The 57,698-nt window shown below is 45.8% G+C and overlaps 2 protein-coding genes and 1 long non-coding RNA gene across 11 annotated transcripts; 1 reads left to right on the forward strand and 2 right to left on the reverse strand.

The window, feature by feature from the left end:
* Nucleotides 1-216: 216 nt before the first annotated feature.
* Nucleotides 217-38,048, reverse strand: ARHGAP40 (Rho GTPase activating protein 40). Of its 8 annotated transcripts, none has more exons than XM_079321404.1 (15): nt 37,907-38,048; nt 16,571-16,773; nt 11,021-11,238; nt 10,287-10,362; nt 9,385-9,536; nt 8,608-8,773; nt 8,180-8,271; nt 7,988-8,065; nt 7,610-7,769; nt 6,153-6,235; nt 5,203-5,409; nt 4,820-4,960; nt 3,816-3,976; nt 2,959-3,014; nt 217-2,604 (listed from the first exon to the last, which is right to left on the reverse strand). In XM_079321404.1, exons 2-15 carry the CDS (start codon nt 16,749-16,751, stop codon nt 2,498-2,500), a joined length of 1,878 nt encoding a protein of 625 aa, XP_079177530.1. In that variant the 5' UTR covers nt 16,752-16,773; nt 37,907-38,048; the 3' UTR covers nt 217-2,497. The 8 variants fall into 8 exon arrangements, with proteins under 8 accessions (XP_079177530.1, XP_079177533.1, XP_079177531.1 ...); XM_079321407.1 differs by having other exon boundaries at nt 9,385-9,533; nt 37,907-38,042; XM_079321405.1 differs by having other exon boundaries at nt 16,571-16,770; nt 37,907-38,040.
* Nucleotides 38,049-38,338: 290 nt separating this feature from the next.
* On the reverse strand, nt 38,339-42,594 carry LOC306809940. Its single transcript, XR_013776327.1, has 4 exons — nt 42,360-42,594; nt 40,802-41,097; nt 40,078-40,179; nt 38,339-39,574 (listed from the first exon to the last, which is right to left on the reverse strand). It is a non-coding gene; the product is annotated as an uncharacterized lncRNA (long non-coding RNA).
* A 3,112-nt stretch (nt 42,595-45,706) lies between these two features.
* Nucleotides 45,707-56,020, forward strand: ACTR5 (actin related protein 5). 2 transcript variants are annotated; one of them, XM_079321699.1, is made up of 10 exons: nt 45,707-46,120; nt 47,064-47,293; nt 48,093-48,262; nt 49,642-49,859; nt 50,183-50,365; nt 52,291-52,413; nt 52,919-53,058; nt 53,958-54,090; nt 54,546-54,892; nt 55,505-56,020. In XM_079321699.1, the coding sequence occupies exons 1-9, from the start codon at nt 45,737-45,739 to the stop codon at nt 54,789-54,791; spliced, it is 1,827 nt and encodes a 608-aa protein (XP_079177825.1). In that variant the 5' UTR covers nt 45,707-45,736; the 3' UTR covers nt 54,792-54,892; nt 55,505-56,020. The 2 variants fall into 2 exon arrangements, with proteins under 2 accessions (XP_079177825.1, XP_079177826.1); XM_079321700.1 differs by having other exon boundaries at nt 54,546-54,851; nt 55,467-56,020.
* The last annotated feature ends 1,678 nt before the right edge of the window (nt 56,021-57,698 follow it).

Raw genomic sequence — 57,698 nt, forward strand, 5'->3', positions numbered from 1 at the left:
GCTCCCATCCACCTTTCTCTGTGTTTTTACACCCTCCTGCTCCTCTTCCTGGACCATCCTTCTGCAGCAATCCCTCAGGATCAGCCAAAAAGGAGCTTCTGAAGCTGTAACACAAAACTCAGAGCCCAGGTACAGCCCTCTTCAGGCACATCCTGCTGCATCCACAGATGTGCTGCCATTTAACTTCTTCTCAAGCACTAATGAAAGTGGAGCCAAGAGGTTTTACTGTATTTTTATTGTTTCACTGAATAAATGAAATTTAAATATGGAATTAAAAATTCATAAAAAATAAAAGGTATTAAAAGCCATCCCCAGGATTGGCTTTTAATACCCCCAGAATAAAACCCACCCATCAGAAGTGGGTTGCACATCACTGACTGAAAAATTTACACTTACTTTTTGATACAAAGATAGGAAAAAAATTTAAAAGCATATCCATCATCTGGAAAGAGCTGTTTTGTTTTGCATTTCCTTTCATAATTAAACCTGGTATTTTTCTCATGAGAATCTCCCATTAACCTTGTTTTTCACAGCATTGATTCACATTGTTTGGTGTTCAAAAAACCCCACTCATTTCTATTTCACAGCAGCAGTGATGCAGTCTTGACCCCTCAATATATATGGACAGAATATTTAATAAACCAGCATATGAGGGGTGGAAAAAATGCAGCATTGTGTGATTTGCAGAGTACAATTCAGCTTGCAAAGGATCTTTGAGCTCACAGTGATACCTTTATGAGTTGAGTGTTTCTCAGGGTATCATATCTCTGGCATTTGTTCTTTTCCATCTTGACTCCATCACTGTCACAAAGAATTCCAGAAGGGATGCTGAATAGGTACCTTTGGTTTTTAAAGCCCCAGTTTTAAGCAGCTTGATCTTTCCAGAGGTATAACTCACCCATTCTCAAGGAAAAGAATCAGGCTCTTTCAGGCACAATTGGAGCCCTACAAAAGAGGCACCTCAAGAATTGTTGATACCTGGGTCAGGGTTGGGAGGTTCTATTACAGGTTTTTAAGAAGACATCTGTGAAGGTGATCCAACCAGTCAATGCACCTGCACCATCTCAACCAAAAAGAATAGACAGACTCTCTAATATATGAATAATTTTTAGATATCTGCACCACTCATACAGAATTCACAAAAAAGCTGGAAAGAATATGTGGCTCACCTGTTCCTCAAGGATCTTAATTACCAAGAGGATTTAACCACACAGACAGAATAATCACAGTGTGAAGCACCTTTACAACAGAATCTAGCAGTCTGAGATCATGAATAAGGAAAACTACACTTCATCCCAGGGAAAAAAAAAGGAGCAGAAGGGAAGTTCAGATTGCAATGGAAACAAACTCATCTAACAAAAGAAATAATACTGGAGATTGTCACTAGTGCAGCTGGGATTTGGCAAATGAAATACTTTGAGTATACACTTGCAGGGCAGCCCTGCTTCTGCCACATGAATAAATATCCAACCATGATTAAAAACAGTATTTAGAGAAAGACATCCACATTTCCAGACAGGCTAAGGGTTTCACCCCTCCCACTGCACAGTGGGGCCCCTCTCGTGAGGTATTTCAGCATCACCACGAAGGAAAGCAACATTCTGCACTCCTGCTCACAGCACAGTCCTCTTGGAGCAAGGTGGGTGATGATGATGATGATGATGCACAGCAAGGTGTGAGTGCTCTGCCCTGCCCTCACCTGTCCAGCCCACTCTGACCACACTGTGCTGAGTGTGACAGCCAGAGCAGCAGTGCTCAGCTCAGTTCAGCCACCTCACATCTCAGGGGAGGTTTGTTGGCTTTTCAACAAGCACATCCCCACAGAATCTCCCACAAAGAAGTTCAGTTCACGTGGGCAGGTCATTACCAGCCCCACATTAACTCCAGGATTTTCCTGTGTTGCCTATTGGTATATAGGTTGTCCATCAAAATAAATGTGTGTTTTACCCTCACTGGTGGCAATTTGGCCATTTGGCCTTTTTGGAAAATCCTTTTTCATATATTCAAAGAATATAACAGGAGCTTAATAATGAAGCCAGGGTCATAAACTCTTCTGGTGACATGCCACAGGCAGCCATGGTCCTTACCAAAGGGATGCCCTCAGTGCCACTGCAGCATTTGGCTGTCTCTGCTCCAAATCCAGAATACACAAATGCCTTCCACCATATTCAAGATAATCTTAATTTTCTTCTGTTCCTTCTTTGCTGCACAGCCATGGCAGCTTTGCCTTGAGGGTTTGTTTTGGGGGATATTTTGTTTAGGAACAGTCATTCCCCCTGCAAACTCTGCTACACAATGATAATTGCTGCTTGTTTCCAGCATCCCTTTTAGCACAGAGGCTACTGTGCTCTCACTGCCAGCTGCCATTCAAACAGTTAATAAAGGTGCTTTTCCTTCCAAGAAGCAAGCAGTGTCTGCTCTGACACTACAACAGGAAAGTCTCTGTTTCCACCTTCAAAAAACTGCAATCAAGTGCTTTGTTTTGCTCATGTTTTCCTCAGAACATCCGAGGATAAGATGGGTTTTGCTTAATTATCCATTCAGCATGGGGGTTGATGTGGTACAAGTCCAAGAGGTAAGTGTCTGGGTCCAGGCAATGTTCACCTGTTAAAACAAGACATTCAGAAAAAAAATCACATTTTTAAATATCCTTAGTCTTTAAGCTGTTAGATTTTTTTGTTTGTTTATTTTTGCTCCCACCTATAAACTAGGATTGGTTTACATTCCTTTCAATATTTCAACCTTTCAGAAGCATTCCCACAAATGTGAGGTAATGGCTTTGAGAGGAAATAGGGTAGATGTACATTAGGAAGATCTTCAGTCTTGGGGTGGTGAGGCAATTGCACAGTTGCCCCAATAAGTTTTTTGACTGAAAGAACCTAAAAGGTTCTCCTAAAAGAACTTAAACATAAAAACTGGATATGGGAGTCTTTATTTCCAGCTACCATTTGTACTTACCAATATTGCCTCCCACTTCATACAGGAGCAAGTTTGTGCAGTCCATGGAGTTGTTACTGCAGAGAGAAAAACACACTGAAGGTTAAATCTCTGCAAAGACAGGTTAGGTAGTTTAGCAATATTCCTTCCAAAAAGCTGTTTGTGGTTCAGAGGCCAGCAATGATCAAAGAGCCCATGGTACAGAGACCTTGCTGATCCTCCTGCACAGGGCAGGACACCCAAAATTGGAAAAGAAGGAAACAGGGCAAGCAGTTGGTGAGACAGCAGCTGATCCTTATCCAGTCAGCTTCTCCTCATCCTCCTTGTCTGGACATCTCCTGGGAGCAGGAGAGGCACTGCCAGGTCTCCTACCACAAACAGCCTGCAGGAGCTCTGCCAGAGGGGGGCAGGAACTCTTCTGTTCCTTTTTTGGGTTAGTTCAGCAATTCACCACAGGAGGGAATTGCAGAGTTTATTTTAGGAATTCCCTATATCAACACAAGCACACTGGAATTACTACTCCAGGCAAATGGTACAGCTGATGCTTTCCTGCAGGAGAGCTGGAGGGGGTTTGCATGTCAGGGTCAATGTTACTGCCTTTTCCCTTCCCTTCAGAAGGATTCTGAGTTCACTTGGTGTCCAGAGCCCAGAGGGGAGCACTGACCTCCTGACAGCCTGAGCACTGGGGGATCACCCAGTGAGCTAAAGTGTGCCTTCCCCATCCAGCACCATTTCCTAAGCTTAGAACAGAGGAGCAGAGAACAATCTCTCCTCATGACTCACTGTGCTCCCACCTCAAGACAGAAAACAGCAGCTAGACCACTTAGGTTTTTTTTTTTTTTTTTTTTTCTTTTTTAAGCAGAGAAAAAGCCATTTACCACTTGAGGAGGTTGACAGTGTTCACAATATTCCAGCCATTCTGGCACAGGTTCTTCTGAAACTGCCTCAAGACATCAGCAACCCTGGTTGCATTGTTCAGGTGCACCTCCAGGGAGTCCTTCAGGAGGAGGGATGCGTGGACTTTCACAATCTTGGAAGGCTGAACAAGGCAGGCAAAAAGAAAAAAGTGCTTAAAGAAAGATTCTTATCAGTCAAAAGATTAATTTTCAAAATTGATTGGACAGTGTGAATTATTAAAACCATCCAGAGAGCTGTTCAGAGAATTTAGGCTTGTTCCTTACACACATTGAAGCACCAGGGTGAGCATTTTGTTCTGGTGATGAGAGGAGTCCTGTGCTCTCCATCAGTGTGTGCTGGTGCTCTCTGCTGTTCAAACACAGCACTGACACCAGCTGGGATGAAAACAGGATTTGTCAGAAGAAATTCTGATTAACTGTTCTGCACAAGTGTGAATGACTCCCCTGAAATTAATTTAAATTACTCTGAAAGGAATTTAGAGATCTGGGTTGCAGGCTACTGAATTCCAGACAGATCCTTTGCAAAGAAAGGAAACATCAAGTGATGTGCCATCTTAACAGGCATTATGGAGCAAAAAGAAAATTAGGCAATAGCTTGAATTTATGCTTTAAAAAATGAGAATACATCTGCCTTATCATAGCAGACATACCTGTGTCAACACATGGGACACTGAGAGCCATAAGAATCCTGCTCTTCACATGAGGAAAAACAAAATTTCTACACCTGATCTCTTCTCTGCTTTTAACCAAGTGTTTTGCAACCTGAAATATATTTACTGCTCTTGTTGATTAGATCAGTTTTTGCATAACCTACCCAAAAGCATCTGGAAAACTGTTCCTCATTATTCTGCTTTTTTTTTTGTCTCTCTTGCTCTTTTCAAGGGTACCACCTCTTTCATCTTTCTGAGTTTTCAGGAAAACATTTGACACTGCCACAAAGGGGTTTGGGATTTTCCCCTACTCACCTCTCCATGGTTCTTTTCCACCTTGTCTTTATCAGCGTGAATCTTCCGCAACAAATTTTTAATTCTCTTGTCACAGAACTGGTACCTTTTGCTGTTGCTCTCGTTCAGCTTCCTCACTTGAGCTACCAGAAAAGAGGAGACCTGGGCAGGAGAGAAGGGTGAAAACAGGAGTTAAATCAACCAGAGATAAGGGTGTAATTTAGGAACCTGATCATCACTTTAGCTCCTTAACTAGACAAAAATATCTGTGTACCTTGAGGACAGGTAGCCTTGCAATTCAGCCAGAGGTTTTGCTTACAGCTGTTTAATTCCTCTGAAATTTCCAAGGCTATCCCTTCCCTATCCCAATTCTGCATTACACCACACATTCCTGTGACACTCACTGTCCAGAGCAGATCCTGGTAGTGGATCATCATCCTCACCACGTCAGCAGCCCCCTCTGCCAGCTGCTTCTCCTTCCCCTCAGGGATCTTGTTTGGCAGCCCCTTGTGCATGAAGAGGTTGGGGGCCATGACTGTGGAAACATTCCAGAGGTTCATTTTGTTGTTGTTTTCCCTGGCAACCACCTTGCTGAGAAACTCAAGAAGGGCCTGAGAAAAGGGAAGGAGATGTAAGCCATGCATTACAAGTGATGCTCAATAAAACTACCATGGCAATTGCTGGAGACATCATCAATTAGCAATTTTTCTTGATATAGATCAGCAAATCCCATTTCTCCAGTCAGGAAGTAGAGAGATCAATTTCTAATACTAGGGTAGCAACAAATAATCACACCAAGAGAGGTTTATCCAGAATTTGTGAATCAGGAAAAGCAGTCTGTGTGGGAAACAGATGAGTTTTTACTCCTTGGCAGGTGATAATTTACAAAGTCTAGCTGTAAAAGTTTCTGAATCCAAAGAAGGATCCTCTCTTTCCTTCAGTGTCCCCTCAAAGCTATTCCCAGATGTAGAAAAATAAACCCTTTTTGATTACCACTTTCACCTCACACCTCCACCAGAGCTGTGACAGATCATCTTTACCTGAATTATATATTCCAGTGCTCTCAATGAAGTGTGCAGGGTGCTAAGTCAGCCTTACCTTTATTACCTGGGAGCTGAACTACTCAGGAGGGAAAAAAAAAAAAGGCAGCAACAACCACCACAGCTCTTATAAAGCACAGAAAGAAGAGGTGGTGTCTATTTAAAAGCCATGTAGCTGTGGCACTTATGGCTTAGTGGTGGCCTTGGAAGTGCTGGAGGAATGGTTGGACTCAATGATTTTAAGAAGGGTTTTTTTCAATCTAACAACTCTGTTATTCTAGGTTTTACCAGCTAAATCAAAAGCAAGCAGTTACCTTCAGAGTGTTTCTGTTGGACTCTGGCAGAATCAGGATCAGGAGGTTTAGAGCCTGCAATCTTTGCTTCAGGTCTGGAATATCTAGAAGGAGAGTAACAACAGGACAGAGGATTCAGGTTTCTGACCCTTCTTTTTGAACACAGGAATTCTCCAGGGAATGAGACAATTACTTACTGAAATGTTGGTCATCTAGAGTTTGAGACCTCATTTCACAGAAGTAAATCAAACTCAAACTGTCCTTAAGAAAGGAACTGCCCATGTTTTATAACTGATTCATTTCCTTTAGAGTACACAATCAACCACCAACCCTGTTGCCCTTGAAGAGCAGCAAAAGAAACCACTTTTGAGCAAAGAACTTGTGCACTCAAACAGCCAACTTAACACATCCAAACTACTGACTGAAGCACCAAACCTGTTCTGCTGTGCTTGTAGAACAGCACACTACCTGCAGACTGTGTGCCTTGGCCAGTTTCCACAGCTCAGCCTGCGTGTCATTATTGATCAACTTGTCCTAACTTATAGCAGGAACCTTGCAGGCTCAAGTGACACACAATTGAAGAGCCCAGGACAGTGCAACTATGGAAAGGCACATTCAACCAAGCACCAGTGACTCCAGCCCTCAGCTGTGTCCCCATCACATCCACAGGCTCCCAACACACCTGACAGGAGAGCTCAGGACCAGGGAGCTTTGCATTATCTTGGGTTGCAGTACAGGATGTGCCCAGCAATGTGTATCTGTCCCCATCTGCTGCAGCCGGGTGGGGCAGTGCCCCTGATCTCCTGGCACATATTATCTGCTAATGGGCCATCTTTAAACCAGCTGGGACAATCATCTTTATCTTTCCACAGCCCATCCTCCCTCCAGGAGATATCATCTGCTGCTGGCCCATTCAGTCCCAGTGCATGACTGATAAAATTCCATCATCCCACTGGGAGATGCTCCAGCCAGGGCAGGAGCCAAGCCTTTCCTACCCAGAGAAAAACTGAGATTTTGGACACCAAGGGACCTTCTTTCCACTGGATTCCAGAGGAAAGCCAGACCTTTCCACATCATCCCTGGACCTTCAGAGAAAACTGCACCTTCTCCAGGAGCACTGCTCCAGCTGAACCACATCTGCCACTGCAGGAGGATGCAGCCACCATTGAATGGGACTGCTGCCACCACCCTGACTGACTGTCGGGTGTCAGCTTGGATTCTGACTCTGGCAGCGTTTTTTTCTTTTTTACTTTTTTTTACTGCATTTTTATTTTAATTTTCCTAGTAAAGAACTGTTATTCCTAATTCCCATATCTTTGCCTGAGAGCCCCTTAATTTCAAATTATAATAATTTGGAGGAAGGGGAATTACATTCTCCATTTCAAAGAGGAGCTTCTGCCTTTATTGGCAGACACCTGTCCTTCAAACCAGGACATGCACAGACCAGACAGGTGGCAGGCAGCAGAGCAGGCACTCACTCTGGACAGCAGCAAAGGCAGGCAGGTACTCTGCAGTCAGCAGGGGGGCTGGCAGCTCTCGGATGAATCTCTTCAGCAGCCCGGACACATCGTTCTGGTGAACCTCATCCCAGCAGAACAGGCCACTGTAGAAATCCCTCTCCAGCTTCTGTTCCAGGCTCTGGGAAAAAGATGGAATTTATCACATAAGTAAATGTAAGGGAAATTTTATAGCTGAGCACTGAAATGGTGCAGAGAGCCTCAGCACACACAGGTCTTTCCCAGCAATGTTTCTGATTGTACTGGGAAAGGGATGAGATAATTCAGTTCATTCAAACACTTCAGCAAATGCTTCCTGATCACCCCTGACATTTCCAAACAATGCTAAAGGGCTCGTACCTTAATTCTGGTCTGGGACCCAGAAACTCTCAGGATGCCTTCTGTTTCAAGTCCTCTCTTCTCCAGGCAGGACAGCAGCTGTTACAGGGGGAAACAGAAAGCTCTTAGGCACAGAGGATGAGGAGCCTGTCCTTATCCCAGACTCCTGACTCTGAGGACCAGAGGTGTGAATGAAACTAGTAGAGAACTCACTGCCTGCAGCAGCAGAGGGACCTTGGTGTTGGGCAGCAGCTTTTGGTCATTTTCCAGCAGGGTGTTGAGTGGAACTCCAAAGAGTCTCTTCTCTACAACAGAAACAACATTTCCAATTCTGTATGACCTTTAACAGAAGTGTAAGGGATATATCCCCCACTGCAGGCTAAGATGGCACTTTCATAAACACAGATACTAGAGAAAGAGGAATAGTTACACAGGACAATTGCAGCCAGACATAAATGTGGTAGGAGGTTTAGATGCCATGATCCACTGTCTTCCAGGAGAAGCCCAAGGAAAACACACCTGTCACAAGATTTCTTATCAAAGACCCTCTGCTCAAACATTTGAAATACAACTGATGAGTGTATGATGAGAAGATGAGTGTTTTTTTTTTTTTTAAAAGCCCCCCCAAAAGTCCAACTAACCTGTTGTTTTCAGTTTTGCTGCTTTGTTTCTCTTCAGCTCAAAGCCCAGGATATCACAGAGAGCTGTAAGTTCAATAAGGGCCAGTGTGGGGATCTTCTTCATGTCCTGAGCTGACAGATCTCCAATCCTGGTCACTCCTAGTCTGCCCTTCAGGATCTTAAATCTCTAAGGGAAACACACACAAAAGGTTCAGCTCTAGTTATTACTATTAATCCCACTAGTGAACAACTTTTGCTGTTGTTTTATTTTTTTTATCATAACCAGCCATCTGTTCTTCCTGCTGTGTTCAAGACCAGATATATGCCCAAAACTACTCCTACTTAACCACCAGCTGAATAAATATTTTCCCTTTTCAATATTGCTCTTCAATCATACAGGAGATGCCAGTTTTTCTAAGTTAAAGGCAGCCTGATACCCACCCTAATCTACTTGAACTTTGGAAGCAGCCCAGTTCATTTGCAGAGAGGAGAAAACTTCACAATTATGAGCAATAAAGTGCAATTAGTTACTCTCCTCTTTTCAGAAGAAACAACATGGAGGATGTGTGTCAAAATAGGGAGTTTCAGATAAAGGTTTTATTTCTTTTGATCCTCCACTACAAAATGGTTATCCTTGCCCAACATTGCAAAGATAACAGCACAACACACCCAAACACAGAACCAAACACAGACCCATTGCAACATTACCCAGAAGTATGAAATTAATTCCATGTCTTGCATCACCTTGACAAGCCAAGACTAATAAATTCTAACAAGAAAAATTCCTCTAGTGCTTACAGTTAGTGCATTTCCATCCTTTAGCTTCCTGGAATCAGGCAGGAAGGATCCCTTGAGCAGGACAGCTGCTTGCTCTGAGTAGGCAACATCCATGTTGAACATCTCCTCTTTCCCAGGGTTTCGAACTGTGCAGGAATAATCCTGGGATTCTGCTGCAGGGGAGAAACTGTCTTGAATTTCTGCAAGTCAGGAGGACAAAGCTTAGAAAGCAAATGTGCTGAAAATCTTCAGTTTGAGATAGGTTTGGTTCAACTGTTTTTAAAAATCCTGCAGTAACAGATGAAAAGAGTATCCCCACAGCACAGAGTGACCAGCAGGTAAAAATCTTCCTGAGAAGATGGTCAAGCATTGGAACATTGGAACAGGCTGCCAAGGGAAGTGGTGGAGTCACCATCCCTGGAAGTGTTCAAAAGTTGTGCAGATGTGGCACCTGGGGACATGGTTTAGTGGTGATCACACTGTGCTGAGTTAGTGGTTGGACTTGTGATTTTAGAGAGCTTTTCCAAGTTTAATGATTCTATGATCAGTGTGAAGTCTCAGCATTATGGCTAAAATTACCTGGTAAGACAGGACACACCTATGGTTAACATCTCTTTACACAACTGCTCATGGCATTTACAAGGTTTCACTGATCTTTGCTGGACTGATTTTATTTTCATCTTTCAGTTGCCTTAGCAAGAACTTCCAATGATCAGCCTGAATCACAATTCCAATAACACTGGAGCTTGGAAAAGTTTATTAATACACAGGTGTGTGAATAATCATGTGAAAGAACTCACACCCCAACACAAACAAGGTCAATGTTTCAGAGCCTGTGTATGTACTTCAATATGTGTATGGCTTTCCTTCCAGCTCCAGCCCTGCTTCTGATCCTACTCTGCATTTAAAAACCTCCTCCTTACTTCTCTGGGTGTTTGAAGTCCGTAGATTGTGCCACAGGGGATCTGGGTTGGACTCCTCTTTCTCTGCTGCTGTGTCCTGAAAAAAAAGAAAGAAGTCATTTTAGCCACAGCCAAAAGAGCAGAACCTCAGGAAAACAGCTGAAAAGACTGGTTATGAATTATTTAGTAAAAAAAAAAAAAAATGTAAATAAAGCAACCAACCCTCCCCCCCTCAAAAATGCAGTGTTAGTCTTTCTCCAGGATTTCCACCCCTACAAGGTCAGCTTATCAGCACTGATTTTGGGAAGTTCTCTTGTTTTGTTTTATGGTGATTTAACATGTTACTGGAACAAAGAAAACACAAGGGGGCTCCAAATGATGCCAGTGCAGTTAGCACTCCATAGAAGCATTCCAGCAGGAATGTTATTCCAGTCTGGGAAGGCTACTGATCTGCAGGTTTTCTAGTAACTCCTCAGCACTGCAGCCAGGATTTCTCCAGTCTCAGCTTCCTTTCAGTTCAAGAGATGAAAACAGAATAGGAGGCCTAGACCCAGAAAGTCGACTCCTTTATACTGATGCCTTAAGTTTTAGCTTTCATATTTTCTAGATTCCGTACTGCGTTAGTATGTAACTCTGAACTTTACGTAAAGTGTTAGCAAGTTCTCTTCACAGTTTAGTCAGACAAAAGAGTCTTTTTTCAGCCCCAGAACCAGGCAGGCACCGCCCCGAGGCGCGGAGCTGTGCGGGCAGCTCACCTGCGCGCCGCCCGCTGCGAAGATGTCGCGCACGTCGCGCACGGGCGGCTTGTTCCTCCTGCGGCGGGAGCGGCTGTAGGTGTCCAGCCGGCGCTGCACGGCCGCCGCCTGCGTCCTGGTCAGCGTGGACAGCAGCAGCAGCTGCTCCTGCTCCGAGCCTGGCTCCAGCAGCTCGGCCAGCCCTGCGTCCTGCAGCCACTCGGCCTCGGCTTCTCCCTCTGCGGAGGAGAGCAGGAGTGAGGGAGGGAGCAGCAGCCTGGCTGCTTGTGGTGCTGCGGAGGCACACAGCAGGAGCCTGGCCATTCCCTGCCCGGGCTGGCTGGGTGCTGCTGCCAGAGCTCCCCTCTGCACGGGCAGGCTGTGAAAAGGCAGATTTACCAACTTCACTCCCATATCCTGCACAATCCTTGCCTAAATTTCACCCAGAGTCTTTGTGCCCTCTTCTACCCAGCTTCTCTGGGAGCATCTCTACCTCCACAGTTCTTTCTCCTCCTTTTTCCTCACCTGGAATGAGCAATAAGAACTGTGTGAGCAGCTGCCCAAGGAGCTGTGGCTGTAGGTGTCCAGCCAGTGCTGCCCCGTGTTTGTTCAGCATGGACAGCAGCAGCTGCCCCTGCTCCCAGCCTGGGTCCAGCAGCTGGGACAGCCCTGTGTCCTGGTCAGTGTGGACAGCAGCAGCTCCTGCCCCCAGCCTGGGTCCAGCAGCTGGGACAGCCCTGTGTCCTGGTCAGTGTGGACAACAGCAGCTCCTGCTCCCAGCCTGGGTCCAGCAGCTGGGACAGCCCTGTGTCCTGGTCAGTGTGGACAGCAGCAGCTGCCCCTGCTCCCAGCCTGGGTCCAGCAGCTGGGACAGCCCCGTGTCCTGGTCAGTGTGGACAGCAGCAGCTGTCCCTGCTCCCAGCCTGGGTCCAGCAGCTGGGACAGCCCCGTGTCCTGGTCAGTGTGGACAGCAGCAGCTGTCCCTGCTCCCAGCCTGGGTCCCCCAGCAGCTGGGACAGCCCTGTGTCCTGGTCAGTGTGGACAGCAGCAGCACTCCTGCTCCCAGCCTGGGTCCTGCAGCCACTCAGCCTCAGCTTCTCCCTCTGTGAGCAGGGAGAGAGAAGGCACAGTGAGCAGGGAGCAGCAGTCTGGCTGCTTGCAGTGCTCCAGAGGGACACAGCTGGAGCCTGGGCATTCCCTGTCCGGGGTGGCAATGGACATTGCTGGGAGACAATCACAGCTTTATTCTGAAGCCATGGCTGCTCTCCAAATCTCAGCCCTAATCCTGCGTGCCCAGCTGGGTGTGGGGTGACACCAGAAAACACACAGCTCCTTGGGCAGCTGCTAACACTGTTCTTATTGCTCATTCCAGGTTGGGAAGAAGGAGAAGAAAGAACTGTGGAGGTAGAGATGCTCCCAGAGAAGCTGGGTAGAAGAGGGCACAAAGACTCTGGGTGATATTTAGGCAAGGATTGTGGCAGGATGTGGTAGTAAGTCAGGTGCAGTTGGTAAATCTGCCTTTTCACAAACTGCCTGTGCAAAGGGGAGCTCTGGCAGCACTGCCACCCCAGAAGGAATAGCAGGGTTTCCCTGGATCCCACCTGATCTTCAACAGCTTTGAGAATGGACAAAAGGTCTGTGAGAAGCCACAACACACAACACTGCATATTTGACTTTTGTACTTTTCCAAATTACTTGGTTGCTTCTTTTACTTTTTTTTTTTTTTAATCTATATGCATGCCTAGCTACCAACAATTTTTTTTCTTTAAATATCCAGATCCTGATCTGCTAGGTTCAATTGTATTTTACTTAATATACTTGCTAGATAATTTGTGTGTATTATCTCTACTCCTTAATTTTTGAGGTGGATTTATAACCATACACTCAACTAAAGCAAAAACGTTATTTTTACTCTGTGCATTCATTTTATGCCTGGGCCTATTCAAAATATCACTAAAACTAAAGACCACTCCAATTCCAGAAGGAAGTGTAAGAAGCCTGGAGAGAATACAGCAGCATTACTCAAACAAGCTCACTCCCACTTCATTCTTCAATACATATAAAGTTGCACTTCAAACACAGAAGACTTTTTTTTTTTTTCTTATGGGATACACTCATAAGGAAGTGCAAGTGAGAAAGTGCCCTGAGCAAGGCAGCTACTTGAAATTCAAAGATGAAAGAAACGATTTGACAGGTGACTTCAACTTTAACATAGCAAACACCACAAAGTCTTTATCTTTTCAATTCCATCTACCACATCCATTCATTGCAGGCAGCTCCAGTACAACCCTACCAAAGATTATACTGGGAAAAAGAAAAAACACAACTGATTGGCACAGAGCAGCTCATTCCCACTCTTCCTGTCTATGCAAACTTCTACCTCCTCAGTTGTCACAGCTGCTCAGGTAAAGTTTTATTATTGCTGAAAAAAAAAAAAAGCAGCCATGGAGCTCTCCTTGAGAGATTAAATAATTTAATTTTTCTGGAGAAACCTCATGCTCATGCAGCTTGCAAACACATGTTGTGACACGATTAAAGCTCAGTCTTCAGAGCATGGTCTTTGATTTTAGGCATCATAATGAAACAGAACCTTTTTCATCATCACAACACAACAAATAGAGCTGAACTTGAAGTCAAGTATTTCTCTAAGTGAATCTTCTAGCAAATTGTCTGGTTTTCCTACAAGGCCCAAAGTTTTGGCCTTTTCCCAGGTCTGGGAACAGAAGTTAACAGGTAACAGCATCCCCTGGGCACAGCCAGTCATGGTCCCACTCTCAGCCCCTCACCAAACACCTTCTTGTCCTACATCTGTGGCTCACAGCAACCAAACAACACACAAAAACCCTCTGGTTTATTTTGCCTTTGGGAACTAGAGGAAGTGAAGTGTATTGCTTGCAAATTTTGAAAATAGCCAATTCCAGTCATAACAGGAAACTGATCTTCTACACAATACCAGAGAGCAGCCCCTCCATCGGACATCCGTGTGTTCCTGCTGCCCCATCTGATGCCAAACACCAGATTGACATCCCTCTGTTTGCTATTTTGGCCCAGTTTTGTTTGCCAGTAGCACAAAAGGAAACCAGCAAAATGGGTTATTTCTGGGGGAAAGGGAAAAATTGGAGAGGAATAAGTCAGAACACAGATCCACAGATGAGCTGCAGGTTTAAGCCTGGAGAGCTGATAAGATTTGCCTTGTGAGTTCCAGGCAAACAGCATTTCAGGAGAGCACAATTAGGAATGGTTTTGCAAAACTAAAGAACCACAAATCTACTTAAAACACAACCTAGTCAAAAATAGCATTCATAATAAAGTATTCACTTTCCAAATATTTAAAGGACAGCTCCAGCATCCTACATTTTCAGACTAAACATTAAGCACAACTTCCTATCTAGTTTTTGAAGGTGAAGAATCATCTTTTGCAGAGAGTTCTCAGTCAGGGTTATGTGCTGTAAGGTCACAAAAGGTGTTTGAGTGGCTGAGTGCCTGTGTCCTCAGCTGGCTGTGCTGTTCTGGACAGATCTGGGCAAACAATGACAGCAAGGACAGCACAGCACTGCATTTCAGCAAAAAGCCACTCCCTACTCCCACCAAGTGTTTGCAAGGCTATGAATGCCCTCAGCACCCTTCAACTGCCACCAGGTCACCAGCAGCTCCCAGGACACCCCCCACAGCCAGGGCTGGCACAGGAGCCCAGTGTTCCCAGCTGGGTCAGCATGTTTGCAGAGCCTTATCTCCACACAGCCTGTCCTGTGCCCTGGTTATCACAGCCATGCTGTCTCCAGACAGAGCTGCCCAGTTCTTCATTCCCCAGATTTATGCAAAAAGTGACAGTGCCTCTGACTCTGAGGAGCCCCACAGCCTCCATGCTCTGGGCAGGAGCTGCAGAGAGGTGAAAACCAAACCCTGCACACCATCCCCACTCCCAGCACAGTGTTTATTTGCCTAAGCTCCTCCAGAGAAGGCATCAAGAGCCTGAGCCTGCCCCACCTCCTTCCCCAGGCTGTAGGGAAGGCTTTGCTACTCAGAGCATCATTTCAAGCCTGTCTGGTTTCAATGGCCAATTAAGCACTCACCTCCTGCTAGATTAATCTACTGCATTAAAAGACACTTTTCCTCCTATCCCTGCTTATGCACAGTAATCAAATTGCCCCCAGCATATCAGTCTTTAGGATATCCCAGACAGTCTTTCATCTCATGGGATGGTCTCTTTTCCAGTCTCCTTCCTGCTGCACTCATTTTCTGAATCACTTTGCATCTCCTCCAGCTTTAAAAATCAAACTTGTGTCCTTTATAAAGGGACATTAACAGCAGACCTTCACATTTACCATGTTCTGTCAATGATGGCAGACAGGCACAATGATATTCCCACCTTGCTCTCCAGAGTCTCTCTATGCCCCCACAAGATCCACTGGCCCTTCCCAAGCACAGCAGCACCTGGGACTGTCACAAACATTTCCCCAGGACACAGATTGTTCCCAATAGCAGGCACAGAGCAGCTGTGCAGGCTGCAAATTGTGTTCAAGGGGGTGTAAAGGCAACTACCTCCATTTCTCTAAGATGGACCCAGGAAAGGTGTGACCCCACCTGTGGGATCACTGGGTGTTTATCACCACAAACCCAGGGTGCTGTACTTCCCATGTCTAAAGGGACTTCTCATCAGGAACTGCAGTGACAGGACAAGGAGCAATGGGTTCACACTGAAAGAGGGGAGCATTGTGACAGATATTAAGAAGAAATCCTTCCCTGAGAGGGAGATGAGGCACAGGGTGCCAGAGCAGCTGTGGCTGCCCCTGGATCCCTGGCAGTGCCCAAGGCCAGGCTGGACAGGGCTGGGAGCAAACTGGGACAGTGGAAGGGGTCCCTGCCATGGCAGGGGATGGAGCTGTATGAGCTATGGGGTCCCTTGCACCCCAAACCATTCTGTGATTCTATGATTCTATAGAAAGAAAACACATTCCAAAAGTTTTGGAATAATTGGCCCAAGTTCCAATTATTCCAAAGCACTGGATAACATCAGTGCTACAGAAAGTGCATTAGAAGCACCCCATACACATTTCTTCCAAAGAAAGAAAAAAATGATATGCAGGAAAAGCCTTGTGTGGACAGACTCAAGGCTTTCTGGATATTTATTGTGGTTTCTTGAACAGGGAACAGTCTGCCTGCCACAGAAGCAGCTCCCATAAAAGGCACTATGATCAATCTCAGAACCATGCACACAAACAAGGCTTCCAAGCAGCCCCAGCTCTCACAGAATGTTTACCACACACCACCTGAAGTGGCCCTGAGAGCCCCCACCCTTGGTGGGGCTGCTAGAAAAGCCTGGAGCCTTGACCATGCTGCTGTGCCTGGCCTTTGGAGTCAGCTCTGCTTCAGCACCGAAACCAGGCCAGCCAACCCTCCCCTTCTGCAGGGCATTATCCACCACCCAATTAAAAGAATATCTCTATCCCTGATTGACTGATAATCTAACCATACTCCAACATGCTTCTGAATCGTTCAGGTGCTTAAGTAAATCTTCTGTTTCAGATGTTCACATTCCTCTCCTCACTCCCAACATTTTTGGCAACCTACCCTCCTGTGTTTTGACATCTGCAAGGCTGCATTCCTCCTGCTCTGCTTCAGTGCTCTGTTTAATGTTCTCTACTTCCAGCCAAAAACTGTCCATTGACAAGTTGTCCAAAGCCTCTAGCCTGGAATTGGTGCTCTCTGACACTGGGGATGCCACAGGAGTCTTTGGAGGAAGCTGGTTCATTTTCCAAGGGCAGTGTCTGCTGCTGAGAGAGGAAGAGATAAGGAAAGAGAGATTAGATTCCATGTATTACACACAGCAATGGTGTCCAGCCTTCACTGATTAATGACTGCAGCAAAGCCAAACAGAGGTAAGGGCTGGACTTCCCTCACTTAGTGTTTAGCAATACAGACAAGCTGGGACTAAATCCCCTGGAGAATGGGGAAAACTGCTGTCCAAACATGTGAGAGGACACAGGATCAACAGAGTCTTTTCAGAGCTGTCCCTGCAGTGACCTCCAACACACCACCTACCACCCCACTCTCATTCCAAGACTTCCCTGCAAGTTTTCTGTGCATTCACAGCCCAGGATGCTCCAAGCTCAGTTCATGTGTGCTCCAGGACCTGGCACAGACAGGAGCTCCACCACAGCAGCCCCAACCCAGCAGTTTGTGCTCCCTATGCAAAAATCCAGCACAGCTCCATCCCCTGCACTTCAGCTCATGCAACAAACAACTCTCAGGGCTCAGAGCCCCTGTTCCTGCCCAGACCAGATTTTTCAGCTGTGAAACAACACGAGGTGTCCTGGGAAACCCAAGCACATGGAATTTTCTTACCACCCTGCTGATTCATTCATGCACAGCTGAAGTCCCAGACTGGCCTCATTGAGCTCTCAGCCCCTGTGCTGTGAGCTTCTCATCACTTCATAAAACAGTGCCTCTCCTAAAACGAGCTGTAATTGTCTTCAAAGAGTTCCAAGCCATTTAAGCCCTGCTATACACATTTTTCAAAGACTTACAAAAAAAATGGGATAAGTGGAACATATTTATGAGAACACCTCAATAGTTCCACTGATGAATACAAAAATTAAAGAGATGGAACACTACTCTAACTGTGGGTGGTTTGAGAAACACCCACGAACAGCCACCACCACCAAGCACATGCCAAAATTCCTTTCTAGTTTCATTAAAAAAAAAAAAAAAAAAAAAATCAAGTTGAAGTCTTACACCTTGAAAACCATGACAACAAAACACCCACAAAATGCTATTTAGCCTCCTAGCTCTAGGAGCCAAAAGTTATAGATGGCAAAATATCTGGAAAGTTTTAGCCCCTTTCATTCCAGAAAGCCATTATTAGCAGTTCTGGCACTAACTTGCTTCAGTTGTGAGAAGCATTTCAAGTCATAAAGGGATAAATTGGAAGATGTAACTGCTAAGAGACAAATGTAGGTATTCTGCATTTATATTTACAAATGTGTGTGCACATCACACTCACACCTTACTCTAACACACACAGGCAGCCCCTCTCTCCTGGAGGTCAGGACCACAGCAATAATCATCACTTCAGGAACATCTGGAGACAGCCACAGTGTTTAGAACAAGAACTAAAGGGGTTTGTTTGTTTTACAGGAAGACAAAAGACTGAATTGAGCTATGCTGCCAGGCAAGGACAGAAGTGATCTGCTTGTTTAGCCCCATCCTCACTTTTCTATTTCTGGGTATCCAAATAACACTCAAGATACCAATTATAGACTGTGGAACCCTTATCTAAGATTTTTTTTTTTTTATCTGCATAGTTCATGTCCAACTCTCCCAGTTCCATTGCAGCTACTAACTCAATTTATTTTTTCCTCTTTTCAACTTTTTACTTCTTTCTTTCCCCATTAAGAGTAAAAAGTTAGATTGCATCCCTCACCTTAACTCTTCTTTAATACTCCTCTCCATTTTCTCACATTTGCTGACAATCCTCTCATAAGGTTAGATTTAAAAAGGACACCTTGCTAGCACCAAAAAAGGCTGCTCAACACCTTGCTAGGATTCTATTCTGAACCAGTTACCAGAACTCATCACTTGCAACATGAAACTAAGTGGAAGGAGGAATTCAGGTTATTTTGAGGGAGTTGGTTTTGGCCATATGAGGAACACTGGGAGACAAACTTGCACTGAAGTTTCCCAGTGCACAACACTCAGGAACCATCTTACAAGTTCTCCTAATTGCTCTGCTACAGGCTTTCAGCAGGCACAAAACAACTCTTCTTGCCTGCAGTTTCTGCCCTGTACTCCTGCAGGATCTAGGTTATACAGATTAAGGCAGCCCTGAATTGTGCCTCTCCTTTATGTTCAGTTTGGTTTGGAGCTGGCTCATAACACCCCAGAAATCTCCAGGGATCAGCAGCAAAACAGAATTTAGGTTTGCAGCTCCAGCAGAACCTGCCCCAGACTTGACCAGCAGCTTGCACCCAGCAGATGTGCTCTGTGACAAGCCTGTGTCACACATGCTCTGACAATTCCTTCCCCGTGCCAGCCTGGGAAAAACAACACTGTTTTAAGCCAAGATAAATAAAACCTTCAGTTCTTTCCAAAGGGTGGCTCTTGACTTGGATCTTCTGCATGACTTACCCAGGCTCCGAATGCCAGTTTCAGTCCAGAAGATGTTACTCCAAGTGGAGCACTATTTATGTGAGGCATTAGGGCACATTTCTGGAGCACCCCTAAGGGTCACAATGTCCTCACAGCCCAGCTTTCAGGCTATGCCCTTGCTAGCAGCTGGTTTTGGTCTGCCTTCAGTCCATATCACAGAGTTCTGCTGCAAGGACAGAGTTTTGCAGACAGCAGGGACCTGCTGCACCCCATCCCACCCTGACTGTGCTTCCACACCACCCACAGTTACTTTGCTCCCTTCCACAGCTGGAAATACAGATGTTCTCAGACTGCTTGCACCAAAAACCCACCAGTCACACTATAAACCTACTCTAGGCAAGCCACAGCTGAACTACTTACTGTCCCATTTACTGCTGCACTAAACTTGGTTTCACAGAGTTGCAGGATGCTGATATCACACAGGAGGGGCAGCAGGACCCAAAGCCCAGCTCCACTGGTGTTAAACCAGAGCTGTTGCTCCTGTCTCACAGGACAACATAAAAACCAGTCCTCCACATTTAGAAAAGGTTGTATTTCCTGGTCTAAGTTCCTTTTTATTCTTGAGCTCAGTGAACAGTGCCTTGCAGATCCAGCTGCCCAGGTGGAAGGCTAATTTTAGATTCAGTGCACCTAAAAGATTGTTCTTCCTCATTGCATACCCGAGTCAACTGGAGGGCAACCTGTGACGTGCAGGCACAGCAACAGCTGAGATTGAAAGCTGAGATTGTTGGCTTAAAATGTTAATGGCTCAGTGCAACTGGGCAAAGAGTAGGTGGAATAATCGAGTTCACTCCACTGCACTGTCAGAGTAACAAAAAGCATCAGATTATGAAGCTTTAAAAATTAACCCAACAAGAATGAGACAGGCAGAAAGATCTTGTTAAGGACAGCCATATGGGAAGGGCTCTGTGGAAAGACTGAGCATCTTAATCCAGCCTTCTCCTCTTGTTTAAGAGCACAGCCAGTTTTAATGAGGCTTGAGATTCACCTGGCACCTTCAGCCTAAGCCTGACTCCACAGCATTAATAACACAGCTATGAGAAACTAGGCTGGCACAGACCTTACAGAGTTCTAAACCTGACTCCACAGCATTAATAACACAGCTATGAGAAACTAGGCTGGCACAGACCTTCCAGAGCTCACTTGGATCCCTGGGAGCCCTGCATGCTGGCTCAGTGCTGGGGTCTCACTGATCCCAGGCTGCATTACCCAGCCTCAGAGCACTTTTTGATCTGTTCCTAGATACTGCCAGCACACTGCAAATATGTTGCAAACGTTCATGTAATTCTTCACCCTCTCGAATACCAAAATACAATAAACACTGTTGCTATGTTCACTCCAGGCTTGAATCACTCCCATGAGAGAGTTTCTCAAAGGAGCTGGAGCTGCTTGGGCTTCTTTTCTGCTTGCTCAACATCCCTCCCTCATTGAAATACCTCTCTAGCAGATGAATAAATAAAAAGGTTCCTTCTCAAGCATTTCAAACAGAACAGGAGGCAACAAGTGCAAGCCAAGAGAAAGGAATTCCTTTAAGACTGCTTCCAGAAAACTAAGATGAGAAAAAGGCAACAAGAACAGAGGAATTCAGGCAGAGAAGGTGGTGCTGCCACACAAGCAGCACCCAGTCTTTAAAGACATTTCCAAAGATCTGGAGCTGGCACAAAAGCGCACGTGGAACAAAGGAACAGACAAAGTCTGAATGAGCCTCAAGAGCAAGTTTGGAGCACACCAAGTCACAGCACCATTCACAACAACCCAGACCACAAGCACAAGCATCTTGCAAGGAAAAAAAGATATATTAGTCTATCAACTGGTTGCAGTATTTTGACAGATAAAGACCCTTAGTCAGAGAAAAAAAAAGCTACATTAACGTCACACCACACACATTTTACCTGCATTAAATTTACTTTAAGATCAAAACCAACTTATGAGTACAAAAGCAAAAAATTGAAGGAAACACCCAAAAAGTCCCTGTAGGCTCTCCACCCATTGCTTCTTACCCTAAGCAAGCAGTTTAAACCTAAATGATGTAGCTAATTCTGAAGAGAAAAAAAAAATCACCTAAAGAACAGCACATCACAGTTCATAATATACTAGGTTTTCTTGTTTAAAATAATGTAGTGGGATAAAGGCATCTGGGAATAACAGACAGGAGTATTTGAAAAACTGAGACAATCCTGAAGGAGGAACTCAAATACATTTTTTTTTTTTTAACATAGATATAGCTGTAGCTATTTTGTTTATTGGAGGTTTAAACCTCAGTCTATCAAAATTATCAATGCAAATATAAAAACAGGTTCCTGTATGGAAGAAGACACTCTACTCATTATCAAAATCTTGCATCACTATTTCATTCAGATACAGAACTACACAAAAATCTATTCCTACCACAGAGAGCAAAGTTGTGCAGGAGATGCCTCATGAACAAAAATTCCACCAAAGGTCTAAACCAGAAGAAAACCCTACTGCAAATCTTTAATGTCTGGTTAGTTATCCTCAAAATACTCCAAATTTTGAACATGAACACCACTACCAATTCCTCTCTTCTCCCCACACCAATATGCAGAATACAACTACTAAGGCTTACCCTTAGGAGAAAATGGAAAGCACATGGCTGGTTCAGATTCCTCAGACCAGGCCATAAAAGCAAAGAGTAGCTAATTATCAAATTACTGCAGTGGCAATGAGCAGTAACTTACCCAACAGACTCTTACCATGCTTTCCTTTTCCTGCCTTAACTCAACCAAAGCAACTAAAGAGCCAGACTGAAAGCAATTTTAGCATAGTCTGCCCCTGCTGAAGTATATCTGCATATCTCTGACCAGAGATTTGCTCACATATTTAATAGTTTCACTGAGAGCATCCCCTGTGAGAAGTCACAGTGCCTTTAGCTCAGTCTATTTTATCTAGCACTGCTGCCAACCCCCACTTGTGTCCCTATTAAGGAATTTTATCAACTGTGGGATGGCACAGTTGAAGGTCTGTCTCTACAGCACCAGCGAGAATAGCTAAGATGTCACTGCCACAATTTGCTAATGAGATTACAGCTTGTTTTCAGTAACACAGCAATCAGCTCATCAAGATCTTCCATTATGCAAGCAGCCCAGGGAGCAGCGTCATCTCAGGTTGTTTTGAAGAAGCCTGTTCTGCAAGTGATAAAGAGGACGTGCCAGATCGTGCTCTGTGTGTGCAGTGATTCCCACCAGCTGCAGCTTTCCCAGTCCAACGGTGGGAAGGCACAACCTCACTCCTGTCCTGGCATTCTCAGTGACAGCAGACAAAGCAAACATCAATCCTTTGTCCAGAGTGACAGATGTGAGCCCTGAGGATTGTGCCTACCCCACTGCTTCAGCCTAGCACCTCCTGTATTTTCCATGCTGGACAAACTCCAGAGGGTGGTGGAGCACTGGCACAGGGTACCCAGAGAAGCTGTGGATGTCCCATCCCTACAAGTGTTCAAGGCCATACTGCATGGGGCTTGGAGCATCCCTTCCCATGGATCAGTTTGGAACTTTATGATTTTTAAGGTCCCTTCTAATCCAATCCAAACCATTCTATGGTTCTGTTATCTCCACCACAGCTTTGGATCTCAACTAAAGCACAGGTTGTATCTTTCCTGACAATAAGTGTCTCTGTCAAAGTATTTAAGGGCAAAGAAACTCCATCTCTACTTCCTTGTCTCAGGCCTTCATCTGGAATAGATTTATCTCTACTCCATCTAGCAAGGGGCTGAATAAACAAGCTAAGGAATAGGGAAAGTTGCCTTTAATTACAGATCTGCCTGGAGGCATCTCTGACCGAAACTCAGAGCAGACCAGAAACAGGATTGATAACCCCATGCAGATACAGCCAAATTAAAAATATTCAAAGCCATGTTTAACTTAGACTATTAGCTGGGTGCCTGTCCCATCCCACCAGGTTTGTTCTGGCCTCAGAAGACACAAACCAGCCTCTCTGTGCATGGTTTTGTGTTTGACTGTAAGGTCACTGCGGAGCCTGTTGTTCACTTTCCCCACACTAGCAGAGTAAGCCAAACAGGAAAGGGCTTTCATCCAAAGGGAAATCCTGCTGGGAGAAAGGGGCACCTGGCCAAAACAAACCTTGAGTAGTACTGGGATCTTTAATGTGATTGTGAATAGATAAGGCTGATCTAAGGGATGATTAGATAACAATCATTAATTAAAAGGTGGCATTCCTAACCCTATTTCCATCTCCACTGAATCCATGTCCATTTAAACACATCAGCAGTTTTGTCCATCCAGCTGCCACACGGATCTGCTCTGCCATTCCAGTTTCACCTAAAAGCATGGCGCCAGATCCCAAACCCCTCAGCTCAGCTGCCAAGGGGCTACAAACCCCACAGCCCAGCAGCTCCCACACCTTGTCCCCTCTGCTCCATCCAGAAGTTGCCCTGGGCTGAGCCTGTGCACAGGGCTGCAGGAGGAAAGCAGCAGGCAGGGAATCACTGCCCTTCGGTGCTTTGCTGTCGCAGCCCCGAGCACACACTGCCAGGGAATCTGCAGGCTATTGAGTCAATACCTGGCAGCCACTGAACACATCCCAAAACACGCTGCTGTTACACGGCTGAGGCACCTTCACTGCTCTGCAGCACTGCTGAGACTTCAGGGGATGTGCTCAGCCTGTGCACACCTCAGACACTCAGCTGAGGGACCAAGGGCTGAGGCACCACTTGGCTTCCAGAGGAAAGGCTGCCAGCAGGTCTGAATTCACTGTTAAAAGGCTGTGAACTTATTTCTTGTGTGATCATTAATTAACACAAAGGCCTTTTACTGAAGCAGGTTCACACATACTAAACACTTTTCCTACAGCTTCTTAAATGTTGAACTTTGAGTAAATTTGGATAATAGAACTCGTCCTTATTTCTTCTTTTGGCCCACTCTGCAAGCTGTACTTGCACTAAAGCACAGAATGAGTAACTGCAAGATGTTGCTCAGCTGCATGAGAACAGCCCAGAGATGCTGGAGAGGTCACAGGAGTGACGTGCTGACCAGCACAAGGGAAGCAGGGGAGGAGAGGTGTGCTGGAATCCAGCTATGCTGCACTCATGAGAGCTCCAGGGATGCAGGAAGACAGGGAGGAGTCATAAACTCCTCGTGTGGATTTCTCAGGGCAGTTATTACACATAACACAAGGTGCTTGGCTGTTACCCTGCCATGAAAAGCCCTTGGCTGGGATTTATAACCAATTCTGTAACTGGAGTGTCACCAGCCAGCCCAGGGCCACCAGCCCTGTCCCAGGAGCTTTACAACACCAAGAGGAAGAGCAGGAGGGAGGCAGAGCTGGCTCAGCAGTGGCTTTTGCTCAGTGTTGCTTTGAGCCATGAGAGCACCACCAGTCCCATGCAAGCCAGTAGGAATCTTCCTGGCAACTCAGCAAGCATGTCAGAGCTGCTGATCAAAAATAAACACTGATTACGGTCAACTAATTAGAAGAGCAGGCTGGCATATCCCTGCCCCATTGTACAGGCAGGTTTTAGGTCAATCCTAGGAAAGAGGCTTAGTTACACACACACACAGACACCTCACACCTCTGGTGAGTCCTGAGTGAGCAGTGGGAAGTGTCACTTGGCTGGAGTTCAGTGTTTTGGGCAAAGCTGGTGAGCAAGTTTGAGGTTTCTGCTGTAGCATCTCTTCAGAGCTGACCACAGAGGTGTTCTGGCACCAGCACAGACATTGGAACTCAACTAACTCGTTTGGCAAAAGCCTTAAGTTGTGAACAAATATTTTGATTTTTATCAAAGAAAGCCTGCAATACTGAAGGTTTCAATCTCGTTCTCTTACACGTGGGTAATTTTAAAGTAATTTACCATATCATTCCTGTGTCAGTCCCCCTATGATTGTTATTAATTTTTTTTCACAACTCAAATTTTGCCTGGGGTTTTCTAAAGATTTTCTGTCCTGTTTTTAATGCATTATCTCATCAAATTGGACTGGAAAAAATGAGAATTCAGACTGACACATGAAAATGTAAGCTGTGATTGGAAATAAAATCACTGCCAGTACATTCACCCAAAATCAACACATTCTGACCACTACAGCAAGGAAACATTCTAAAACTCAATGCAAACTTCTAAACTGATGCAAATACAGTTTAGATGAATTCTTAGCTCATATAATACTAGTAAGCACACAAGCAGAATGTTGTTTGTCAAGCAAAGCAGTTCAAATCTCAGTTCTACCCTCCACTACTTGCAGGATAAATCAGCAATTCTTAGGTTCATATAGATCCACAACCTCCTGAGCAGCCCCCAGACCCCATGACAGGTTCCAGTGTCACAGGGGAGCATTTCAGCCCCTCAGGTCCCACTCCCCCAGCTTACTGCACTCACCAGAGTATGGAGAAAAGAACGGGGATTTTCATAGGCTTAGTACGAGGGAAAAGAAAGGCAATTTCCACAGGTTTCATATCAGGATCACGGCACTCAAAGCACTATTTTAAGAGCACACAACAGCCTGCTCCCCTCTAGAAATGCCCCTTTCTCCCCCCGCCCCGCCCCAGGCGCTGCCTTGCCGTAGGGCAGCGATTCCCCCGGTCCCACGGCAGCGCTCCGTACCTGCTCAGCAGCTGGGCACAGCTGGCTGCCCGGACAGGGGCCAGCACCCCCCGGGGCCTGGCCATGCCACCCCTGGCCATCCTGGAGCCCTGCTTGTCCATGTCCAGCCGGGAGGAGGGCGGCACTCAGTCCATCCGTGTCACCCGCGCTGCAGCCGCATCCTGCGCCGGCAGCACGGACAGCGAACCCCCGGGCTGAGCCGCACACAGCACACAATATACAGCACACAGCACACAATACACAGCACACAATACACAGCACACAGCACACAATACACAGCACACAATACACAATACACAGCACACAATACACAATACACAGCACACAATACACAGCACACAGCCGGCACCGAGCGCTGCCAGGGCAGAAAATAGCACCCAGCTCTTCCCGAGGCTCACTAAACATTAACCTGAGCCCCGGCCCACGCCAAAAAGGAACTCCCAAACGCAGCCCAGCAAGGAGGAGCCAAGCAGCCTATTCGCTCCTTAACATTGTTCTTTTCTCGCTGTTCTCTCGAAGTACAAAGTATCTGCCCGAGGACGTGGGGAGGGCAGGGAAAAAAAAACCAACAAAAACTCCGAGTGCCTATTAAAAAAGCAATTCAGCATTTCTTGCCATAGTTGAGTAGCGAGTAAATCCCAGCTGGATGTAAAACACTGGTGTTGAAAGAGCAGTGTAAACTCGTAACACCCACAGAGAATATTTTGCAAGATCCAGATTATTTTTTAAAAATATCATCAACAAGCAATGGACAAGTGAGCAAAGTGTTAAAGCAGTCAGATGCCCTGTAGCCTTTTCTGACAGGTTTTGTTCTCTCCTTTTTATTCTCTCTATGGTGTTTCAGTAACTCTCCTTTCTTCTAACATTTTTTATTCCTAATCCCAAAGGTAGAGGATGAGCAACTTAGTTAAGTTTTTTTTAGTGAAGGCACACAAAGCTCATCCAGCACAAGTAATAACCTCATTCTGTGTATTTCCCATATTCCCAGTAAGGCTGGATCTACAGCTCAGCCTGCTTTGCCTCCAACAGCTTTCAGGGCAGCAGCAGCTATTTTAGAGACAATCCCTCCTCACCTTGGTTTTGTTCCTACTAACACAGCTATTTTTCCAGCCACTGTTTGAGCCCACCCTGCTGCTGAAGGAACACTGCCCCACTCCCCAGCTTCAGACTGGGGCTGGCACTGGGAGGTGCCTGGGCTGAGCCACTCACGATTCCCCACATTTACTATGCAAAAACATTCAAGGGAATTTCTTCTCTTTTCCTCCTTACCCACCTGTAAAATTTATTCCTCCATCCATAATTCAAAACTCAGGTCTATCCACATAGCTCCTCCCACATCAGTGCCAAACAAATATCAACCACAAAGTGCCAGCTTGTGAGGTTCAGTTATAAGCAAAACCCACAGACCACAGGTTTTACAACAGCACAGAATTACACACAGGCAGCATATCAAGTATGGAAGAGACCTTAAGGAGCACCCAGTGCCACCCCTGCCATGGGCAGGGACAATTTCCACTGTCCCAGGCTGCTCCAAGCCCTGTCCAGCCTGGACACTGCCAGAGATCCAGGGGCAGCCACAGCTGCTCTGTGCCAGGGCCTGCCCACCCTCACTGGGAGGAATTTCTGCCTAGTATCCAATTATAAAAAAAATCATCCACTAATGAAGACTGTAGGAAGATTCAGAAAGCAAATTAAAGATTTTTCATCCATTTATGCAGCTACACAGACTACTGTTGCTGTAGAAGCATCAGCATCATGTGTGACCACACACATTGCTCAGGATGTGAGACATGGAGGGGAGAGCAAGGAGGGATGACAACAAAAACATCTGCAAGAGGAGATGTGTCTGCTCTTTGCTTTCTGTTTCTACAAGCTTTGAAAAGCATTTTTTTCTCCCCAGGGAGCACTCAGCCTTTCCAAACCACTCCCCACTGAGCACACCTTGCCCTGAAACAAGGGGTTGGGTTCCAGGCCCTTCCTTCTCCTGGACATAAAATCACCTCTAACCTGCCAGCACTGCAAGTAAATGGGCACCACAGCCCATAACTATATTTCTTTTGTCCCTCTGTGGTGTTCCTTGTCATTAAATTTCTTTTAATAACTGCAGCAGCCAGCTGATCATCCTTTTTAATGGGTCAATTTACAGACAGAGGCTGCCAGACACTCGTACCAGGCAGTTTCATCCTCAGGTTTCTCATGCAGCAGTAATAACTCAGCCAGGCTTGTTGCACAACTGAGGCAAATTTAAAGCATCCAGATGAAGACAGAATTCTTTAAGAGTACATTCAGCTTTGATTACTCACACAAAGTGTACTCAAGCACTGCTGAAAGTTTCTGATCTCTGTGGATAATAACAGCTGCACTACAGCCTTTCACATCTCCACTCCTGTCTGGCCTTTGGTTCCTCGTGGTATTTTGACAGGGGTAATCAGTAAGTTTATCTCCTAGATTGTGCTTGTTTGGAAAAAGGTGGATGAATAGAGGCCAGCTGAGTCTGCTTTTTCAGAGTGAATCAGGATAAATATTCCAACTCTGGTATCAAGCTCTCCAGCATGTTTCATTCTCCAGGACAGTCTTCCTGGCATCATTAGAGATGAGACAAGCTCACTAGGATGAGATGATCTGGATCACAGCAGCTGAATCTTACTCAAATATGGAGACAAAGAGACATATGATGCTCTCAGCAGCCAATTAGTTCTAATGAATCATGGGAACAAACCCAGCACTGTTACTGTCACCACTTTAGTGCACAAGTTATTTCTGAAGGTATCCACACATCCTGCCAAACTGACATGACTTGGCCTGACTTTTCCAGGATCAAAAGGAGGTGGAAAAACATCCAACGTGCTTTTGGATAGTCAGGAATTTCAGCAGGATGGAGCCCTAAAGACTGCAGGAGCTCTCTGTAGTCTGGGAGAGCTGCCTCTGCATGGTGCCTGACAGAGCTGGGCATCAGAGCCCTCAGGTCAGCTGGAATAAAACATCCATGGGCTGCATTGCAAGGTCTTATGGCAGAATCACATTTTCAAGCATCTCAAAATTAATTTGTTACCCTGATAAACGAATGCAAGTGACACACTGCAGTGTGGAGTGGGGAAAGCTGGATGGAACCTAAACCCATGAAATGCAATTCTTTTTTCTCAGGTTTATTTTGAGGGCACACAGCATTAGGAAAACCTGAAAATCATTTACCCCCTCTCAATCCCACCACATCAGAAAATCCTCAAGTGGTGCTGCCTATCCATCACACAGACCCATTGAGATTGAGAGATTTCAAATTCAGTTTCTGGAGTCACTAAAGAGGTGAGATTATCCAAGCCCCAGCTTGCTCCCAGTCTGGCAGGGAGCAGCAGCCAGGCTGTGGCCTGGGGCACAGAGTGAGCTGCAGCCAGCTCTGCCTAAGGCAGCAGCTCCCAGCAGCTGGGCCTGCCACACATCTGCTCCTGCTCTGCCCTGGGCTGGGAGAGAAAACCAGCACCTTGCAGGAAAGGGCTGCCAAGAAACAGCCCCAGCAACACTCAGGCCATACAAAGTGTTTTCACTCGTAACTTTAGTGCCTGAGACAAGAGCTAATTTGTCATCCTGCTGGGAGGATGCCCAGGGAGCTGGAGTATCAATAATCACTATCAATAAATATCAGTATCTCCAGCTGCCCACCCTGTTTGAAAATGTCCTGCCTTGGGAAGGAAGTGGGGTATAGGGGAAAAAAGTCTTTCTTTAGACACAGATGTATATTCAGATAAGTTAACTGCAAAGTTGCTTAAACCTAATTACTACTGTAAATGTAATTTAAATCACCCAAAACACTTCCACCACTCAAGGAAGAGTTGTAACAATAGGAGGAAGCACTAAGACAGAGCTATTCTTAACACTCAAAAACACTTATTCTGATGAATAACCAGGACTTACTTATTAATGTAAATTGAATATGCCTCTGCCTCCTGGGCACTGAAGGTTGTGTAAAATTAGAAACCTTAGTGGGTTTCAGAGGATGACCTCGTTTACCTCCCTGCTCAAACATGTCCCTGGTATCTACAGGGGGCTGTGCCTAAAACAAAAAATAAATAAAATTTATATAAAATCTTTCTCTTGCTGGACACTGAAGGCAGAAAGGAGTCACAGGCACCAGAGTAATGAGCAGCAAGCTGCTTGTTCACTTCCTGCAAGCACAGGGAGCTATTACCCTGCAGCCAGGTGACAGAGTGCCCCAGCACTCAGGAGCAGAGGCAGCTGGCAGCAGCAGGCAGTTCTCAGTCCCCTGAGCAGCTGCAGAGAGTGAGCAGCACCTCCTGCCAGCCCAGCTGTGCCAGCCCAGCACACCCAGGGATCCTCTGATCCTCACTGCACAGCCCAGCCCCAGCACCACCTCCACAGGGCACTTGGAGCATCCTGCATGTTCACACAAGGAGAATCTGCAAAAGCTCCAGCTCCCAAAATCACACCTCAGCCAACTCCACAAATCTCATTTTGATTTTTGCGTGTTTCTGTTCCCTTCTGGGATGGGGCAAGAAGTAGGGAGAGTGCCAGAAATGGACTTTTTTCAGAGGTGCCCCAGTTCCCAGCCCAAAGATGTGATAGATTAGGTTGTCATCTTGTTTTTTCCTGCAGTGGGATGGGCTCTCTGGGCTGAACTCACCATGAGTCAGTTTGAGGGCCTCCCACAGGAGCTGCTGCCCAAAGAATGCCAAACATCCACTCCTGGGAGAAGTCATGCCCATGGCACAGCCCCACAATCAGAGCAGCTACCAAGGCTATGAGACAGCTCAACAATAGCTACTGATAAGCTGGAGTTTTAGCAAGGATGGTAAGACAAGGGGAGGAGAAAAGTAGGAGTGAGCTGATCATAGCTACACAACTGAGCTGTTTGTTAAAAGTGAAACACCTGAGCATGGACTAAGTACAAATACACTTTTCAAGGCAATGTTTCATTTAGGAGATTTGCTTGTTTGTTTATTTGAGCAGATTTTATCATATTATGGTTTTTAAAACCTCCTAAGTTTTTAAATTGGGTCAGACTAGCTGAAAATACTTCAGAAATTAGGATGGACACCCCCCTCCTTCTCCCCTGTATCAAAAATTGTCCTGTTGAATGATTACATTAAAACCTAAATCCACTCACCTAAATACTGCAAGAGTCAGAGAAAAATAATTACCAAGTAGGTCCCACAGACACGGTTATGGGGAGTTTACTTGGGAATGAAATGCCTCTGTGCCCATTTGTGGGCAGATCCACCAGGCTCCAAGCAGGGGAACAGAAGGACAACTCCTCTCCAGGGAAGCTTCATTTTTGCAGACCTCGATTGCTTAATCAGTTATTTCCAAAATAAAAAGAAGTAGAGTCAAGTACTTCATAATACAGTCAAGTAGCAGAAGCTCTTATTTAGCAGCCAGGCAATTTTAAGGGCCAATTATTCCACTCATAAGCAACAGTTTTGTTGTACTCCAAAGTGCCATCACTTATCCTAACAGCTTCTGTTCCACTTTGTCATCTCTCCAGCTGTAACAGGTCTGTCAGGAAGAAATCAACCTTCTCTGTGTGGAGAGAGATTACAAGTGGCCTGTAATTTATATTTATGGGCATTCTGCTCATTTGTCCTGGAGAAGAGAGCTGGACTGCTGTTTGTGGACTGCTGTTTGAAGGCTCAGAAGTGGAAAAAAAAAAAAAAAAAAAAAAAGTCAGCATGCAGTATTTTTGCTCTGCTGGTGCCTGGCTCTGAAGTCACCACACAGAGCTTGTCTGTGCTGGTTTTGTCTATAAACGATGCAACAGCTGGAACAAAACTGGTTGAGATGCTGGACCTGATTGCACAATACAGCTCTCAGCTCTTACAGAGCTATTTGTAGTCAAGAGCCTGTTAACTCATTAGAAGAGGGCTTGTTTTTCCAAAATTTTCATGACAAAGTTTGATTGCATGAGTCTTCATGAAAACCAGGACTGGAAGATGTCAGACATGATCTGGCTACAGACATTCCTGAACAGCTCTGTAGTGCAGGATTTACAGGAGGAGCTCAGGGCAGGTGGGGCTGGTGGTGTAAGATCATCTCAGAGGTCAGTCAGGGATTAGAGCAGGGTCCATAAATCCCCACATGCTGTTTGCTGTATTAAACACACTGCTCTGGCTGGAGGGCCAGAGAGGAGATGGGACACGAAGTCTCAGACATCAGTGATGCAAGACAGATTTTTATTGCTCAGTTTATGCCTGGTGTGCAAGGTCAGACTGATGCAGAGCTGGTGCCAAGGCCAAACAACATTACATAGATCAGCCATTGAAAAAACACAGTCAAAACAAGTGAAAGAAGCAGAAATTTAACCTGGACTCACAGGTGAACTGAAAACTATGAAGCTTCCATAAAAATAAACCTAAAAACACACAAGAAAAGAACTAAAGCAATTGTGTTTTACCTCACAGCTCTAGTAATTTTGATGAGTAAACATTTTAACCCAACTAATATTCAGAAACACATGTTTTAACCCTGGTGTAAGCAATCAAACTTCTGTACAATGGCCATTTTCTGACACAGGCATCACCTGGCTGTGGTTGCTGACCTGACTCCTACTCATGTTTTGGCCCTAAAAATGCTGATACTGCTCAGATGATCTATGCTGGGAGCAGCCACTGGGCAAAAACAAGAGTTACACATATAGCAGAGCCAAAGGAGAGGAGGCAATGAGAACTGCTGTGCTTGCAGCTCTGCAAAAGCAACTCTTGGGCAGTTTCTGGTATGACAAACTCTTCAGAAATAATAGCAAGAGCCCACAGGAATGGCAGAAATCAAGCTTGCATGGTGGAAGATGTAAATACATCATCTTATCCAAAATGCTTTCAAGCTGACCTGGCAGCATCTGCACTGCTGAGCCTCCACTGTGATACTTGCACCATTCTCCAGGAGGAGGGAGGGGCATTCTCACCTTCAGATGGGAAACCAGCTTCCTCATAAGCATGGGAGTTAGGGAATTTGTCAATTAACCAATTAATTAGAGAATTAACAAGCTACCATCCCACTGAGAAGGGATTGAGACCTTGTTAGAATTTTTTACCTGATGAGCTCACATAATAAATCTGGTTTCACAGTGCATATCCTCCTGGAACTCTGAGAGCTTCAAATGAACTGTGATGAAGTAAGTGTCACAAAAAGAACTTTTATGGGGTTAAATGATATTCACAGACCCCCCAGCTTGCAGCTTCTTGACCTTTGCAAAGGTTTTTCCTTTGCCATTTACTTTGTTGACAATGAGGTGATGCTAATCCTTTACAGACCATACCAGCAGGATTCACAGGAGTCCTTAAAGCAGCAATTCCTTGATCCTATTTATCCATTGCACTCCCCAGTTAGCTTTCCTTCCATCTAACACATTATTACAGCTAGAACGAGCCTTGCAAAAAGCCATTCTCCAAAAGAGCTTTTTGCAGGGTGAGTGCTGGTATTTGACCAAGCCTTGGGTTCTCCCAGGGGAGCTGGCAGCTCTGTGCTTGCTCCAAACCCTTCCTGGCCTGCAAACACCCAGCTCATGCCTGCTCCATGCCAAGGGAGCATAGGAAATGTCAGTGAGTGAACTCTGCAAGCCTTGGATGGGGGATATGGCTGAAGGGCTGCTCCCAGGAGGGATCCTTCCTCTCCCATGAGGCAAAGGAAACACTGCAGCTAAATACAGCTGCTCCCTTTATCTAGTTTTCCCCTGCTTGTGCACAGGCTGGAGGGAGGCCAGCCCAGAGGAATGTTTGCCCCAAGCAGGGAGCTGGGAGCTCAGCTGCAGGGATGTATACACTGCCCTGCAAGCCTCACCTTCCTCTGGGGGACACACTGGGATTTCCTTCCACTGTGTCAGCCCCGCTGCTTTCAAACAGGAACATTGTCCCAGCTTTACCTTGACTGAGAAAAACAACTTTCATCAGCAAAGCTGTATTTATTTGTTGCCTAAAGAGGATATCCTTCCAGTTCCATTATATATTGGCCACCTGCTATGGGCTTTGCAAGAGTTCCAGGCTCCAGTTTGCTCAAGGGCTTCCACATGAGAAACCCCACCTTTATTTTCAGTGTTCATCACTTGAAATCTAATTCAGAAATGAGAACCTTCAGAGAGAAAAGAGCAGAGGCAAGGCAGTGAGAAGTACTCCTGATTTGTGCCTTTCCCGTGTTTCTCAGCTACAGTGGGACATTTTCCACACTTCCCTAGGTGACCCAAGAGGAGATAACTGAGGAATATAAAATAACTCCTGGCCAGAGCCTCCTGTCAGTGCTTTGTCCATGCCCAGGCTGCCCAGTTTGCTGCTGAACCACCAGTGTGTGGTGGCCAGGCAGGCTGTTGTCACTTCCTATGCTCAGGCTCCACCATATGATGGGAGTGTGTATGTTCATGAGGACATCTCACAGACCAGAAGCCACAATCTTCAATTCAAGGTATCACAGATGGCCAAAATTCCACATTATTTAAGAACTAAACATCTTTCAGAGAACTAATGAATTCATAATGGGCTTGCCAGACATTATGCAGGAAGATCCAGGGGTCCTGAAACTTTTCCCCCTAAAAATTTTAAAGTATGGGGAATAAATACCAGAATACTGTTTGTTCTGAAAGGTCCCCAGTGGGGGTTGCCCTCTTATTTTTCTGTAAGACCAGAGCAAAGTTCCCTTTGCATGCAGCTGGCACAGAATCTTTAGTGAGAAAGATCCTCATTCCTACAGGAGAGACAGATTTTAATAGCTCAGCAGTGCAGGCACTGGCAGCCCTGGGGGCTGATGGAATAAGCCATGCAGATGGAAACAATTATTTAGGAAGGGAAGGACTCCTGCATGCAAAGAGCAACATCTCACTAAAACTGAAGCCTCCCACCAACACATTCCAGACTCTTGGAGTAATCTGCTTTGGGGAGTATGCTTGAAGCTACATCAGCTTTTGTATTTCTTTCTCCAATCTTAATTGCAATCACAAAACACACTCCCCTGCAAACTGACCCAACGGTCTGACCAAACAGCAACAAATCCCAGGAAATATTACAAACATCTGAATCTCAAACCTGTTTAGAGACACAGCTCACCCAGCAATAAGTTCTGATTTCAGACAAGCTTTTCACTACACAGCACACCTGGAAGGACTTACCCACCCAGGCACAACTCTGGAGTGGATGACTTATACCTAAAGTCTAATGAATAAATCCCACAGGCTGTACTTGATACATAGTTTATCAAACTGAAGTGCTTTACATAAACCAAAATCATGAGTCTTGGAAAGGAACAGAATTTCCAAAAGCACTAATTGGTTAGAAATACCTAATTAAGGGTAGTCCTTCCAAGCCAGCTGCATAAAAAATATTTAATATAATATATTGCAGAAGAAAAGTAACTCCAGCAGGTTTCAATTAAACCTCGCTGCCATATGGATTTTGCATCCACAGCAGGAAGGCTCAAACATCATGTCACAACTAAGATATTTTTATGTCTCCAACTGAAAACATTTAAACTGCTTGGAATAGAAGCATATGGACCATAACATCCCCAGTTGAGAAAATATTTTTCTGAACTAGGAGCCTAAAAGGCACATGTAGCTAAAATACACAATCTTGTTGGTCAGGTATGGTAGTTCTAACTTTCAAAGGATATAAAAAGCCAGGAGTGTATTGCATGTATGCCTTAGTGACCTCATTACCCAAAAGAGAAGATCCCAATCCAAGGCACACAGATTTTTAAGGTGTCCCTGAAGGGGTGGGGGCTCCCTTGCTCTGCAGAAGGGAGGGACACTGCTTCTGGGGCAGTTTACACCATCATGAGCACATGTGAGGGTTCCTCAAGTCACCACCTCAGCCAAGCTCCTGCTTGAAGCTGGGTCAAACACCAGCCAGAGCAGTGAAAGCTTTGGCCAGTTGAGTCTTGTGAAGAACTGAGGTGCCAGCACCTCTTTGGGCTCCCATTTCTGCACTCCAGTGAGTGATATTTTCCGTAAGGAAAGCTGGACACTTGCCCATTTCAGTTTATAAAGCTTTGACAAGTAACACAACTCTATCCAGCTAATCAAAGATGTTGTGAAGTGGAAAACAACCGTTACGTTTTTTTTTTCCCTTTCCATATTAAAAAAATAACTTCAAAAACCTGTCTTGATTAACCCAAGAGCTTTGCTGCTGCTGCACCCTCTTGGGATCTTGAGCCAAACCTTCAGTGTTATTTTTCTTCATACAGCTTGGACCCAAGAACCCCAGTTCCTCCTTATTGGAAACAGATGTCAGCTAAGTTGAATCATCCCATGACTCCTGCAGGAGAAGGATGTAAACAGCCACAGCTCACCCAGCTGTTACTCAGAGAGGTCCTGCTGACAAGTCAGGGATCCCCACATGCTGCAAGATGTTCAACACACTTTGACATAGTGATTTGAGATATGTTTATCATTTAAATCCACCAAAACACATTGGGTCACTTCAGTTTACACTAGATTAGAGTTTGGGTCTTTTTACCAACATCTTCTAGAGTTTTGAGCACAGAGGAGAAAGAAATTGTTATCTGTATTTTTATACAAACAATGCTTCCCAACAAAGTCTTAATCTGTAACAGACCCCACCCCTGCAAAGTAAAGGCTTTACAAACAAGAAGGGAGGGTGTAAAGAGAGATTAAGTGATGTGCAAAAGGTCACAAAAAAAGTACAATGCAGTTTGGCACACAGAAGTGCATCTTCCACCTCCCAGGAGGCTTAACTTCAGCCAAAAGGAACTACCAAATTACAACTCTCACTAATGCTGTGCTCTGAAGTGTTCAATCCAGGTTTTGCTGTCTTTTCAGCTTGCTGCAGCATGGAAGAGCTCTGGGACAGAGACTGATGGATGCATATCAGAAATGATGCACCAGGTGAGCAAGGGAACCTCAGGTGAATAAATCCAAAACTACTTGTGGTCAGTGTAAACAACCACACTGGCAGGAGCTCCACTACAGCATCCAAGGCTGCAAACTCTCGTGCTGATGCCCAGGAAGCAGCTTTTGCACACAACAGCAAAAGGAAATTAAAGCACCAAATCGTGGATGCTATTGAAGCACTTGCAGACTGCAAAGCAGCTGCAAGGTCATGCTACATTCATGCTGTGAGCTCCAAATGCCCAGCATAGACAGGCACAGGGGCAGGCATTACAGCCAGATCCAGGGAAGGGGAATACTTTAACAAATGTGGATCAAAATACAAAGTCTACAGGGCTCAATCTGAGACCCCTCATCTGTAAGTTCTGTGTCCATTCTCCAGGCCAGGTTCAGACACCACCAGCCTCTTATTAGAGGCACAGCAGAACCAGAATGCCCTTTCTATACTACTTTTAGCTAAATTCACACACAAAAGTCCTATTCTTAGCAGCCAAATATTTATTTGTGCATTATTTCTCATAGCTCAAAGGCAGGAAAACCAGGTTTAAACCACTAGTGCCAGCAGCATAGCTGTGGTACTGGGGAACTCTGCAGGAACTAGGAGTCCTCACAGTAGCTTTCTCAAGCAGGTTTTTGCAAGCTGGCACCAAACTCCTGCTATTACAGTGACACTGCCATGGACAGCCAGCCCAGCCAAGCTAAAGCTATTCTGAGTGTATTTACAGAGACTAAAAACTACACAAAGCATATCCTTTGGTAGCACCAGGCTTTAGAACATCACCATGCAGTACAAGAAGCAATATTCTCCTAGACCTTTAGATTGTTTATTTACTCACTTCAATTCATCTGCTCATTTGCAGTGGTGATTCCAATATAACATTTTTAACTTAAACTGTGGCATTCTGGCAACCACCTCAAGATAACAGAGTTTCTTTTAGAGCTGAGATTAACAGAGTCTAAAAGACTCAAGTATCCTAAACAAGTGAAACCCCATAGAGACAGGAGGCATCATCCCCAGGGATGCATTATTAGAGGTATTCCCAACGGTGCAGCTGCAAGATGAAACCTTTCTTGCCCAATACCTTTAAAGCGCTTGTGGTGGAAAAGGTAAAGAGAAAAACCTTGACACTACCAGCAAACATCCCTCTCTCTGGCTCAGGGAAGACAGCTTTAAGATGTCAGTATAACCGAGATGATAACCCCATCCCCCAAACGGGGCAGAAGCCAAAATCTGGGGGAAAAGTGACAATTCGGCACTGCACCACCATGGCATGCAGACCCCCGGAGAAGCGCCGAGCATCAACCTACCTGGAGGGGTCAGTGCCCATCTAGAGGGGTCAGTGCTCACCTGGAGCGCTCAGCGCTGCAGCCACGGCAGGAGAGGAGGAGGAGAATGATGAGGAGAAGAGGGCAGGGAGGCTCTCCCGACCCCGCAGCTCAGCAGCCGCTGGCCGGAGCCGCCCAGGGCCGGGCTGGCAGCTCGGCAGAGGCGAGAGCCGGAGCGGACCCTTCTTCTTCTTCTTCTTCTTCCCCCCGCCCCCGTCCCGCCCCTCGGAGCGCGCCCCGCTCCCCGCCCGCTCCCTCCGCATCCGACCCTGGCGGCGGGGCAAGAAACGGGGGATCCCCCTGGAGAAGGTCCCCGAAGCTCCTTCCCGGAGAGAGAGAGAGATGCCTTTAGCCCGAAGCTCCTTCCCAGGAGAGGGCGATGTCCTTGGCAAGCAGCTTTTCTTTTTTGTGTGTGTGTTTTCCTTTCTAAAGAAAGGAGCCTCGAACATAAAGATGCGGGCAAGCAAGTTTTATTTAAGAGCGCGGACAAATATTTGGCCACGCGGGGGTCAGGGGATGGGGAGGGAAAGGCAAACACAGCCGGGGCAGGTTTCGTGGTTATTGCGGGCTGGGTAGGGCTCTGGAGAGACAGGCACCGCACGTGGGCAGCAGAAACAATGATTTTCACCACCGGCAGCGCGTTCATTGAATTACTTTGTAATTCAGATCCTCTTGAAAACAAAAGAGCGCGTTGAACGCGTGCATCAACACAAGAGCACACAGCTGTTCTGTTCAAAACCCCGAAAAACCCTTAGGCTACAAAAGGATAGCTCATCTCAGGCTCCTCACCCTCCTTGTGGTTCCAATAACTGCTTAAATCAAGCTGTTGGTGAGTGCCTCTCTAGGCTGTATTCTACCTTACATCAAACTGCCAGCTGTGCTGAAAAGCAAAGCCTGAAGAGAAAACAGGGACATGTATTCTCAGGGTCTGCTGAGGGGTAATTATTTCTTGTTAATTGGAGGTAGGCCTGCTTAATTTCTTAGACCTGAGTGTTGAAAAGCCATTTCCTACTTTGAGAAGTGACAAGTTTCAGATGAGAAAAGTGCTAATTGGACTATGAGTATAATAATCCTATGGCTGTATTGTGTTTAAAATCCAGTAAGAATTACTACAGAGGGAGATTGCCTTGATCTTATTTGAAATCAAAGATTAGTGTTGGTGAGTAGAAACTATTACTGGTGCCAGTGGAATGCTTGGTCCTTATAAAAAAGGAGTTTATCCCTCTGAGGTGGGAGGGGAGCAGAGTGGACAAGAAACTGGCTGCTGTCACCCATTTCACACTTAGGCAGTCAACTCTCTGAAAGCAGCTGTGGGGAGCAGAGCAGGTGCTGATTTAGTCTTCAGAGGGTTTCTTTTTCAGAGAATTGCCCTCTCTCTGCCATGCTGCAGTAGCTGTCACCAGTGCTGACCTGAATTGCCATGGCACTCCCTGCTTTATTTTCACCCTGAGACGGTTCTCTGAGCTTGGCTCAGCTGCAGTTTTTTCCCCAGGACTGAAAGCAACAGCCCTCTGCTCTCCAGCCTCAGGGAGCCCAGGATTTTCCCAGCTTTTTCAACCAGCAAAGCAAAAAGCTGAGCCACATAAGTAACATGATAGGATGGCAGCAGTAGTGTCCTCAAGATGTTAAAGGTCTGGAGCAACAGGCAGACAAAATTCCAGGTGACAGAAGAAAGCAAGGAGCACAACAACTGGGAAAGAAAAGGACAGAATTGTCACTGCAATTATGTCATTGGAAGAGGTTCCATTTTCAGTAGGATATACAGGATTTTGAAAGGACCAGTGCTTGTTCCCTTCCCTCACCCACCCAACACAACCAACAAATGTCATGTCCTACAAGAGACAAGCTATGAGTTCAAGTCAATAGTTGTGCATATGAGAATTCTAGGAGAACCAAATGGTACCCTAGACAAGACCAAGCTCATTTCTATCACTGTTAGCTTTTAAAAACTACTAAATTAATGAATGTTAAATAAATTGTTAGTACACTGATTTGGTATTGCTTTGGTGGTGTTAATGGTGTTAAAATGTTTTTAACTGAGGTGTTACTGATGTCATGCTAAAGCTCAGCTTCAAGGTGTGTATGTTAGTCAGATAACTGCAGCAGTTTCAGATGATTCCAGTCCTTGGCTAGTCCAGCCTAACCAAGGTTAGCACTGCAGCAGAACTGGTGGAAGGAAATGTGAGTGAGTACCTCAGTTACTGCAATTCAAAAATCCCAGCAATGTAACTGAGCAGACAGGACTGGGAATAGTGACAGTGGAGGCACAGAGCAGCTTTCCCTTGTGAGCCCCTTCTGCAAAGGAACAGACAGTCAAGGCACAGGGAAAGAGAAGACACACGAGACATGAAGCTCTTCCACTGCTTGAAATTTTTCTGTTGGGATTTGTGTAAAGCCTAAAAGGATTAGGGTTACTGTGTTTGCAAAGAGACTCCTGGCCTCAGTTCTTATTGAGCAAGTGAAGTACATCTTATTCTCAGTCACATGCTCCGCTGTAAGAAATCTGAAGCAACTTTTAAGAGTATGCAATATCAGCCATAAATAGTCAGGAGAATTTCTACACACAGTTGAGTTAAACATCTTATCTTAGAGGAATAAGTGGCAAATGTTACCATTTTAAATGCAGTTCTCAAGGACTTTTAAAATATGGATATGTACCTTTAAAAATGTATACACACATATTCATGATAGTCATTCTGCACAATTTTGTGTTACCTTTACCTCATCTACAACAAGATTCATCACAAATAGGGAAGGCAGAAAATAAAACCTCCTGTTAGTTATTAACCAGGCAGAAACCAATCTTGGAGCTTTGTCTTGCCCAAAAGGCCTCTGGGTCAGGCAGAGGTGAAAAGAGTCAGTGCTGAGGCCCAAAAGCAGAAGATTTGCAAGGAGGCAGCCTGCTCCCACTACTCACCATCAGGATGTTATAGAAAATGCTCTTTTCAGCATGGGAATACCTTATCTTTTGCCTCTGGGACCAGCTGTTTGAGGTCACAGCAAGAAAACTTTGCTTTTGGCTTTTTGGGTTTGAGCTCAGATAAGCAGGTTTGGGCCTCAGTCTTCCCACAGTTCCACTGGATTGTGACTCCTCTTGCATCTCTGTACTGGATGCATCACTCTGGTTTTCTTCCTCTGTTAGGTCATCTTCAGAGTCAGACCCAGGCTCATCAGGAGATTCTTCCTTGATCTTTTCTGTGCTGGGCATCTGTGCTAGAAGCAGGTTTAAAAAGATCATGTAAAACACCTGTATGTGACTTTTTTTCCATGGCTGCAAGACTCCATTCCATCTAAGAGCTGGACAAGGTTCTTCTGAACTTTTCCCAGCTGAAATAAAGGATTTTCAAACCAAACTAGACAATAAAAGGCCTTTACAAGTGTTTAATTTTAACTAATTAGCTCTTAATCAGCAATTATATTAAAGGAGGAGTTGAAACACTACATTTTTACTTGTCCTTGCTATAAACTAGCATAAAAGAAGCAGATATGACTGAATTAGTTAGAAAGGTATTAAAAAGCGTGCATTTATTTTAATAATGGAGAAAAGCTTTAGTGTTCTTATTCTGTAAATATGCTGGTATGTATAAATTTAGTAATGTATCTAGTCTTACTGGTTAAAATGTAATTTAGAGCATTTGTGGAAACAGTTGAAGGCCTGGTACTAACAGCAGTCACTACAGGGCCAGAAATTGTGAATGCAAATGTAGCAAGAATAACCTGAAAAACCTCCTTCTAAAAATCATGAGGATTATTCTGTCCAGACAAAGCCTGAGCACTCAACTGCAGTAGAAGAATGAGACACAGCTATGTAAAATAGATATTTTGTCACTGATTTTGAACTTTCTCAATTGGGATTAGATTTTTTTCTCCAGCATTAGAGCACAGTAGCAAGGCCTTATCCTCAGGAGTGCAACAACAAGCTTATTATTAGTCTGAACCAAAGCCTGTTATTGGTTGCTGACATGGTTGAAGAAAGAATCAGGGATAGATTGGAAAAACAAACTGGCAAAATGCATAAATAAATGAAAATGCATGTCTTGCTCCCCTCAAAACTTTCTATCAATCTCAACATAAAATAATTCCTTACCAGATCCCCCAATAAAACCTTCACACCCTCCCAACAAGAAGAGGTGCAAGAGGCCAGAATTTAAAGTGTACAGAATTAGAGGATTAGGCTTGCTTTCTGGGAGATTTTTAAAATAGAAACCTATAAAAATTGCTTGTCCTTTGACTTTCTTAAATCAAATTACTGCTGAAAAAAGGGGTGTAAGTAGCAGCTTGGTTATTTTATAAGCATTTTTAGCCGAAAACCACAATAATTTGTTTGGTTTTTCTACATGCCACCTCCAGTGCTAACAAACCTTTAGCCTTCTCCTGTGACAAGTGGCATTAACCTAAAAATAGGCAGCAGAGTGCTTTAGGGAGGAAATTAACTTCATGCAGCAGCATTTTCCCTGATCAGCTGCTGAACTTACCTTGGTTGAGCAGCAGCTGCAGCCAGACAATGGCGATGATCAGCAGCATCACAAACGGCAAACAGAACCAGAAGAAAAGCAGAGGAAAGGTCAGCTCGTTCACCAGAGGAACCAGGGGATACCTCATCTTGCTTCAGGTTACACTAAGTTTAGAACAGCCCAACTGCTCCCCTTTCTAACCACCTCTTAATAACTCTCATTGCAGTGTGGTGATCACAAGAAGGGGAGTGATAAATCAGCAAAGGAGGCAGCAACAGGGATTAACAGGGGTAAGAGCCACTGAGAAAGGCCACTCAAGTCAGGTGTTTTCTTCAGCTGCTATTTAAAGGATAAATACATGCTAGGAAGCTTTCAAGGCTTATGTTAAAACTGTAGTTACAGTTCTTGTCTTTGGATATAGGAGAGGTAGCCTAGTGCTTTGGCCACTTTGAGACTGAGCAGCCAAAGTTGCACTTGAGAATAAAACAGATTCAACCTTCCAGAGAGGTGTAGAGGATGAGCAGCTACACAATACTCATCCTGTGCTCTCATTCAATGTAGAGCACAAGTATGTCCCATATAGACTCTATTTTTGGCTTACTCTGTATATCCTCATCTATTAGTTAATCCTTTAGGGAAATAAACCTTTATATTTTAATTGCCCTTCTGTTTCCCTTCCCCCAAGAAAGGCAACTAGCACATTTCATAGGATGAGTGCTGATAAAAGTATTGCTTAAGAGTAAAGGAATTCGGTAGTGATCAAAGAGGGAACCAGATATGGGACTTGCTAATTTGATATTCATCATGCTGTGTGTTTCTCCTTCAATAAAATGAAGCCATAATCTACTGCTTACCTTACAGAGGGTTGTTTGGTTAGATTAATTGTTTGTGTAGCTCTCAGGAGAAGAGAGCAGTGATGTAAATGCACATTACAAATGATTGCCTGCATTTAATGTTCTTGCTCGTGTGTGTTTATGTAGCAACAGCCCCTTGAAATTAGTCTTTTAATCCCAAGATCTAAATGAACCCTGCAAATTCTTATTAATTCACATTAATAACACCTTTGCATGATAAAAGAAAGCTATTAGCCCTGCTTTGTGCATTGGGTAAACAAGTGAGAAAAGCCATTAATGCCCTGAGCTTCAAGGATGCTTCAATATTGGAGTCCCCATCACACAGTGGGGGTGGCAGGCTGGGGGAAATCAGGCTGTTGATAGTTTGTCTGCAGTGCTGAGAGGGATGGAAAGGAGCTGAAGCTGTGATCTGTTTAATTTTAATGATGAATTGTGTCTCTCAGTCACACCACTGGAAGCCTTTGGAGTCCACGCTGGTTCTCACCGAGCTGAGCCAGCCTGGGATGTCCTTGTTGCCATGGCAGGATGGATCCCAGCCTGGAACCCCATCTCCCCAGGGAATGGGGGTTGAGATAAGGGGGAAAGGCCTCCCCACTCCCTGCATCTCCAGAGGGGCTGGTGGCACAGGAATAGCAGATGCCTGGGCTGTGTCAGTGACCTCCTGGGCAAGTGGCACAGCCCAGGGCTGTGGGGTTTCACCTCCACACAAGCCATTGGGGAGGCTTCACAACCCAAATTTAAAGGGCAGGGGGGCCTTATGTGAGGGGTAGCAGGTGTACAGCCCAGCTCTAGGCTGATGGTCATACACACAAAACTGGATTTGTTACCTGGTGTGCAACAAAGCCAATTGTTTATTCCAGAGCTGCCCCAGCCTGACTGCTCAGAGGTATTCCACAAATCCAGCACACAGCCATGGACTCTCCCTGCTGTTATTTACACACAGAAATTCAGAGTTAGTGACTTTCCAGGCACAGCCCCTCTATTAGGACTGGTTAGTAAGTTCCATGCAAATTTCATCAGCCCAGCCAGTTTCTGTGCATTCTCAGGGGAAGAGTCTTTTCCAGAATTATAATGAACATGTTCAGCTCTAGGACACACAGGCCTTGAGTGTTTTGCCAAGTTAGCGATATATAGATAGACATACATCAACATCTTCATTTGCTACATCCTTAAAACTTGATAGCTTCAAGATTTTCTTGGCTAAGGGATGCTGCTGCTGCCTGTTCCAGTGGTAAGGTCTCCTTTCTTGCTCACTAGGATTGAAAGCCCACAATGTTTTACATCCTGATCTAAGATAACCTTGGCAGGCTCCATCCTGGGGGTGCTGGTGGGCAGTGCCTGACCATGAGCCAGGTGTGCCCAGGGTGGTCAGTGTCCAGGAATGCTGTGGCCAGCAGCACCAGGAGGGATTCCTGCCCTGTGCTGGCCACTGCTGAGGTCACCTCCAGCCCTGTGCCCAGCCCTGGGCCCCTGAGCTCAGGGAGGGCAATACCCAGGGCTGGATGGTTGTGTCAGGTCAAGTTGGACTCCATCTCAGAAGCATTTTCCAACTCAGATGATCCTGTCAGGGATGCCAGCAGGTCAAGGTAGACAATTGTCCCCCTCTGCTCTGACCCCACCTCTCCCAGTGCACACAGCACCAGATGGATGTGGAATTGTTGGAGCAAGCCCTGAGGAGGCCATGAAGCTGCTGGGGGACTGGAGAGCCTGGAGACAGGCTGGAGAGCCAGAGCTGCTCTAGCTGCAGGAGAGAGGGCTGTGTGGAGAGCTCATGGCGCATGCACAGGGCTGAAGGAGCTGCAGGAGAGAGGGCTGTGTGGAGAGCTCATGGCACACGCCCAGGGGTGAAGGAGCTGCAGGAGAGAAGGCTGTGTGGAGAGCTCATGGCGCACGCCCGGGGGTGAAGGAGCTGCAGGAGAGAAGGCTGTGTGGAGAGCTCATGGCACACCCAGGGGTGAAGGAGCTGCAGGAGAGAAGGCTGTGTGGAGAGCTCATGGCACACCCAGGGGTGAAGGAGCTGCAGGAGAGAAGGCTGTGTGGAGAGCTCATGGCGCACACCCAGGGTGTGAAGGAGCTGCAGGGAAGCTGGGCACTGACTCTTCCTCAGGAGCTGTAGTGACAGGACAAGGGGGAATGGGTACAAACTGAAAGAAGGGAAATTCGGGTTCAATTCAAGAAATCATTGCTGTGAAGGGGGGGAGGCTGGCACGGGGTGCCCCGAGGAGCTGTGTCTGCTCCATCCCTGGCAGCGCCCAAGGCCAGGATGGACACTCAGGCTTGCTGCGACAGTGGAAGGTGTCCCTGCCCACGCACACGGATGGAATGCCACCTTTTAAGGTCCGTTCTACGACTCTGTGCTGTGTTGGTCGCTTCCTACCCACCGATTAGTCCACTCTCCTGCTGGTTAGGCTTGGAAGCGCACAAAGATCTCACCTTACGGAACGCACCCGTTTAAAATAACCTCGATTGCGGCAGGCCCCGCGCCCCGGAACCCCCGTGCGGGCCCGCGTTCCCGGCCGGACGCGGGCGGGAGGCGCGCCCGCCATGGCGGCGCCCGCGCGGGTGTTCGCGTTCCGGGACGCGCGCTGGGCCCCGGACCCGGTGCTGGAGCCCAGCGCGGCCGTGCGCAGCCCGCAGCCGGCGCCGCTGGTCATCGACAACGGCTCCTTCCAGACGCGGGCGGGATGGGCCTGCCCCGAGCCCTCCGTCCCCGCCGAGCCGCTGCTGCGGTTCCGCTCGCTGGCGGCGCGGAGCCGCGGGGCCCGCGGCGGGGCGGGCGCCGAGACGCAGGTGGGGAACGACCTGGGCAGCCCCGAGCCGCTGCGCTGGCTGCTGCGCTCGCCCTTCGACCGCAACGTGCCCGTGCAGCTGGAGCTGCAGGAGCTGCTCTTCGACCACGTCTTCCAGCGCCTCGGCGTCTCCTCGCAGGTAGCGGCGGGCCCCGGCAGGGGAGCTCGCTGCGCCCTGCCCTGGGCGTGTGTTAGTGTGTGCGGGGATGGGCAGCGCTGAAAGGACGGGGCACTCTCTGTGCTGTGAGAAAGTGCAATTCATTGAATTTAGTTAAATAAGGCACTTCGTGAAAAGCAACACACGGACAGTTCATTGGTCAGAGATGGAGACACCTCTTGTCTCAGGCTTCTCACGGATCCAGCAGGTGTTTATCTTTTGTTATGATTCTTTCTCTCGTGTTTATAGTAGAGAAAGAGCATCTAACTTGGGAAAAATCCTAGCTGAGGCTGAGAAAGCCAGACTGGAAAAATCCTTGAAGATTTTCCCTGGGCTGTAATGGGCACAGGCATGTTTCCACTGCAGCTGGATGCACAGGTTTCCATGCAGCCTGGCCTTGGACACTTCCAGGGATGAGGCAGCCACAGCTTCCCTGTGCAACCTGTGCCTCACCACCCTCACAGGGAGGAATCTTTACTTAGTATCTAATCTAAACCTACTCCATTAAACTTACTGCTGGGTTATTGCTCCTGTTTACTGACCTCCTGCACACCCAGTTGTGTTGAGAGTTGCTTCTCAGAGTTGCCTGCGTGACAACATCAGTTTGAAGCTTTACCCAGAGTGGAACTGAACTTCTGCTGCTTTTCACTCACCTCCTCATTGCATAGATTTTTATTACTTAGATTTTTAGTATTTTCTATATGCCTTTAAAAGCCCATTCTCGTCCACCACTAAGAGTTTATTCTTTGGCTGAATTAACATATTTTTTTACCCCCTTAAGCACTAGATTAACTTTCATGATTAATACCTTGCACATAAAGTGCTTTCTTATGCCCATTTTGGAGAAGTTTTTTGCTGATGCTTAAAAGAAGCCTGGATTTTCCCTTCATACTTTTGTTACTGTGCTTTCCCCTTTCTCTCCCAGGGTTGTGTGGATCACCCAATTGTTCTGACAGAAGCAGTTTGCAATCCTCTCTACTCAAGACAAATGATGTCTGAGCTCCTCTTTGAATGCTACCAAGTGCCAAAAGTGTCCTATGGCGTGGACAGCCTGTACAGTTTTTATCACAACAGAAGGCAGAACTGGCCCTGCAGTGGTTTGGTGATATCCTCAGGCTACCAGTGCACACACATTTTGCCAGTCTTAGAGGGAAGGTAAGTTCTGGGTGAATTAGCTCCAGTGCAGCTACTGGCTTTTCAAGTGATGCAAATACCTATTCCTCCAGCTCTGCACTATTAACTCTTGTATTAATTTATACCAATGAGTTAAAACCAGGTCTGCAGATTTTGCTGAGTTCTGTTAAGTTATGAATTGAAGAAGCAGTGCAGCTCTTGTAAATGTTGTGTTTTAGTTGCTAATTGTGCCTTAATGTGTACTTTCAAAGGCAGAAGGGGATATGTGCTCCAAGTGAAACTGGGCATAAGAAAACATACTTCAGGTTTTAAAGCAGCTTTGGGACAAAGTGAAGGGTTCTGTGTGTGAGACTTCTGCAGTGCTTGAGGCTTTTATCATTCTGGTTATTCTGTTACATTGCTCAACTTTCTCTTCTTAGTTTTTTTTTCTCCTTTTTATTCTTACTGCTGAGATGGCTTTTTTATATCTGGTAACTGTTTCATATTTTCAAGGTTTACACTTGTCCAACTACAAAGTGTTACAAAGGTTTAAAAACTGCTTTTAGCACAACTACTTGTTAGAACAGAATATCTCCTTGCTGTAGCCAAAATTATTAATATTTGGGGATGTTTTAAAAAGCAGAACAAGCTGTCAGACACAAATAGTGAAGACAGCAGTGATTGTGCTGTTGCCTGAGAAAAGCAGGTGTATTAGCTTTGCTGCTAACCGAACCTTGAAACACTTACCTATGAAAGAAACAAAATAATTGATGGGAAAGCCAGAGCTGTGTTTGCTTTCCTGGGAGCTCCCCTAGTGTGAGCTGTCTGTTGTCCCTTTCAGGCTGGATGCCAAGAACTGCAAGCGCATTAACCTGGGGGGGTGCCAGGCTGCCGTGTACCTGCAGCGGCTGCTGCAGCTGAAGTACCCCGGGCACCTGGCTGCCATCACTCTGAGCCGCATGGAGGAGATCCTGCACGAGCACAGCTACATCGCCCACGACTACACTGAAGGTAACACAGCTCCTGCACCTCCAGCTGCAGGCACTGAGGCAGAGAAGGAGCATAGGAGTTCAGTGAAAGCCTTTGGATAAATTGAAGTCTGCTAAGTTATTCACTTACTTCCTTCAACTTACACTATACTTGATGTGTGAGCGAGTAAATTTTAGTATGAGCTCTAATGCTTTTAGTAAGTGAAAGGTTCAGATGCTAAATAGAAGTGTAAGTTTAAGTGAAAGTTGAAATGCCAATGTTTTTAGTAGAGGCTCCAGGACCGTTGTTGTAGATGGTGTTTAGACATAATAAAGCTATAGCAAGAATATTGCTTACATTTTTCAGATAGAACAAGATAGGTATGAATAGTCTATACTAGTGTATTAAAAAACTAGAATTCTAATAGGTTAAGGAGTGGTGGTTTCAGTTTGTGTCTTAGCTTGTTGGAAAGATTCTCTGGAAAAGTATGTATTAGAAAGAGTTGGTGCTTTTTGCCATTTGCTTTTTGCCATCACTTTTCTGCTTGTTTTTTAGGATTAATGTGCTTCTGCAATAAATAACCTTTTAGCAACTGTTAGCTGCTTTGCTCATTTAAAATAACCCAATGAAGTTGGTGCCTGGAGCACTGGAGGTTCTTAACCTCACACTCACCCATACTTAGTCTGTCCTTTTATCCCTTATTTCAATGTTTTCTCAAATTCTTCCAGAGATACTCTACTTCTGTTTTGCTTTCATTGTAGTAACCTGCCTCATGCTTAACAGTGTTTTAATATTTAAAATTAAGATAGGAATAAAATTTAACTACCTACTACTACTATTAAAAAAAAATAAATCTGTGTTGGTTCAAATTTCTCTGTGGATAAAAAAATGTGATGATTTCAGCGGAAGAGAATTTAAAATGAGCTTATTGTTTTCTCTATATGTGGACAGAACCTCTAAGTTGGTTAGGATTTCTATGTGGTGCATCTGCTTTAAGGTTTCCAAGGTTGCACAGGACGTTTCTTACAATTTTGTGTGAGTTAAATAAGTTTTAAATTTCCATGGCCGGTGTCATCTGAAGTGCTTCCTGAAGAAAAGTGTTCTTTTTCAATTTGTCACTTGTGAATGAGCCTTCCTTAGAAATGTATGAGAGCTCTCCCTCCCCTTGGGCAGAGACACTCCAGTGTGCTCATGCACTTTGTAGTACTCGGTGTCTCCTGGAGGTCAGAGCTGCCTGCACTGGGTGTGTGACCTGCAGGCAGTGCTCAGAGGGGAGAGCCAAACTTTGCAACAGCTGCCAAGAGGTGACAAAATCCTGTGCTTGCACTATTTCTGCCTTCTTTCCTCCCCTTTCATCCTTCACGTGGGGTGTGCACAGCACGCCAATCCTTGCCCAATCCCTTTGCTTCCCAAATGCCCAGAGCTGCAGAAGTGGCGGTGCCCAGAGTACTATGAGAACAACGTGCACAAGATGCAGCTGCCTTTCTCCAACAAGCTGCTGGGCAGCACTGTGGCATCTGAGGAGAAGCAGGAGAAGAGGCAGCAGCAGCTGCGGCGCCTGCAGGAGCTCAACGCCCGGCGGCGGGAGGAAAAGCTGCAGCTGGACCAGGAGAGGCTGGACAGGCTGCTCTATGTGCAGGTAATGAAGGCAGAGTGTCAGTGGGGGGTCTTGGGAGGAGGGCAGGCTGCCCTCAGGGCTTTGTCAGAAGGTCACACATGGTGGTAAAGAAGCTGTGGCTGTCGTGGTGTTCTCTGATAGGGGTCGCCAAGGTTGCTTGTGAGGTAACAGATTATTGATGCAGGGGGTGTTTGCAGTTTCTGAACAGCACTTCTGGGAAATACTTCAAATGCTGTCAAAGTCATCATAGTCTCTAGTCATGCAAGCAGAGTGTCTGTACATCACTGCTGACTGCTGTGATTGCCCTGAATTGTTCATCACAGCTAACTCTGATCTGTCCACAGGAACTTTTAGAGGATGGTCAGATGGATCAGTTCCACAAAGCTTTGGTGGAGCTGAACATGGACTCAGCAGAAGAACTTCAGTCTTACATCAACAAATTGAGTCTGTCTGTTGAACAAACAAAGCAGAAAATCCTACAGTCAGAAGTCAATATTGAAGTAGATGTTGTGGACAGCAAGCCAGAGGTAGGATGTTTTCATCAAGTTAATCCTCATTTTATCTCTGAAGGAATTAAACTTCTGTGCTTGCAAATGTGTCCCTTCAGACTTCCATTGATGCACTAAGCTTTTTCTTTAACACACTGCAAGTCATTATTAAGTTGGCAACTGCTTCTCTCTTTTCAGAGAGAATGTCCTGAGACAACCATCCTTAATCTTCATTAACTTTCTATTAGAGGGAAACCCATCAATCTTTTAGTTAAAAACAGCATTTGTTTTCCTTTCTGTTCTCCCCCTTCAGGTGCAGAGAATTTTATGGTAAACAACCAACCTTGCCTTCATTGTAGCTGTCTGGTTTTGGTACATTTAAGCAGCATGTTCTGTTTTGATTCCATAATGAAAGATCAATTACTACACTTGGGTGCTGGAGTTGTCTCAAAGGTGAGAAGCTCCTTGTGTGCTTTGCCAGACTAACACAGGCCCAGCACACAGCAGCTGCTGCCAAGAGGTGCCCTGAGGCTGGTTGTGCATGTGCTTTTAATTGACTTTCAGGTCACATAAGACAGAACTTTTTACCTTCATCAGCCTCTGTTCAGGGAAAGGGTAGAGAAAAAAGCAGAAAATTGAAGCATAGAGGAGAGATCCTTGTTTAGGTTGCCCAGAGAAGCTGTGGCTAGCCCTTCCCTGGAAGTGTCCAGGGCCAGCTTGGAGCAACCTGGCCTAGTGGAAGGTGTCCCTGCCCTTGGCAGCAGGTGGAACTGGATGAGCCTCAGTGTGTGATTATCAGTGCAAGATTCAGAATGATTGTGCTTCAGCAAAATTCAGGGAGATGATGGGCTTGTCATTGTGGTGAAGAACCTTTCTGCCTTCTGTCAAAAGATGATGTTCTAGAAAAGAGAAATGAAAGACTAGCATTCCTGTGATTTTTCTCAGGGACTGTGCCTAAATTCCATCATCTCCCACACCCCTGCTCTTTGCTAGGTGCAATCTCAGACCTCAGAATGAATCCACAAGGTTTGTTATTTGGTGTGTGCCTTGAGAGAGCCCTTAGAATTATCACAAAATCCCCTTGTAAGACCAGGTGTTCTTCTGAGTTCTGTGAATCTTTCTGGTTTTGTCTTTTTTTTTGACATATAAAAAGAAATACATTTAACAGGACCTCATGAGAGTACATTTTTTTTGCTGTAACAATGAACACTCTAAACTTCAGTTTGAGTTTTTCAGTTTGGTTAAGTAGATATAAAATAGGTACTTAAGAATGTTTCAAGGTAGTAATTTTAGCTCATCCTGGCATTGAAACAGATGTTTCAAATTTAAAATGAAACAAATATTTAGCAACAAAATCCCAGAGGTAACATTGTAACACCAAAAAATGAAGATAATTTAAAAGCTGCTCCTACCTCACAACGGGAGTCCTGTAAGATTTTGAGTGATACTTTTCATTAGGAAAGAGCTTCAGGTCTGTGTAAAATAAAAGGGGGTTTGGTGGATCCTGTGAGCAAATAGTAGACAGTTGAAATTCTCAAAAAAAATTGTGTGGTGGCTTTGTAGCTAGCAAATATTTGTTTTCCAGTCCCACACAAGCAAAATAGGGAATTTAATGGTAATTATAGAGCAATTATAGATGCTGGGAGGGTAGCAGGTTTTACACAGTATAAAAAGCTATTTTACTAAGTTGTAATGTTGTTATGCTTAGGACATGGCTGCCTGAGATCCTGGCAGTCAGCCTGGTGACTGAGGCCTGGATTTCTGAGCTGGCACTGGGATAAGTTTATTGGAAGTGTTTGATTTTTGTGCTTTTGCATGAATGTCTGTTTTCTGTTTCCTGGCCATTTATACTTTCAGGCATGTTAAAGAGTTGAGATTTGAGAAAACTGAGTTTTCCAGCCATGTCACCAGAACTGAAATCACACCTGAGCTAACCTACCATAACATGCTTGCTCTGTTCCCAGACTCCTGACTTGGATCCACTGGGCAGTGAACAGTCCCTGGAGGATGTGGAAAGCATTAATGAGTTTGAACCTTTATTTGCTGAGGAGCAGCCTGAAGTTGAGAAGCCTGTTGCTGCAGTGCAGGTTTGGTTTCCATATTTACTCCTCGTGCCAGGGGTTTGCATCCCAGCTGTCCAGCCAGTCTGCTGACATTTCTCCTCATGCAAACATTGTTTGCCTGCTCTTGGAAGAGATGCTGAAGCTACCTGAACAGGACATTAAGAGAGAAATCCTGGCTGGTGGTTTAGGAAGTGAATTCCCTCTTGGCTCACTCTGCAGGCAGTGCCTGGTGTAGCAGTGCTGTGTTATTAATGGAAAAACATTCTGCTGAAGTGTTTTTGTCTGTGATCCATAACCTGATATCCCATAGGACACAACTTTCAACTTGTGAGGTTGAGCCTTAGTGGCTCCAAGCAGAATAAATGATCAGAAACATCCAGCTCCCCTGACCTTTTGGAACTTTTAGCATGATGCTATTTCTCTGTGAGACCATTGCCATCTTGGTTTTTGTACAGAATCATTTGGAAACATTACTTATTTATTACTGTTCTTTAACATAATTCCCCACAACTTCTCACTGTTTTTAAAGCCCGTGTTTAACCTGGCAGAGTACCACCAGCTTTTCCTGGGCACTGAAAGAATCAGGGCTCCAGAGATTATCTTCCAGCCCTCCCTGATAGGAGAGGACCAGGCTGGTATAGCAGAAACCATGCAATATGTCCTTGAGAGGTGAGTTTACTGAACTATTTCTTTCAGAAAAGCTATTCTTTGTTTGATACCAGCTTTTGAAATGCTGGGGGTTGGGCAATAATTTGAGAAAATGTGTTCATTTTTTTTTTTTGGTGGGGTTGAGCATTGCAGGTTAGATATGTCTTCCTGAAAGCCACATATAACTCTGCTTGTTTTAAATCAGTGAGTCTACAAAGTTTTTTTAACCAGTAATCCCATCAATGGAAAAATTTTGAGCACACACCTCCAATATATGAATATTTGTAAATTACAGCTACTACTACATTAATGTATTACGGATGTTTTAAAACATACACAAAAAATAGAAATTAAAAAATAATGAGATAAAGGTGAAATAAACACCTACTAAATAACACCTATATCTACTAACACCTACTAATACTAATTAAATGTATTTATCAATTTATTTGCCTGCACCCTACTGGATTGTTTTGCACAAACCCCACTTTAGGGATCCCTGGTCTGCCTCATTATTGAGGGAAATAACAAATGCTTGCAAGAGTTAGCTGGCAGTTTCTGGTTTTGGGAGACCAAAATTTCAAAGTTGAGATACAAGCACACCTGCTGGACATTTCCAGATAAATTAGCATTGATGAAATATCACCCCTGAACTGTATGAACATAGATCACATTTTCTGAAAGCTAAGAATTCCAGCCCTAGGAAGAAATCCAGTTGTTTTTTTTTGGGGTACTGAGTGCTTTCAGGACTTTTTCTGCCCCCCCCTTAATTTCCAGAAAACAAACTGAATTTTTCATACTAGGAAAATTAAGTTTCTCAAAGTGAATCCTGGGTCAAAGTATCAGTCTTCCCCAGAGCTGTGTCAGTTCATGGGGCAGGTGTCCTTGAGAAGGGCTGAAGCTGTTCTTGTTCTTCACAGGTACTCAAAGGAACAACAGGCTATCCTTGTCCAAAATGTTTTCCTCACTGGTGGAAATACCATGTACCCTGGACTGAAAGCCAGAGTGCAGAAGGAGCTCCTGGAAATGAGGCCATTTCAGTCATCCTTTCAGGTGTGTGTATTGCCATGATGTTTATTGAACAGCCTGTTCTGTGTTCAGATGTAATCAGCTGAGGTGCAGAGCAGGGTGCTTAGAGCATGGGCATGGAGAGGGTTTTAAGGCCAGACTCTGCAAACAGCTTTATGACCTGAGAAGGTGCAGGTTAAGCAAAGATTCAGTTCCTCTTTGTGCAGACAGCATAATGAGCATAATGGGAAAGTCTGCTTCTGTCAAAGGACCATGCACACAAAAACATGTTTGGCTGGAAATGTGATTGCTTAGGAATTGATAACAAGGTGAAAACACACTTGAACCCATTTCTAACATTACTCTTTCTGAGAAACACTGAGTAATCAGCTCGAATTTCTGAAATTCAGTTGTTTGTCTCATATACCATTGCAACCAGGGTAAAAAGAGCTTGCCTTTCCTGTGCTGAATTGACATTGTTGTGTTTTCCTTCCATCCAGGTCCACCTTGCTTCCAGCCCTATCTTGGATGCCTGGTACGGGGCTAGGGACTGGGCACTGGAGCACATGAGCCGTGAGGAAGGCTGGATAAGCAGGAAGGACTATGAGGAGAAAGGAGGGGAGTACCTCAAGGAGCACTGTGCCTCCAATGTCTATGTCCCCATCCGCCTGCCCAAGCAGGCCCCGCGGGCAGCAGAGGCTCCCAGCAGAGCCTCGGGCACGGGGAACCCCAGCGAGCAGCCCTAGCCCTGGCCCTGGCCCTGGCAGCTGCGGGAGGGGCTCCCCGGTGTGCTGCAGGGCTCCCCGGTGTGCTGCAGGGCTCCCCGGTGCTCGGGGGGGAGCTCCCGGTGTGCTGCAGGGCTCCCCGGTGTGCTGCAGGGCTCCCCGGTGTGCTGCAGGGCTCCCCGGTGCTCGGGATGGGCTCCCCGGTGCTCGGGAGCGGCTCCCCGGTGTGCTGCAGGGCTCCCCGGTGTGCTGCAGGGCTCCCCGGTGCTCGGGATGGGCTCCCCGGTGTGCTGCAGGGCTCCCCGGTGCTCAGGATGGGCTCCCCGGTGCTCGGGATGGGCTCCCCGGTGTGCTGCAGGGCTCCCCGGTGCTCAGGATGGGCTCCCCGGTGTGCTGCAGGGCTCCCCGGTGTGCTGCAGGGCTCGCCGGTGCTCAGGATGGGCTCCCCGGTGCTCGGGATGGGCTCCCCGGTGCTCGGGAGGGGCTCCCCGGTGCTCGGGGGGCATCTCCCAGTGTGCTGCAGGGCTCCCCGGTGTGCTGCAGGGCTCCCCGGTGCTCGGGATGGGCTCCCCGGTGCTCGGGATGGGCTCCCCGGTGTGCTGCAGGGCTCCCCGGTGTGCTGCAGGGCTCCCCGGTGCTCGGGATGGGCTCCCCGGTGTGCTGCAGGACGGAGCCTCGGCGCTCCCGGTGCTGGAGACGCTGGGATGGGATGGGACACCCTGGCACACGTGGAGCACTCAGTGCTGCTCACACACAGCAGCTCATGGAGAGAACTGCATCTCAAAGACTGTCATATATGTCTCAGGGCTTTTGGAGAGTGTGTGTTTTACAGCTTTTTAAAATGTAATAAAGTCCTGTTTTTACATGGTTTGTCTTGCAGCTGGGCTGTACCAAGCCGGCAGCCCAGCAGGTGTCCCCCTTGCCCGTGTCACAGTCGTCTGTCGGGACAGGTCAGGTGCTGCTGAGCTCAGCCCTGCCTCCTGAGGCTCGTGTTCCATCTGCCTCCTGCTGAACCACCACCAAATAACCACTGGGTTCTTCTTGTCTCCATCGATGGCAGAGATATTGATGTGGTTGAAACTGGAGAGCTGGGCACATAAAGGCACAACCAGCCCTCCATAAGGGACAGTCCAGAGGCACTGCCCAGCTTTGTGCTGCCCTGGAGTGGTTTTGCTGGCTGAGCAGGACAGCTCTTTGATGGGACATTTTGGTCAAAAGTTGGAGCAATAAAGCAAAGTTTTTTGATTTTACCACTAACTTCTGTGTTTCAGTGATTTCACCTCTTTAGAGCTATGAGGATGGATTTGATTGGCTGTACCTTGCTTACAAACACAGGTTTTAAAAACACCCCTGGCCTGCTGTACAATATGTTCCAGCTTAAATTTGCCTGGGGATTCAGCTGCCACACTGAACAGTTTGTTGCTTTCCCAAAAGAATAATCCCTACTGAATGCTGAACTCAAGGAGACTCCAACACTCTGGCAGAAGCTGGAAAAGACAGGATGATAGGGAAAATATCCAGACTGTAACTGATACAAAGAAGGTGTAGAGGTGGTGATTTGGTGTCCCCAAGGGCTGCAGAACATCAAGGTAAGTTGTCACCTGGCAGATTCAAAGCAAAGAACATGAGAAACTTGCTTGTGCTGAAGTTGGTTGCCACAGGATGAGATTTTTGGATTCAAAAGTATTGCTGAGATTCATAATTATCTAAAAAAAAAAAAAAATTTGTGAGCAAATATTGAGGTTTCACCTGTTCATTGAGTGTTCTTCAGAGAGCCTGTGAGGGAAGGGTTGTTGCTGTTCCTGTGGCACCCAGCACTGGCCAGTCCCAGGATATTGGGATACTGGTCTTGGTGGCCTCTGCTCCTCACAGGCTGTAGGGCAGGGCAGGAGAAGGAGCTGCCTGCCCCCAGGTGACCTCAAGTTTGGGTTATTGATCCTATCCTTGGGCTGCCTGGAGGCACTTTTTAGGACAATTAAGGGAATTCTGTGGGTGGTAAAGAATGTGGAAAAACATGCTGTGCTGAAACCAGCGAAGTTACAGCCCAACATGTCTTTTCTGATCTCAGTGGCCTGGAGTAAATGATGTCCCATTGCTATTTGACCCCTTTCTGACCCATCTTGAGCTACTTCAGGCAGAGGGACTACCCAAGGTATGGCAATAGTTCTGATACTTGGTGTTACCTGCTAAATAGATACGTGTGTTGTGCATAAAACTGTTCCAGAAGGAGAGCCTGAAAGGGCATCTGAAATGCATCATTGTGTGACTTCTGAATCTGGGGCCAAATCATGCCTGCCACTTCTCTTGTATTAATTCAAGGCAGAGCTGTCTAGTTCTGCAAAGAGGTGCCAGAGCAGGTGCTAAAATAGCTTTAAGGAAACATAATTTTGTAATCTCCTGAATAGTAGCTATTAATTTGTTACTTTGTGCCACAATAGCCAGAGTAAGTGATAAACTGGACAAGGTGATCACTGTTACAGACTGCTCTGAGTGTGCTGGTAGCCATTGAGGTGCTTGGAGCAGCACCATGAAAAGCATAAATGTTGCAGAATGGGATGAGTTTTACTCCTTTCAGTTCAGTTCCCTGGTAATGATTTGCTGTGTTGTTACCTGAGCACTGGTGCTGGCAGCAGAGAAATGGAAGGAGTGTGTGGTGCTGAGGGCAGGAGGACACAGTGGTGTGATTTTGGACAGTAGTGTTGGACTCCATGAGGAGCTTCACCATTGTGACATTTGTGGCAAAGTTTTCTCATCCTCATGTGCAGAAAAATTTGGTTGTTTCCCATGTGAGTGGCACAGGGCTTTCCAAACCCAGAAGGGGCTTGGGCTGTCTCCTGTCATTGGTTTGTGCCCCTGAAAGGGGAGCAGGCCAAAAGACACCTGCTAGGCCTCTTTTTAATGGGACTTCTGGTTGTGTGAGGAGCAGTA

The sequence above is a fragment of the Erithacus rubecula genome (assembly GCF_903797595.1).
Source record: "Erithacus rubecula genome assembly, chromosome: 18".
NCBI lineage: Eukaryota > Metazoa > Chordata > Aves > Passeriformes > Muscicapidae > Erithacus > Erithacus rubecula.

Coding starts and splice junctions, on each gene's coding strand:
- ARHGAP40 (XM_079321401.1), bottom strand. CDS start 25,822: ATGGACAAGCAGGGCTCCAGGATGGCCAGGGGTGGCATGGCCAGGCCC. Junction 11,239..16,570: donor AGATGTCAAAACACAGGAGG/GTAGGTTGCCAA, acceptor TCTCCTCCGCAG/AGGGAGAAGCCGAGGCCGAG. Junction 2,605..2,958: donor TGAAGTGGGAGGCAATATTG/GTAAGTACAAAT, acceptor TTGTTTTAACAG/GTGAACATTGCCTGGACCCA.
- ACTR5 (XM_079321699.1), top strand. CDS start 45,737: ATGGCGGCGCCCGCGCGGGTGTTCGCGTTCCGGGACGCGCGCTGGGCC. Junction 47,294..48,092: donor TTGCCAGTCTTAGAGGGAAG/GTAAGTTCTGGG, acceptor TGTCCCTTTCAG/GCTGGATGCCAAGAACTGCA. Junction 49,860..50,182: donor ACAGGCTGCTCTATGTGCAG/GTAATGAAGGCA, acceptor ATCTGTCCACAG/GAACTTTTAGAGGATGGTCA.